Source organism: Lonchura striata, chromosome W (genome assembly GCF_050655825.1).
Source record: "Lonchura striata isolate lonStrDom1 chromosome W, ASM5065582v1, whole genome shotgun sequence".
NCBI classification, from domain to species: Eukaryota; Metazoa; Chordata; class Aves; order Passeriformes; family Estrildidae; genus Lonchura; species Lonchura striata.
Window position 1 is genome coordinate 10,728,342 of NC_140743.1, and position 69,431 is coordinate 10,797,772.

Below are 69,431 nucleotides of genomic sequence, written 5' to 3' on the forward strand. Positions count from 1 at the left end.
TACTACGCTTAGGAGCTTGGTCTCCCTGCCAATGTAAGGTCGAACGTCCTGCCGAGCCTAACACTCGAACTCCGGCCAAGTCCCTTCGCCTAACTCTCTTACTATGCTTAGGGAGCTTGGTCTCCCTGCCAGTGTAAGGTCGAACGTCCTGCCGAGCCTTACACTCGAACTCTCGCCAAGTCCCCTCGCCCTACTCTCTTACTAGGCTTAGGAATCTTGGTCTCCCTGCTGAAGTAAGGTCAAACGTCCTGCCGAGCCTTACACTCGAACTCCGGCCAAGTCCCCTCGCTTAACTCTCCTACTACACTTAGGGAGCTTGGTCTCCCTGCCAAGGTAAGTTCGAACATCCTGCCGAGCCTTACACTGGAACTCCGGCCAAGTCCCCTCGCCTAAATCTCCTACTAGGCTTAGCAAGCTTGGTCTCCCTGCCGAGGTAAGGTCGAAAGTCCTGCCAAGCCTCACACTCGATGTCCGGCCAAGTCCCCTCGCCTGACTCCTACTAAGCAAAGTAATCTTGGTCTCCCTGCCGAGGTAAGGTCAAAAGTCCTGCCGAGCCTTACACTCGAACTCCGGCCAAGTCCCCTCGCCTAACTCTCCTACTAGGTTTAGGAAGCTTGGTCTCCCTGCCAAGGTTAGGTCGAATGTCCTGCCGAGCTCTACACTCGTACTCCAGACAAGTCCCCTCGCCTAAATCTCCTACTAGGCTTAGGAAGCTTGGTCTCCTTGCCGAGGTAAGGTCGAACGTCCTGCCGAGCCTTACACTCGAACTCCTGCCAAGACCCCTCGCCTAACTCTCCTACTAGGCTTAGGAAGCTTGGTCTCCCTGCCGAGGTAAGGTCGAACGTCCTGCCGAGCCGTACACTCGAACTCCGGCCAAGTCCCTTCGCCTAACTCTCCTACTACGCTTAGGGAGCTTGGTCTCCCTTCCAATGTAAGGTCGAACATCCTGCCGAGCCTTACACTTGAACTCCGGCCAAGTCCCCTCGCCTAACTCTTTTACTAGGCTTAGGAAGCTTGGTCTCCCTGCCAAGGTTAGGTCGAATGTCCTCCCGAGCTCTACACTCGTACTCCGGACAAGTCCCCTCGCCTAAATCTCCTACTAGGCTTAGGAAGCTTGGTCTCCTTGCCGAGGTAAGGTTGAACGTCCTGCCGAGCCTTACACTCGAACTCCTGCCAAGACCCCTCGCCTAACTCTCCTACTAGGCTTAGGAAGCTTGGTCTCCCTGCCGAGGGAAGGTCGAACGTCCTGCCGAGCCGTACACTCGAACTCCGGCCAAGTCCCTTCGCCTAACTCTCCTACTACGCTTAGGGAGCTTGGTCTCCCTTCCAATGTAAGGTCGAACATCCTGCCGAGCCTTACACTAGAACTCCGGCCAAGTCCCCTCGCCTAACTCTCTTACTAGGTTTAGGAAGCTTGGTCTCCCAGCCGAGGTAAGGTCAAAAGTCCTGCTGAGCCTTACACTCGAACTCCGGCCAAGTCCCTTAGCCTGACTCCTACTAGGCCTAGGGAGCTTGGTCTCCCTGCCAAGGTAAGGTCGAACGTCCTGCCGAGCCTTACACTCGAACTCCGGTCAAGTCCCTTCGCCTAACTCTCCTTCTAGGTTTAGGGAGCTTGGTCTCCTTGCCGAGGTAAGGTCAAACGTCCTGCCGAGCCTAACACTCGAAGTCTGGCCAAGTCCCCTCCCCTGCCTTCTACTAGGCTTAGGAAGCTTGGTCTCCCTGCCAAGGTTAGGTCGAATGTCCTGCCGAGCTCTACACTCGTACTCCGGACAAGTCCCCTCGCCTAAATCTCCTACTAGGCTTAGGAAGCTTGGTCTCTTTGCCGAGGTAAGGTCGAACGTCCTGCCGAGCCTTACACTCGAACTCCTGCCAAGACCCCTCGCCTAACTCTCCTACTAGGCTTAGGAAGCTTGGTCTCCCTGCCGAGGTAAGGTCGAACATCCTGCCGAGCCGTACACTCGAACTCCGGCCAAGTCCCTTCGCCTAACTCTCCTACTACGCTTAGGGAGCTTGGTCTCCCTTCCAATGTAAGGTCGAACATCCTGCCGAGCTCTGCACTTGAACTCCGGCCAAGTCCCCTCGCCTAACTCTTTTACTAGCCTTAAAAAGCTTGGTCTCCCTGCCAAGGTTAGGTCGAATGTCCTGCCGAGCTCTACACTCGTACTCCGGACAAGTCCCCTCGCCTAAATCTCCTACTAGGCTTAGGAAGCTTGGTCTCCTTGCCGAGGTAAGGTCGAACGTCCAGCCGAGCCTTACACTCGAACTCCTGCCAAGACCCCTCGCCTAACTCTCCTACTAGGCTTAGGAAGCTTGGTCTCCCTGTCGAGGTAAGGTCGAACATCCTGCCGAGCCTTACACTTGAACTCCGGCCAAGTCCCCTCGCCTAACTCTTTTACTAGGCTAAGGAAGCTTGGTCTCCCTGCCAAGGTTAGGTCGAATGTCCTGCCGAGCTCTACACTCGTACTCCGGACAATCCCCTCGCCTAAATCTCCTACTAGGCTTAGGAAGCTTGGTCTCCTTGCCGAGGTAAGGTCGAACGTCCTGCCGAGCCTTACACTCGAACTCCTGCCAAGACCCCTCGCCTAACTCTCCTACTAGGCTTAGGAAGCTTGGTCTCCCTGCCGAGGTAAGGTCAAAAGTCCTGCTGAGCCTTACACTCAAACTCTGGCCAAGTCCCTTCGCCTGACTCTCCTACTAGGCTTAGGGAGCTTGGTCTCCCTGACGAGGTAAGGTCAAACGTCCTGCCGAGCCTTACACTCGAACTCCGGCCAAGTCCCCTCGCCTAACTCTTCCACTAGGCTTAGGAAGCTTGGTCTCCCTGCCGAGGTAAGGTCGAACGTCCTGCCAAGCCTTACACTCGATGTCCGGCCAAGTCCCCTCGCCTGACTCCTACTAGGCAAAGGAAGCTTGGTCTCCCTGCCGAGGTAAGGTCAAAAGTCCTGCCGAGCCTTACACTCGAACTCCGGCCAAGTCCCCTCGCCTAACTCTCCTACTACGCTTAGGGAGCTTGGTCTCCCTGCCAATGTAAGGTCGAACGTCCTGCCGAGCCTTACACTCGAACTCTGGCCAAGTCCCCTCGCCTAACTCTCCTACTAGTCTTAGGAAGCTTGGTCTCCCTGCCGAGGTAAGGTCGAACATCCTGCCGAGCCTTACACTCGAACTCCGGCCAAGTCCCCTCGCCTAAATCTCCTACTAGGCTTAGGAAACTTGGTCTCCCTGCCGAGGTAAGGTCGAACATCCTGCCGAGCCTTACACTCGAACTCCAGCCAAATCCCCTCGCCTAACTCTCCTACTACGCTTAGGGACCTTGGTCTCCCCGCCAATGTGAGGTCTAACGTCCTGCCGAGCCTTACACTTGAACTCTGGCCAAGTCCCCTCGCCTAACTCTCCTACTAGGCTTAGGAAGCTTGGTCTCCCTGCCGAGGTAAGGTCAAAAGTCCTGCCGAGCCTTACACTCGAACTTCGGCCAAGTCCCCTCGCCTAACTCTCCTACTAGGTTTAGGAAGCTTGGTCTCTCTGCCGAGGTAAGGTCGAACGTCCTGCCGAGCCTTACACTTGAACTCCGGCCAAGTCCCCTCTCCTAACTCTTTTACTAGGCTAAGGAAGCTTGGTCTCCCTGCCAAGGTTAGGTCGAATGTCCTGCCGAGCTCTACACTCGTACTCCGGACAATCCCCTCGCCTAAATCTCCTGCTAGGCTTAGGAAGCTTGGTCTCCTTGCCGAGGTAAGGTCGAACGTCCTGCCGAGCCTTACACTCGAACTCCTGCCAAGACCCCTCGCCTAACTCTCCTACTAGGCTTAGGAAGCTTGGTCTCCCTGCCGAGGTAAGGTCAAAAGTCCTGCTGAGCCTTACACTCAAACTCTGGCCAAGTCCCTTCGCCTGACTCTCCTACTAGGCTTAGGGAGCTTGGTCTCCCTGACGAGGTAAGGTCAAACGTCCTGCCGAGCCTTACACTCGAACTCCGGCCAAGTCCCCTCGCCTAACTCTTCCACTAGGCTTAGGAAGCTTGGTCTCCCTGCCGAGGTAAGGTCGAACGTCCTGCCAAGCCTTACACTCGATGTCCGGCCAAGTCCCCTCGCCTGACTCCTACTAGGCAAAGGAAGCTTGGTCTCCCTGCCGAGGTAAGGTCAAAAGTCCTGCCGAGCCTTACACTCGAACTCCGGCCAAGTCCCCTCGCCTAACTCTCCTACTAGGTTTAGGAAGCTTGGTCTCCCTGCCGAGGTAAGGTCGAACGTCCTGCCGAGCCTTACACTTGAACTCCGGCCAAGTCCCCTCGCCGAACTTTTCTACTAGGCTTAAGGAGCTTGGTCTCCCTGCCGAGGTAAGGTCAAACGTCCTGCCGAGCCTTACACTTTAACTCCGGCCAAGTCTCCTCTCCTAACTCTTCTAATAGGCTTAGGAAGCTTGGCCTCCCTGGCAAGGTACGGTCTAATGTCCTGCCGAGCTCTACACTCGTACTCCGGACAAGTCCCCTCGCCTGCCTCCTACTAGGCTTAGGAAGCTTGGTCTCCCTGCCGAGGTAAAGTCGAACGTCCTGCCGAGCCTTACACTCGAACTCCGGCCAAGTCCCCTCGCCTAACTCTCCTACTACGCTTAGGGAGCTTGGTCTCCCTCCAATGTAAGGTCGAACGTCCTGCCGAGCCTTACACTCGAATTCCGGCCAAGTCCCTTCGCCTAACTCTCCTACTATGCTTAGGGAGCTTGGTCTCCCTGCCAGTGTAAGGTCGAACGTCCTGCCGAGCCTTACACTCGAACTCTCGCCAAGTCCCCTCGCCTAACTCTCCTACTAGGCTTAGCAAGCTTGGTCTCCCTGCCGAGGTAAGGTCGAAAGTCCTGCCAAGCCTCACACTCGATGTCCGGCCAAGTCCCCTCGCCTGACTCCTACTAAGCAAAGGAAGCTTGGTCTCCCTGCCGAGGTAAGGTCAAAAGTCCTGCCGAGCCTTACACTCGAACTCCGGCCAAGTCCCCTCGCCTAACTCTCCTACTAGGTTTAGGAAGCTTGGTCTCCCTGCCAAGGTTAGGTCGAATGTCCTGCCGAGCTCTACACTCGTACTCCGGACAAGTCCCCTCGCCTAAATCTCCTACTAGGCCTAGGAAGCTTGGTTTCTTTGCCGAGGTAAGGTCGAACGTCCTGCCGAGCCTTACACTCGAACTCCTGCCAAGACCCCTCGCCTAACTCTCCTACTAGGCTTAGGAAGCTTGGTCTCCCTGCCGAGGTAAGGTCGAACATCCTGCCGAGCCGTACACTCGAACTCCGGCCAAGTCCCTTCGCCTAACTCTCTTACTACGCTTAGGGAGCTTGGTCTCCCTTCCAATGTAAGGTCGAACATCCTGCCGAGCCTTACACTTGAACTCCGGCCAAGTCCCCTCGCCTAACTCTTTTACTAGCCTTAAAAAGCTTGGTCTCCCTGCCAAGGTTAGGTCGAATGTCCTGCCGAGCTCTACACTCGTACTCCGGACAAGTCCCCTCGCCTAAATCTCCTACTAGGCTTAGGAAGCTTGGTCTCCCTGCCGAGGTAAGGTCGAACGTCCTGCCGAGCCTTACACTTGAACTCCGGCCAAGTCCCCTCTCCTAACTCTTTTACTAGGCTAAGGAAGCTTGGTCTCCCTGCCAAGGTTAGGTCGAATGTCCTGCCGAGCTCTACACTCGTACTCCGGACAATCCCCTCGCCTAAATCTCCTGCTAGGCTTAGGAAGCTTGGTCTCCTTGCCGAGGTAAGGTCGAACGTCCTGCCGAGCCTTACACTCGAACTCCTGCCAAGACCCCTCGCCTAACTCTCCTACTAGGCTTAGGAAGCTTGGTCTCCCTGCCGAGGTAAGGTCAAAAGTCCTGCTGAGCCTTACACTCAAACTCTGGCCAAGTCCCTTCGCCTGACTCTCCTACAAGGCTTAGGGAGCTTGGTCTCCCTGACGAGGTAAGGTCAAACGTCCTGCCGAGCCTTAGACTCGAACTCCGGCCAAGTCCCCTCGCCTAACTCTTCCACTAGGCTTAGGAAGCTTGGTCTCCCTGCCGAGGTAAGGTCGAACGTCCTGCCAAGCCTTACACTCGATGTCCGGCCAAGTCCCCTCGCCTGACTCCTACTAGGCAAAGGAAGCTTGGTCTCCCTGCCGAGGTAAGGTCGAACGTCCTGCCAAGCCTTACACTCGAACTCCGGCCAAGTCCCCTCGCCTAACTCTCCTACTAGGTTTTGGAAGCTTGGTCTCCCTGCCGAGGTAAGGTCGAACGTCCTGCCGAGCCTTACACTTGAACTCCGGCCAAGTCCCCTCGCCGAACTTTTCTACTAGGCTTAAGGAGCTTGGTCTCCCTGCCGAGGTAAGGTCAAACGTCCTGCCGAGCCTTACACTTTAACTCCGGCCAAGTCTCCTCTCCTAACTCTTCTACTAGGCTTAGTCAGCTTGGCCTCCCTGCCAAGGTACGGTCTAATGTCCTGCCGAGCTCTACACTCGTACTCCGGACAAGTCCCCTCGCCTGCCTCCTACTAGGCTTAGGAAGCTTGGTCTCCCTGCCGAGCTAAAGTCGAACGTCCTGCCGAGCCTTACACTCGAACTCCGGCCAAGTCCCCTCGCCTAACTCTCCTACTACGCTTAGGAGCTTGGTCTCCCTGCCAATGTAAGGTCGAACGTCCTGCCGAGCCTAACACTCGAACTCCGGCCAAGTCCCTTCGCCTAACTCTCTTACTATGCTTAGGGAGCTTGGTCTCCCTGCCAGTGTAAGGTCGAACGTCCTGCCGAGCCTTACACTCGAACTCTCGCCAAGTCCCCTCGCCCTACTCTCTTACTAGGCTTAGGAATCTTGGTCTCCCTGCTGAAGTAAGGTCAAACGTCCTGCCGAGCCTTACACTCGAACTCCGGCCAAGTCCCCTCGCTTAACTCTCCTACTACACTTAGGGAGCTTGGTCTCCCTGCCAAGGTAAGTTCGAACATCCTGCCGAGCCTTACACTGGAACTCCGGCCAAGTCCCCTCGCCTAAATCTCCTACTAGGCTTAGCAAGCTTGGTCTCCCTGCCGAGGTAAGGTCGAAAGTCCTGCCAAGCCTCACACTCGATGTCCGGCCAAGTCCCCTCGCCTGACTCCTACTAAGCAAAGTAATCTTGGTCTCCCTGCCGAGGTAAGGTCAAAAGTCCTGCCGAGCCTTACACTCGAACTCCGGCCAAGTCCCCTCGCCTAACTCTCCTACTAGGTTTAGGAAGCTTGGTCTCCCTGCCAAGGTTAGGTCGAATGTCCTGCCGAGCTCTACACTCGTACTCCAGACAAGTCCCCTCGCCTAAATCTCCTACTAGGCTTAGGAAGCTTGGTCTCCTTGCCGAGGTAAGGTCGAACGTCCTGCCGAGCCTTACACTCGAACTCCTGCCAAGACCCCTCGCCTAACTCTCCTTCTAGGTTTAGGGAGCTTGGTCTCCTTGCCGAGGTAAGGTCAAACGTCCTGCCGAGCCTAACACTCGAAGTCTGGCCAAGTCCCCTCCCCTGCCTTCTACTAGGCTTAGGAAGCTTGGTCTCCCTGCCTAGGTAAGATCGAACGTCCTGCCGAGCCTTACACTCGAAATCCGGCCAAGTCCCCTTGCCTAACTCTCCTACTAGGCTTAGGAAGCTTGGTCTCCCTGCCAATGTAAGGTTGAACGTCCTGCCGAGCCTTACACTCGAACTCCGCCCAAGTCCCCTTACCTAACTCTTTTACTAGGCTTATGAAGCTTGGTCTCCCTGCCGAGGTAAGGTCGAACGTCCTGTCAAGCCTTACACTCGATATCCGGCCAAGTCCCTTCGCCTGACTCCTACTAGGCCTAGGGAGCTTGGTCTCCCTGCCAAGGTAAGGTCGAACGTCCTGCCGAGCCTTACACTCGAACTCCGGCCAAGTCCCTTCGCCTAACTCTCCTACTAGGTTTAGGGAGATTGGTCTCCTTGCCGAGGTAAGGTCAAACGTCCTGCCGAGCCTAACACTCGAAGTCTGGCCAAGTCCCCTCCCCTGCCTTCTACTAGGCTTAGGAAGCTTGGTCTCCCTGCCTAGGTAAGGTCGAACGTCCTGCCGAGCCTTACACTCGAAATCCGGCCAAGTCCCCTTGCCTAACTCTCCTACTAGGCTTAGGAAGCTTGGTCTCCCTGCCAATGTAAGGTTGAACGTCCTGCCGAGCCTTACACTCGAACTCCTCCCAAGTCCCCTTACCTAACTCTTTTACTAGGCTTATGAAGCTTGGTCTCCCTGCCGAGGTAAGGTCAAACGTCCTTCCGAGCCTTACATTCGAACTCCGGCCAAGTCCCCTCGCCTAACTCTTCCACTAGGCTTAGGAAGCTTGGTCTCCCTGCCGAGGTAAGGTCGAACGTCCTGCCAAGCCTTACACTCGATGTCCGGCCAAGTCCCCTCGCCTGACTCCTACTAGGCAAAGGAAGCTTGGTCTCCCTGCCGAGGTAAGGTCAAACGTCCTGCCGAGCCTTACACTCGAACTCCGGCCAAGTCCCCTCGCCTAACTCTCCTACTAGGTTTAGGGAGCTTGGTCTCCCTGCCGAGGTAAGGTCGAACGTCCTGCCGAGCCTTACACTTGAACTCCGGCCAAGTCCCCTCGCCTAACTCTCCTGCTAGGCTTAGGAAGCTTGGTCTCCCTGCTAAGGTTAGGTCGAATGTCCTGCCGAGCTCTACACTCGTACTCCGGACAAGTCCCCTCGCCTAAATCTCCTACTAGGCTTAGGAAGCTTGGTCTCCTTGCCGAGGTAAGGTCGAACGTCCTGCCGAGCCTTACACTCGAACTCCTGCCAAGACCCCTCGCCTAACTCTCCTACTAGGCTTAGGAAGCTTGGTCTCCCTGCCGAGGTAAGGTCAAAAGTCCTGCTGAGCCTTACACTCAAACTCTGGCTAAGTCCCTTCGCCTGACTCTCCTACTAGGCTTAGGGAGCTTGGTCTCCCTGACGAGGTAAGGTCAAACGTCCTGCCGAGCCTTACACTCGAACTCCGGCCAAGTCCCCTCGCCTAACTCTTCCACTAGGCTTAGGAAGCTTGGTCTCCCTGCCGAGGTAAGGTCGAACGTCCTGCCAAGCCTTACACTCGATGTCCGGCCAAGTCCCCTCGCCTGACTCCTACTAGGCAAAGGAAGCTTGGTCTCCCTGCCAAGGTTAGGTCGAATGTCCTGACGAGCTCTACACTCGTACTCCGGACAAGTCCCCTCGCCTAAATCTCCTACTAGGCTTAGGAAGCTTGGTCTCCTTGCCGAGGTAAGGTCGAACGTCCTGCCGAGCCTTACACTCGAACTCCTGCCAAGACCCCTCGCCTAACTCTCCTACTAGGATTAGGAAGCTTGGTCTCCCTGCCGAGGTAAGGTCGAACGTCCTGCCGAGCCGTACACTCGAACTCCGGCCAAGTCCCTTCGCCTAACTCTCCTACTACGCTTAGGGAGCTTGGTCTCCCTTCCAATGTAAGGTCGAACATCCTGCCGAGCCTTACACTTGAACTCCGGCCAAGCCCCCTCGCCTAACTCTCTTACAAGGTTTAGGAAGCTTGGTCTCCCAGCCGAGGTAAGGTCAAAAGTCCTGCCGAGCCTTACACTCGAACTCCGGCCAAGTCCCTTCGCCTGACTCCTTCTAGGCCTAGGGGGCTTGGTCTCCCTGCCAAGGTAAGGTCGAAAGTCCTGCCGAGCCTTACACTCGAACTCCGGCCAAGTCCCTTCGCCTAACTCTCCTACTAGGTTTAGGGAGCTTGGTCTCCTTGCCGAGGTAAGGTCAAACGTCCTGCCGAGCCTAACACTCGAAGTCTGGCCAAGTCCCCTCCCCTGCCTTCTACTAGGCTTAGGAAGCTTGGACTCCCTGCCAATGTAAGGTTGAACGTCATGCCGAGCCTTACACTCGAACTCCGCCCAAGTCCCCTTACCTAACTCTTTTACTAGGCTTATGAAGCTTGGTCTCCCTGCCGAGGTAAGGTCAAACGTCCTGCCGAGCCTTACACTCGAACTCCGGCCAAGTCCCCTCGCCTAACTCTTCCACTAGGCTTAGGAAGCTTGGTCTCCCTGCCGAGGTAAGGTCGAACGTCCTGCCAAGCCTTACACTCGATGTCCGGCCAAGTCCCCTCGCCTGACTCCTACTAGGCAAAGGAAGCTTGGTCTCCCTGCCGAGGTAAGGTCAAAAGTCCTGCCGAGCCTTACACTCGAACTCCGGCCAAGTCCCCTCGCCTAACTCTCCTACTAGGTTTAGGAAGCTTGGTCTCCCTGCTGAGGTAAGGTCGAACGTCCTGCCGAGCCTTACACTTGAACTCCGGCCAAGTCCCCTCGCCTAACTCTTTTACTAGGCTTAGGAAGCTTGGTCTCCCTGCCAAGGTTAGGTCGAATGTCCTGCCGAGCTCTACACTCGTACTCCGGACAAGTCCCCTCGCCTAAATCTCCTACTAGGCTTAGGAAGTTTGGTCTCCTTGCCGAGGTAAGGTCGAACGTCCTGCCGAGCCTTACACTCGAACTCCTGCCAAGACCCCTCGCCTAACTCTCCTACTAGGCTTAGGAAGCTTGGTCTCCCTGCCGAGGGAAGGTCAAACGTCCTGCCGAGCCTTACACTCGAACTGTGGCCAAGTCCCCTCGCCCTACTCTCCTACTAGGCTTAGGAATCTTGGTCTCCCTGCATTAGTAAGGTCAAACATCCTGCCGAGCCTTACACTCGAACTGTGGCCAAGTCCCCTCGCCCTACTCTCCTACTAGGCTTAGGAATCTTGGTCTCCCTGCATTAATAAGGTCAAACATCCTGCCGAGCCTTACACTCGAACTCCGGCCAAGTCCCCTCGCCTAACTCTCCTACTACGCTTAGGGAGCTTGGTCTCCCTGCCAATGTGAGGTCGAACGTCCTGCCGAGCCTTACACTTGAACTCCACCCAAGTCCCCTCGCCTAACTCTCCTACTAGGCTTAGGAAGCTTGGTCTCCCTGCCGAGGTAAGGTCAAAAGTCCTGCCGAGCCTTACACTCGAACTTCGGCCAAGTCCCCTCGCCTAACTCTCCTACTAGGCTTAGGAAGCTTGGTCTCCCTGCCGAGGTAAGGTTGAACGTCCTGCCGAGCCGTACACTCGAACTCCGGCCAAGTCCCTTCGCCTAACTCTCCTATTAGGCTTAGGAAGCTTGGTCTCCCTGCCAAGTGTAGGTCGAATGTCCTGCCGAGCTCTACACTCGTACTCCGGACAAGTCCCCTCGCCTAAATCTCCTACTACGCTTAGGAAGCTTGGTCTCCTTGCCGAGGTAAGGTCGAACGTCCTGCCGAGCCGTACACTCGAACTCCGGCCAAGTCCCTTCGCCTAACTCTCCTACTACGCTTAGGGAGCTTGGTCTCCCTTCCAATGTAAGGTCGAACATCCTGCCGAGCCTTACACTCGAACTGTGGCCAAGTCCCCTCGCCCTACTCTCCTACTAGGCTTAGGAATCTTGGTCTCCCTGCATTAGTAAGGTCAAACATCCTGCCGAGCCTTACACTCGAATCCGGCCAAGTCCCCTCGCCTAACTCTCCTACTACGCTTAGGGAGCTTGGTCTCCCTGCCAATGTGAGGTCGAACGTCCTGCCGAGCCGTACACTCGAACTCCGGCCAAGTCCCTTCGCCTAACTCTCCTACTAGGCTTAGGAAGCTTGGTCTCCCTTCCAATGTAAGGTCGAAAATCCTGCCGAGCCTTACACTAGAACTCCGGCCAAGTCCCCTCGCCTAACTCTCTTACTAGGTTTAGGAAGCTTGGTCTCCCTGCCGAGGTAAGGTCAAAAGTCCTGCTGAGCCTTACACTCGAACTCCGGCCAAGTCCCTTCGCCTGACTCCTACTAGGCCTAGGGAGCTTGGTCTCCCTGCCTAGGTAAGGTCGAACGTCCTGCCGAGCCTTACACTCGAACTCCGGCCAAGTCCCCTCGCCTAACTCTCCTACTAGGCTTAGGAAGCTTGGTCTCCCTGCCAATGTAAGGTTGAACGTCCTGCCAAGCCTTACACTCGAACTCCGCCCAAGTCCCCTTACCTAACTCTTTTACTAGGCTTATGAAGCTTGGTCTCCCTGCCGAGGTAAGGTCAAACGTCCTGCCGAGCCTTACACTCGAACTCCGGCCAAGTCCCCTCGCCTAACTCTTCCACTAGGCTTAGGAAGCTTGGTCTCCCTGCCGAGGTAAGGTCGAATGTCCTGCCAAGCCTTACACTCGATGTCCGGCCAAGTCCCCTCGCCTGACGCCTACTAGGTTTAGGAAGCTTGGTCTCCCTGCCAAGGTTAGGTCGAATGTCCTGCCGAGCTCTACACTCGTACTCCGGACAAGTCCCCTCGCTTAAATCGCCTACTACGCTTAGGAAGCTTGGTCTCCTTGCCGAGGTAAGGTCGAACGTCCTGCCGAGCCTTACACTCGAACTCCTGCCAAGACCCCTCGCCTAACTCTCCTACTAGGCTTAGGAAGCTTGGTCTCCCTGCCGAGGGAAGGTCGAACGTCCTGCCGAGCCGTACACTCGAACTCCGGCCAAGTCCCTTCGCCTAACTCTCCTACTACGCTTAGGGAGCTTGGTCTCCCTTCCAATGTAAGGTCGAACACCTTGCCGAGCCTTACACTCGAACTGTGGCCAAGTCCCCTCGCCCTACTCTCCTACTAGGCTTAGGAATCTTGGTCTCCCTGCATTAGTAAGGTCAAACATCCTGCCGAGCCTTACACTAGAACTCCGGCCAAGTCCCCTCGCCTAACTCTCCTACTAGGCTTAGGAAGCTTGGTCTCCCTGCCGAGGTAAGGTCAAAAGTCCTGCCGCGCCTTACACTCGAACTTCGGCCAAGTCCCCTCGCCTAACTCTCCTACTAGGCTTAGGAAGCTTGGTCTCCCTGCCAATGTAAGGTTGAACGTCCTGCCGAGCCTTACACTCGAACTCCGCCCAAGTCCCCTTACCTAACTCTTTTACTAGGCTTAGGAAGCTTGGTCTCCCTGCCGAGGTAAGGTCAAACGTCCTGCCGAGCCTTACACTCGAACTCCGGCCAAGTCCCCTCGCGTAACTCTTCCACTAGGCTTAGGAAGCTTGGTCTCCCTGCCGAGGTAAGGTCGAATGTCCTGCCAAGCCTTACACTCGATGTCCGGCCAAGTCCCCTCGCCTGACTCCTACTAGGTTTAGGAAGCTTGGTCTCCCTGCCGAGGTAAGGTCGAACGACCTGCCGAGCCTTACACTTGAACTCCGGCCAAGTCCCCTCGCCTAACTCTTTTACTAGGCTTAGGAAGCTTGGTCTCCCTGCCAAGGTTAGGTCGAATGTCCTGCCGAGCTCTACACTCGTACTCCGGACAAGTCCCCTCGCCTAAATCTCCTACTACGCTTAGGAAGCTTGGTCTCCCTGCCGAGGTAAGGTCGAACGTCCTGCCGAGCCGTACACTCGAACTCCGGCCAAGTCCCTTCCCCTAACTCTCCTACTACGCTTAGGGAGCTTGGTCTCCCTTCCAATGTAAGGTCGAACATCCTGCCGAGCCTTACACTCGAACTGTGGCCAAGTCCCCTCGCCCTACTCTCCTACTAGGCTTAGGAATCTTGGTCTCCCTGCATTAGTAAGGTCAAACATCCTGCCGAGCCTTACACTCGAATCCGGCCAAGTCCCCTCGCCTAACTCTCCTACTACGCTTAGGGAGCTTGGTCTCCCTGCCAATGTGAGGTCGAACGTCCTGCCGAGCCGTACACTCGAACTCCGGCCAAGTCCCTTCGCTTAACTCTCCTACTAGGCTTAGGAAGCTTGGTCTCCCTTCCAATGTAAGGTCGAAAATCCTGCCGAGCTTTACACTAGAACTCCGGCCAAGTCCCCTCGCCTAACTCTCCTACTAGGCCTAGGGAGCTTGGTCTCCCTGCCTAGGTAAGGTCGAACGTCCTGCCGAGCCTTACACTCGAACTCCGGCCAAGTCCCCTCGCCTAACTCTCCTACTAGGCTTAGGAAGCTTGGTCTCCCTGCATTAGTAAGGTCAAACATCCTGCCGAGCCTTACACTCGAATCCGGCCAAGTCCCCTCGCCTAACTCTCCTACTACGCTTAGGGAGCTTGGTCTCCCTGCCAATGTGAGGTCGAACGTCCTGCCGAGCCGTACACTCGAACTCCGGCCAAGTCCCTTCGCCTAACTCTCCTACTAGGCTTAGGAAGCTTGGTCTCCCTTCTAATGTAAGGTCGAAAATCCTGCCGAGCCTTACACTAGAACTCCGGCCAAGTCCCCTCGCCTAACTCTCTTACTAGGTTTAGGAAGCTTGGTCTCCCTGCCGAGGTAAGGTCAAAAGTCCTGCTGAGCCTTACACTCGAACTCCGGCCAAGTCCCTTCGCCTGACTCCTACTAGGCCTAGGGAGCTTGGTCTCCCTGCCTAGGTAAGGTCGAACGTCCTGCCGAGCCTTACACTCGAACTCCGGCCAAGTCCCCTCGCCTAACTCTCCTACAAGGCTTAGGAAGCTTGGTCTCCCTGCCAATGTAAGGTTGAACGTCCTGCCGAGCCTTACACTCGAACTCCGCCCAAGTCCCCTTACCTAACTCTTTTACTAGGCTTATGAAGCTTGGTCTCCCTGCCGAGGTAAGGTCAAACGTCCTGCCGAGCCTTACACTCGAACTCCGGCCAAGTCCCCTCGCCTAACTCTTCCACTAGGCTTAGGAAGCTTGGTCTCCCTGCCGAGGTAAGGTCGAATGTCCTGCCAAGCCTTACACTCGATGTCCGGCCAAGTCCCCTCGCCTGACTCCTACTAGGTTTAGGAAGCTTGGTCTCCCTGCCAAGGTAAGGTCGAACGACCTGCCGAGCCTTACACTTGAACTCCGGCCAAGTCCCCTCGCCTAACTCTTTTACTAGGCTTAGGAAGCTTGGTCTCCCTGCCAAGGTTAGGTCGAATGTCCTGCCGAGTTCTACACTCGTACTCCGGACAAGTCCCCTCGCCTAAATCTCCTACAACGCTTAGGAAGCTTGGTCTCCCTGCCGAGGTAAGGTCAAAAGTCCTGCCGAGCCTTACACTCGAACTTCGGCCAAGTCCCCTCGCCTAACTCACCTACTAGGTTTAGGAAGCTTGGTCTCCCTGCCGAGGTAAGGTCGAACGTCCTGCCGAGCCTTACACTCGAACTCCTGCCAAGACCCCTCGCCTAACTCCCCTACTAGGCTTAGGAAGCTTGGTCTCCCTGCCGAGGCAAGGTCGAACGTCCTTCCGAGCCGTACACTCGAACTCCGGCCAAGTCCCTTCGCCTAACTCTCCTACTACGCTTAGGGAGCTTGGTCTCCCTTCCAATGTAAGGTCGAACATCCTGCCGAGCCTTACACTCGAACTGTGGCCAAGTCCCCTCGCCTAACTCTCCTACTAGGCTTAGGAATCTTGGTCTCCCTGCCAAAGTAAGGTCGAACATCCTGCCGAGCCTTACACTCGAACTCCAGCCAAGTCCCCTCGCCTAACTCTCCTACTAGGTTTAGGAAGCTTGGTCTCCCTGCCGAGGTAAGGTCGAACGTCCTGCCGAGCCTTACACTCGAACTCCGCCCAAGACCCCATACCTAACTCTTTTACTAGGCTTATGAAGCTTGGTCTCCCTGCCGAGGTAAGGTCGAACGACCTGCCGAGCCTTACACTTGAACTCCGGCCAAGTCCCCTCGCCTAACTCTTTTACTAGGCTTAGGAAGCTTGGTCTCGCTGCCAAGGTTAGGTCGAATGTCCTGCCGAGTTCTACACTCGTACTCCGGACAAGTCCCCTCGCCTAAATCTCCTACTAGGCTTAGGAAGCTTGGTCTCCTTGCCGAGGTAAGGTCGAACGTCCTGCCGAGCCTTACACTCGAACTCCTGCCAAGACCCCTCGCCTAACTATCCTACTAGGCTTAGGAAGCTTGGTCTCCCTGCCGAGGTAAGGTCGAACATCCTGCCGAGCCTTACACTCGAACTCCGGCCAAGTCCCCTCGCCTAACTCTCCTACTAGGCTTCGGAAACTTGGTCTCCCTGCCGAGGTAAGGTCGAACATCCTGCCGAGCCTTACACTCGAACTCCAGCCAAGTCCCCTCGCCTAACTCTCCTACTACGCTTAGGGAGCTTGGTCTCCCTGCCAATGTGAGGTCGAACGTCCTGCCGAGCCTTACACTTGAACTCCGGCCAAGTCCCCTCGCCTAATCTTCTACTAGGCTTAGGAAGCTTGGTCTCCCTGCCGAGGTAAGGTCAAAAGTCCTGCCGAGCCTTACACTCGAACTTCGGCCAAGTCCCCTCGCCTAACTCACCTACTAGGTTTAGGAAGCTTGGTCTCCCTGCCGAGGTAAGGTCGAACGTCCTGCCGAGCCTTACACTCGAACTCCTGCCAAGACCCCTCGCCTAACTCTCCTACTAGGCTTAGGAAGCTTGGTCTCCCTGCCGAGGCAAGGTCGAACGTCCTTCCGAGCCGTACACTCGAACTCCGGCCAAGTCCCTTCGCCTAACTCTCCTACTACGCTTAGGGAGCTTGGTCTCCCTTCCAATGTAAGGTCGAACATCCTGCCGAGCCTTACACTCGAACTGTGGCCAAGTCCCCTCGCCTAACTCTCCTACTAGGCTTAGGAATCTTGGTCTCCCTGCCAAAGTAAGGTCGAACATCCTGCCGAGCCTTACACTCGAACTCCAGCCAAGTCCCCTCGCCTAACTCTCCTACTAGGTTTAGGAAGCTTGGTCTCCCTGCCGAGGTAAGGTCGAACGTCCTGCCGAGCCTTACACTTGAACTCCGGCCAAGACCCCTCTCCTAACTCTTTTACTAGGCTAAGGAAGCTTGGTCTCCCTGCCAAGGTTAGGTCGAATATCCTGACGAGCTCTACACTCGTACTCCGGACAAGTCCCCTCGCCTAAATCTCCTACTAGGCTTAGGAAGCTTGGTCTCCTTGCCGAGGTAAGGTCGAACGTCCTGCCGAGCCTTAAACTCGAACTCCTGACAAGACCCCTCGCCTAACTCTCCTACTAGGTTTAGGGAGCTTGGTCTCCTTGCCGAGGTAAGGTCAAACGTCCTGCCGAGCCTAACACTCGAAGTCCGACCAAGTCCCCTCCCCTGCCTCCTACTAGGCTTAGGAAACTTGGTCTCCCTGCCTAGGTAACGCCGAACGTCCTGCCGAGCCTTACACTCGAACTCCGGCCAAGTCCCCTCGCCTAACTCTCCTACTAGTCTTAGGAAGCTTGGTCTCCCTGCCGAGGTAAGGTGGAACATCCTGCTGAGCCTTACACTCGAAGTCCAGCCAAGCCCCATCGCCTAACTCTCCTACTACGCTTAGGGAGCTTGGTCTCCCTGCCCATGTAAGGTCGAACGTCCTGCCGAGCCTTACACTTGAACTCCAGCCAAGTCCCCTCGCCTAACTCTCCTACTAGGCTTAGGGTGCTTGGCCTCCCTGCCGAGGTAAGGTCGAACGTCCTGCCGAGCCTTACACTCGAACTCCGGCCAAGTCCCCTCGCCTACCTCTCCTACTAGGTTTAGGAAGCTTGGTCTCCCTGCCGAGGTAAGGTCGAACGTCCTACCGAGCCTTACGCTCTTACTCTGGCCAAGTCCTCTTGCCTAACTCTCCTACTAGGCTTAGGGAGCTTGGTCTCCCTGCCAATGTGAGGTCGAACGTCCTGCCGAGCCTTACACTGGAACTCCGGACTAGTCCTCTTGCCTAACTCTCCTACTACGCTTAGGGAGCTTGGTCTCCCTTCCAATGTAAGGTCGAACATCCTGCCGAGCCTTACACTCGAACTGTGGACAAGCCCCCTCGCCTAACTCTCCTACTACACTTAGGGAGCTTGGTCTCCCTGCCAAGGTAAGTTTGAACGTCCTGCCGAGCCTTACACTCGAACTCCGGCCAAGTCCCTTCGCCTGACTACTACTAGGCCTAGGGAGCTTGGTCTCCATTCCAAGGTTAGGTCGAACGTCCTGCCGAGCCTTACACTCGAACTCCGGCCAAGTCCCTTCGCCTAACTCTCCTACTAGGTTTAGGGAGCTTGGTCTCCCTGCCGAGGTAAGGTCAAACGTCCTGCCGAGCCTTACACTCGATGTCCGGCCAAGTCCCCTCGCCTGACTCCTACTAGGCTAAGGAAGCTTGGTCTCCCTGCCGAGGTAAGGTCGAACGTCCTACCGATCCTTACACTCAAACTCTGGCCATGTCCCCTCGCCTAACTCTCCTACTAGGCTTAGGGAGCTTGGTCTCCCTGCCGAGCTAAGGTCGAACGTCCTGCCGAGCCTTACACTCGAACTCCGGCCCAGTCCCCTTGCCTAACTCTCCTACTAGGCTTAGGAAGCTTGGTCTCCCTGCCAATGTAAGGTTGAACGTCCTGCCGAGCTTTACACTCGAACTCCGCCCAAGTCCCCTTACCTAACTCTTTTACTAGGCTTATGAAGCTTGGTCTCCCTGCCGAGGTAAGGGCAAACGTCCTGCCGAGCCTTACACTTGAACTCCGGCCGAGTCCCCTCGCCTAACTCTCTTACTAGGTTTAGAAAGCTTGGTCTCCCTGCCGAGGTAAGGTCAAAAGTCCTGCTGAGCCTTACACTCGAACTCCGGCCAAGTCCCTTTGCCTGACTCCTACTAGGCCTAGGGAGCTTGGTCTCCCTGCCTAGGTAAGGTCGAACGTCCTGCCGAGCCTTACACTCGAACTCCGGCCCAGTCCCCTCGCCTAACTCTCCTACTAGGCTTAGGAAGCTTGGTCTCCCTGCCAATGTAAGGTTGAACGTCCTGCCGAGCCTTACACTCGAACTCCGCCCAAGTCCCCTTACCTAACTCTTTTACTAGGCTTATGAAGCTTGGTCTCCCTGCCGAGGTAAGGTCGAACGTCCTGCCGAGCCTTACACTTGAACTTCGGCCAAGTCCCCTCGCCTAACTCTTCCACTAGGCTTAGGAAGCTTGGTCTCCCTGCCGAGGTAAGGTCGAATGTCCTGCCAAGCCTTACACTCGATGTCCGGCCAAGTCCCCTCGCCTGACTCCTACTAGGTTTAGGAAGCTTGGTCTCCCTGCCGAGGTAAGGTCGAACGACCTGCCGAGCCTTACACTTGAACTCCGGCCAAGTCCCCTCGCCTAATTCTTTTACTAGGCTTAGGAAGCTTGGTCTCCCTGCCAAGGTTAGGTCGAATGTCCTGCCGAGCTCTACACTCGTACTCCGGACAAGTCCCCTCGCCTAAATCTCCTACTACGCTTAGGAAGCTTGGTCTCCTTGCCGAGGTAAGGTCGAACGTCCTGCCGAGCCTTACACACGAACTCCTGCCAAGACCCCTCGCCTAACTCTCCTGCTAGGCTTAGGAAGCTTGGTCTCCCTGCCGAGGTAAGGTCGAACGTCCTGCCGAGCCTTACACTCGAACTCCGGCCAAGTCCCTTCGCCTAACTCTCCTACTAGGTTTAGGGAGCTTGGTCTCCCTGCCGAGGTAAGGTCAAACGTCCTGCCGCGCCTTACACTCGATGTCCGGCCAAGTCCCCTCACCTGACTCCTACTAGGCTAAGGAAGCTTGGTCTCCCTGCCGAGGTAAGGTCGAACGTCCTACCGATCCTTACACTCAAACTCTGGCCATGTCCCCTCGCCTAACTCTCCTACTAGGCTTAGGGAGCTTGGTCTCCCTGCCGAGCTAAGGTCGAACGTCCTGCCGAGCCTTACACTCGAACTCCGGCCCAGTCCCCTTGCCTAACTCTCCTACTAGGCTTAGGAAGCTTGGTCTCCCTGCCAATGTAAGGTTGAACGTCCTGCCGAGCTTTACACTCGAACTCCGCCCAAGTCCCCTTACCTAACTCTTTTACTAGGCTTATGAAGCTTGGTCTCCCTGCCGAGGTAAGGGCAAACGTCCTGCCGAGCCTTACACTTGAACTCCGGCCGAGTCCCCTCGCCTAACTCTCTTACTAGGTTTAGAAAGCTTGGTCTCCCTGCCGAGGTAAGGTCAAAAGTCCTGCTGAGCCTTACACTCGAACTCCGGCCAAGTCCCTTTGCCTGACTCCTACTAGGCCTAGGGAGCTTGGTCTCCCTGCCTAGGTAAGGTCGAACGTCCTGCCGAGCCTTACACTCGAACTCCGGCCCAGTCCCCTCGCCTAACTCTCCTACTAGGCTTAGGAAGCTTGGTCTCCCTGCCAATGTAAGGTTGAACGTCCTGCCGAGCCTTACACTCGAACTCCGCCCAAGTCCCCTTACCTAACTCTTTTACTAGGCTTATGAAGCTTGGTCTCCCTGCCGAGGTAAGGTCGAACGTCCTGCCGAGCCTTACACTTGAACTCCGGCCAAGTCCCCTCGCCTAACTCTTCCACTAGGCTTAGGAAGCTTGGTCTCCCTGCCGAGGTAAGGTCGAATGTCCTGCCAAGCCTTACACTCGATGTCCGGCCAAGTCCCCTCGCCTGACTCCTACTAGGTTTAGGAAGCTTGGTCTCCCTGCCGAGGTAAGGTCGAACGACCTGCCGAGCCTTACACTTGAACTCCGGCCAAGTCCCCTCGCCTAATTCTTTTACTAGGCTTAGGAAGCTTGGTCTCCCTGCCAAGGTTAGGTCGAATGTCCTGCCGAGCTCTACACTCGTACTCCGGACAAGTCCCCTCGCCTAAATCTCCTACTACGCTTAGGAAGCTTGGTCTCCTTGCCGAGGTAAGGTCGAACGTCCTGCCGAGCCTTACACACGAACTCCTGCCAAGACCCCTCGCCTAACTCTCCTGCTAGGCTTAGGAAGCTTGGTCTCCCTGCCGAGGTAAGGTCGAACGTCCTGCCGAGCCGTACACTCGAACTCCGGCCAAGTCCCTTCGCCTAACTCTCCTACTACGCTTAGGGAGCTTGGTCTCCCTTCCAATGTAAAGTCGAACATCCTGCCGAGCCTTACACTCGAACTGTGGCCAAGTCCCCTCGCCCTACTCTCCTACTAGGCTTAGGAATCTTGTTCTCCCTGCATTAGTAAGGTCAAACATCCTGCCGAGCCTTACACTCGAATCCGGCCAAGTCCCCTCGCCTAACTCTCCTACTACGCTTAGGGAGCTTGGTCTCCCTGCCAATGTGAGGTCGAACGTCCTGCCGAGCCGTACACTCGAACTCCGGCCAAGTCCCTTCGCCTAACTCTCCTACTAGGCTTGGGAAGCTTGGTCTCCCTTCTAATGTAAGGTCGAAAATCCTGCCGAGCCTTACACTAGAACTCCGGCCAAGTCCCCTCGCCTAACTCTCTTACTAGGTTTAGGAAGCTTGGTCTCCCTGCCGAGGTAAGGTCAAAAGTCCTGCTGAGCCTTACACTCGAACTCCGGCCAAGTCCCTTCGCCTGACTCCTACTAGGCCTAGGGAGCTTGGTCTCCCTGCCTAGGTAAGGTCGAACGTCCTGCCGAGCCTTACACTCGAACTCCGGCCAAGTCCCCTCGCCTAACTCTCCTACAAGGCTTAGGAAGCTTGGTCTCCCTGCCAATGTAAGGTTGAACGTCCTGCCGAGCCTTACACTCGAACTCCGCCCAAGTCCCCTTACCTAACTCTTACTAGGCTTATGAAGCTTGGTCTCCCTGCCGAGGTAAGGTCAAACGTCCTGCCGAGCCTTACACTCGAACTCCGGCCAAGTCCCCTCGCCTAACTCTTCCACTAGGCTTAGGAAGCTTGGTCTCCCTGCCGAGGTAAGGTCGAATGTCCTGCCAAGCCTTACACTCGATGTCCGGCCAAGTCCCCTCGCCTGACTCCTACTAGGTTTAGGAAGCTTGGTCTCCCTGCCAAGGTAAGGTCGAACGACCTGCCGAGCCTTACACTTGAACTCCGGCCAAGTCCCCTCGCCTAACTCTTTTACTAGGCTTAGGAAGCTTGGTCTCCCTGCCAAGGTTAGGTCGAATGTCCTGCCGAGTTCTACACTCGTACTCCGGACAAGTCCCCTCGCCTAAATCTCCTACTACGCTTAGGAAGCTTGGTCTCCCTGCCGAGGTAAGGTCAAAAGTCCTGCCGAGCCTTACACTCGAACTTCGGCCAAGTCCCCTCGCCTAACTCACCTACTAGGTTTAGGAAGCTTGGTCTCCCTGCCGAGGTAAGGTCGAACGTCCTGCCGAGCCTTACACTCGAACTCCTGCCAAGACCCCTCGCCTAACTCCCCTACTAGGCTTAGGAAGCTTGGTCTCCCTGCCGAGGCAAGGTCGAACGTCCTTCCGAGCCGTACACTCGAACTCCGGCCAAGTCCCTTCGCCTAACTCTCCTACTACGCTTAGGGAGCTTGGTCTCCCTTCCAATGTAAGGTCGAACATCCTGCCGAGCCTTACACTCGAACTGTGGCCAAGTCCCCTCGCCTAACTCTCCTACTAGGCTTAGGAATCTTGGTCTCCCTGCCAAAGTAAGGTCGAACATCCTGCCGAGCCTTACACTCGAACTCCAGCCAAGTCCCCTCGCCTAACTCTCCTACTACGCTTAGGGAGCTTAGTCTCCCTGCCAATGTGAGGTCGAACGTCCTGCCGAGCCTTACACTTGAACGCCGGCCAAGTCCCCTCGCCTAACTCTCCTACTAGGCTTAGGAAGCTTGGACTCCCTGCCGAGGTAAGGTCGAACGTCCTGCCGAGCCTTACACTTGAACTCCGGCCAAGACCCCTCTCCTAACTCTTTTACTAGGCTAAGGAAGCTTGGTCTCCCTGCCAAGGTTAGGTCGAATGTCCTGCCGAGCTCTACACTCGTACTCCGGACAAGTCCCCTCGCCTAAATCTCCTACTAGGCTTAGGAAGCTTGGTCTCCTTGCCGAGGTAAGGTCGAACGTCCTGCCGAGCCTTACACTCGAACTCCTGACAAGACCCCTCGCCTAACTCTCCTACTAGGTTTAGGGAGCTTGGTCTCCTTGCCGAGGTAAGGTCAAACGTCCTGCCGAGCCTAACACTCGAAGTCCGGCCAAGTCCCCTCCCCTGCCTCCTACTAGGCTTAGGAAACTTGGTCTCCCTGCCTAGGTAACGCCGAACGTCCTGCCGAGCCTTACACTCGAACTCCGGGCAAGTCCCCTCGCCTAACTCTCCTACTAGGCTTAGGAAGCTTGGTCTCCCTGCCGAGGTAAGGTCGAACATCCTGCCGAGCCGTACACTCGAACTCCGGCCAAGTCCCTTCGCCTAACTCTCCTACTACGCTTAGGGAGCTTGGTCTCCCTTCCAATGTAAGGTCGAACATCCTGCCGAGCCTTACACTCGAACTGTGGCCAAGTCCCTTCGCCTAACTCTCCTACTAGGCTTAGGAATCTTGGTCTCCCTGCCAAAGTAAGGTCGAACATCCTGCCGAGCCTTACACTCGAACTCCAGCCAAGTCCCCTCGCCTAACTCTCCTACTACGCTTAGGGAGCTTGGTCTCCCTGCCAATGTGAGGTCGAACGTCCTGCCGAGCCTTACACTTGAACTCCGGCCAAGTCCCCTCGCCTAACTCTCCTACTAGGCTTAGGAAGCTTGGACTCCCTGCCGAGGTAAGGTCAAAAGTCCTGCCGAGCCTTACACTCGAACTTCGGCCAAGTCCCCTCGCCTAACTCTCCTACTAGGTTTAGGAAGCTTGGTCTCCCTGCCGAGGTAAGGTCGAACGTCCTGCCGAGCCTTACACTTGAACTCCGGCCAAGACCCCTCTCCTAACTCTTTTACTAGGCTAAGGAAGCTTGGTCTCCCTGCCAAGGTTAGGTCGAATGTCCTGACGAGCTCTACACTCGTACTCCGGACAAGTCCCCTCGCCTAAATCTCCTACTAGGCTTAGGAAGCTTGGTCTCCTTGCCGAGGTAAGGTCGAACGTCCTGCCGAGCCGTAAACTCGAACTCCTGACAAGACCCCTCGCCTAACTCTCCTACTAGGTTTAGGGAGCTTGGTCTCCTTGCCGAGGTAAGGTCAAACGTCCTGCCGAGCCTAACACTCGAAGTCCGACCAAGTCCCCTCCCCTGCCTCCTACTAGGCTTAGGAAACTTGGTCTCCCTGCCTAGGTAACGCCGAACGTCCTGCCGAGCCTTACACTCGAACTCCGGCCAAGTCCCCTCGCCTAACTCTCCTACTAGGCTTAGGAAGCTTGGTCTCCCTGCCGAGGTAAGGTGGAACATCCTGCTGAGCCTTACACTCGAAGTCCAGCCAAGCCCCATCGCCTAACTCTCCTACTACGCTTAGGGAGCTTGGTCTCCCTGCCCATGTAAGGTCGAACGTCCTGCCGAGCCTTACACTCGAACTCCGGCCAAGTCCCCTCGCCTACCTCTCCTACTAGGTTTAGGAAGCTTGGTCTCCCTGCCGAGGTAAGGTCGAACGTCCTACCGAGCCTTACGCTCTTACTCTGGCCAAGTCCTCTTGCCTAACTCTCCTACTAGGCTTAGGGAGCTTGGTCTCCCTTCCAATGTAAGGTCGAACATCCTGCCGAGCCTTACACTCGAACTGTGGACAAGCCCCCTCGCCTAACTCTCCTACTACACTTAGGGAGCTTGGTCTCCCTGCCAAGGTAAGTTTGAACGTCCTGCCGAGCCTTACACTCGAACTCCGGCCAAGTCCCTTCGCCTGACTACTACTAGGCCTAGGGAGCTTGGTCTCCATTCCAAGGTTAGGTCGAACGTCCTGCCGAGCCTTACACTCGAACTCCGGCCAAGTCCCTTCGCCTAACTCTCCTACTAGGTTTAGGGAGCTTGGTCTCCCTGCCGAGGTAAGGTCAAACGTCCTGCCGAGCCTTACACTCGATGTCCGGCCAAGTCCCCTCGCCTGACTCCTACTAGGCTAAGGAAGCTTGGTCTCCCTGCCGAGGTAAGGTCGAACGTCCTACCGATCCTTACACTCAAACTCTGGCCATGTCCCCTCGCCTAACTCTCCTACTAGGCTTAGGGAGCTTGGTCTCCCTGCCGAGCTAAGGTCGAACGTCCTGCCGAGCCTTACACTCGAACTCCGGCCCAGTCCCCTTGCCTAACTCTCCTACTAGGCTTAGGAAGCTTGGTCTCCCTGCCAATGTGAGGTTGAACGTCCTGCCGAGCTTTACACTCGAACTCCGCCCAAGTCCCCTTACCTAACTCTTTTACTAGGCTTATGAAGCTTGGTCTCCCTGCCGAGGTAAGGGCAAACGTCCTGCCGAGCCTTACACTTGAACTCCGGCCGAGTCCCCTCGCCTAACTCTCCTACTAGGCTTAGGAAGCTTGGTCTCCCTGCCGAGGTAAGGTCAAAAGTCCTGCCGAGCCTTACACTCCAACTTCGGCCAAGTCCCCTCGCTTAACTCTCCTACTAGGCTTAGGAAGCTTGGTCTCCCTGCCGAGGTAAGGTTGAACGTCCTGCCGAGCAGTACACTCGAACTCCGGCCAAGTCCCTTCGCCTAACTCTCCTACTACGCTTAGGAAGCTTGGTCTCCCTTCCAATGTAAGGTCGAAAATCCTGCCGAGCCTTACACTAGAACTCCGGCCAAGTCCCCTCGCCTAACTCTCTTACTAGGTTTAGAAAGCTTGGTCTCCCTGCCGAGGTAAGGTCAAAAGTCCTGCTGAGCCTTACACTCGAACTCCGGCCAAGTCCCTTCGCCTGACTCCTACTAGGCCTAGGGAGCTTGGTCTCCCTGCCTAGGTAAGGTCGAACGTCCTGCCGAGCCTTACACTCGAACTCCGGCCCAGTCCCCTCGCCTAACTCTCCTACTAGGCTTAGGAAGCTTGGTCTCCCTGCCAATGTAAGGTTGAACGTCCTGCCGAGCCTTACACTCGAACTCCGCCCAAGTCCCCTTACCTAACTCTTTTACTAGGCTTATGAAGCTTGGTCTCCCTGCCGAGGTAAGGTCGAACGTCCTGCCGAGCCTTACACTTGAACTCCGGCCAAGTCCCCTCGCCTAACTCTTCCACTAGGCTTAGGAAGCTTGGTCTCCCTGCCGAGGTAAGGTCGAATGTCCTGCCAAGCCTTACACTCGATGTCCGGCCAAGTCCCCTCGCCTGACTCCTACTAGGTTTAGGAAGCTTGGTCTCCCTGCCGAGGTAAGGTCGAACGACCTGCCGAGCCTTACACTTGAACTCCGGCCAAGTCCCCTCGCCTAATTCTTTTACTAGGCTTAGGAAGCTTGGTCTCCCTGCCAAGGTTAGGTCGAATGTCCTGCCGAGCTCTACACTCGTACTCCGGACAAGTCCCCTCGCCTAAATCTCCTACTACGCTTAGGAAGCTTGGTCTCCTTGCCGAGGTAAGGTCAAACGTCCTGCCGAGCCTTACACACGAACTCCTGCCAAGACCCCTCGCCTAACTCTCCTGCTAGGCTTAGGAAGCTTGGTCTCCCTGACGAGGTAAGGTCGAACGTCCTGCCGAGCCGTACACTCGAACTCCGGCCAAGTCCCTTCGCCTAACTCTCCTACTACGCTTAGGGAGCTTGGTCTCCCTTCCAATGTAAGGTCGAACATCCTGCCGAGCCTTACACTCGAACTGTGGCCAAGTCCCCTCGCCCTACTCTCCTACTAGGCTTAGGAATCTTGGTCTCCCTGCATTAGTAAGGTCAAACATCCTGCCGAGCCTTACACTCGAATCCGGCCAAGTCCCCTCGCCTAACTCTCCTACTACGCTTAGGGAGCTTGGTCTCCCTGCCAATGTGAGGTCGAACGTCCTGCCGAGCCGTACACTCGAACTCCGGCCAAGTCCCTTCGCCTAACTCTCCTACTAGGCTTAGGAAGCTTGGTCTCCCTTCTAATGTAAGGTCGAAAATCCTGCCGAGCCTTACACTAGAACTCCGGCCAAGTCCCCTCGCCTAACTCTCTTACTAGGTTTAGGAAGCTTGGTCTCCCTGCCGAGGTAAGGTCAAAAGTCCTGCTGAGCCTTACACTCGAACTCCGGCCAAGTCCCTTCGCCTGACTCCTACTAGGCCTAGGGAGCTTGGTCTCCCTGCCTAGGTAAGGTCGAACGTCCTGCCGAGCCTTACACTCGAACTCCGGCCAAGTCCCCTCGCCTAACTCTCCTACAAGGCTTAGGAAGCTTGGTCTCCCTGCCAATGTAAGGTTGAACGTCCTGCCGAGCCTTACACTCGAACTCCGCCCAAGTCCCCTTACCTAACTCTTTTACTAGGCTTATGAAGCTTGGTCTCCCTGCCGAGGTAAGGTCAAACGTCCTGCCGAGCCTTACACTCGAACTCCGGCCAAGTCCCCTCGCCTAACTCTTCCACTAGGCTTAGGAAGCTTGGTCTCCCTGCCGAGGTAAGGTCGAATGTCCTGCCAAGCCTTACACTCGATGTCCGGCCAAGTCCCCTCGCCTGACTCCTACTAGGTTTAGGAAGCTTGGTCTCCCTGCCAAGGTAAGGTCGAACGACCTGCCGAGCCTTACACTTGAACTCCGGCCAAGTCCCCTCGCCTAACTCTTTTACTAGGCTTAGGAAGCTTGGTCTCCCTGCCAAGGTTAGGTCGAATGTCCTGCCGAGTTCTACACTCGTACTCCGGACAAGTCCCCTCGCCTAAATCTCCTACTACGCTTAGGAAGCTTGGTCTCCCTGCCGAGGTAAGGTCAAAAGTCCTGCCGAGCCTTACACTCGAACTTCGGCCAAGTCCCCTCGCCTAACTCACCTACTAGGTTTAGGAAGCTTGGTCTCCCTGCCGAGGTAAGCTCGAACGTCCTGCCGAGCCTTACACTCGAACTCCTGCCAAGACCCCTCGCCTAACTCCCCTACTAGGCTTAGGAAGCTTGGTCTCCCTGCCGAGGCAAAGTCGAACGTCCTTCCGAGCCGTACACTCGAACTCCGGCCAAGTCCCTTCGCCTAACTCTCCTACTACGCTTAGGGAGCTTGGTCTCCCTTCCAATGTAAGGTCGAACATCCTGCCGAGCCTTACACTCGAACTGTGGCCAAGTCCCCTCGCCTAACTCTCCTACTAGGCTTAGGAATCTTGGTCTCCCTGCCAAAGTAAGGTCGAACATCCTGCCGAGCCTTACACTCGAACTCCAGCCAAGTCCCCTCGCCTAACTCTCCTACTACGCTTAGGGAGCTTGGTCTCCCTGCCAATGTGAGGTCGAACGTCCTGCCGAGCCTTACACTTGAACGCCGGCCAAGTCCCCTCGCCTAACTCTCCTACTAGGCTTAGGAAGCTTGGACTCCCTGCCGAGGTAAGGTCGAACGTCCTGCCGAGCCTTACACTTGAACTCCGGCCAAGACCCCTCTCCTAACTCTTTTACTAGGCTAAGGAAGCTTGGTCTCCCTGCCAAGGTTAGGTCGAATGTCCTGCCGAGCTCTACACTCGTACTCCGGACAAGTCCCCTCGCCTAAATCTCCTACTAGGCTTAGGAAGCTTGGTCTCCTTGCCGAGGTAAGGTCGAACGTCCTGCCGAGCCTTACACTCGAACTCCTGACAAGACCCCTCCCTAACTCTCCTACTAGGTTTAGGGAGCTTGGTCTCCTTGCCGAGGTAAGGTCAAACGTCCTGCCGAGCCTAACACTCGAAGTCCGGCCAAGTCCCCTCCCCTGCCTCCTACTAGGCTTAGGAAACTTGGTCTCCCTGCCTAGGTAACGCCGAACGTCCTGCCGAGCCTTACACTCGAACTCCGGGCAAGTCCCCTCGCCTAACTCTCCTACTAGGCTTAGGAAGCTTGGTCTCCCTGCCGAGGTAAGGTCGAACATCCTGCCGAGCCGTACACTCGAACTCCGGCCAAGTCCCTTCGCCTAACTCTCCTACTACGCTTAGGGAGCTTGGTCTCCCTTCCAATGTAAGGTCGAACATCCTGCCGAGCCTTACACTCGAACTGTGGCCAAGTCCCCTCGCCCTACTCTCCTACTTGGCTTAGGAATCTTGGTCTCCCTGCATTAGTAAGGTCAAACATCCTGCCGAGCCTTACACTCGAATCCGGCCAAGTCCCCTCGCCTAACTCTCCTACTACGCTTAGGGAGCTTGGTCTCCCTGCCAATGTGAGGTCGAACGTCCTGCCGAGCCGTACACTCGAACTCCGGCCAAGTCCCTTCGCCTAACTCTCCTACTAGGCTTAGGAAGCTTGGTCTCCCTTCCAATGTAAGGTCGAAAATCCTGCCGAGCCTTACACTAGAACTCCGGCCAAGTCCCCTCGCCTAACTCTCTTACTAGGTTTAGGAAGCTTGGTCTCCCTGCCGAGGTAAGGTCAAAAGTCCTGCTGAGCCTTACACTCGAACTCCGCCCAAGTCCCTTCGCCTGACTCCTACTAGGCCTAGGGAGCTTGGTCTCCCTGCCTAGGTAAGGTCGAACGTCCTGCCGAGCCTTACACTCGAACTCCACCCAAGTCCCCTTACCTAACTCTTTTACTAGGCTTATGAAGCTTGGTCTCCCTGCCGAGGTAAGGTCAAACGTCCTGCCGAGCCTTACACTCGAACTCCGGCCAAGTCCCCTCGCGTAACTCTTCCACTAGGCTTAGGAAGCTTGGTCTCCCTGCCGAGCTAAGGTCGAATGTCCTGCCAAGCCTTACACTTGAACTCCGGCCAAGTCCCCTCGCCTAACTCTTTTACTAGGCTTAGGAAGCTTGGTCTCCCTGCCAAGGTTAGGTCGAATGTCCTGCCGAGTTCTACACTCGTACTCCGGACAAGTCCCCTCGCCTAAATCTCCTACTACGCTTAGGAAGCTTGGTCTCCTTGCAGAGGTAAGGTCGAACGTCCTGCCGAGCCTTACACTCGAACTCCGGCCAAGACCCCTCGCCTAACTATCCTACTAGGCTTAGGAAGCTTGGTCTCCCTGCCGAGGTAAGGTCGAACGTCCTGCCGAGCCGTACACTCGAACTCCGGCCAAGTCCCTTCGCCTAACTCTCCTTCTACGCTTAGGGAGCTTGGTCTCCCTTTCAATGTAAGGTCGAACACCCTGCCGAGCCTTACACTCGAACTGTGGCCAAGTCCCCTCGCCCTACTCTCCTACTAGGCTTAGGAATCTTGGTCTCCCTGCATTAGTAAGGTCAAACATCCTGCCGAGCCTTACACTCGAACTCTGGCCAAGTCCCCTCGCCTAACTCTCCTACTACGCTTAGGGAGCTTGGTCTCCCTGCCAATGTGAGGTCGAACGTCCTGCCGAGCCTTACACTTGAACTCCCGCCAAGTCCCCTCGCCTAACTCTCCTACTAGGCTTAGGAAGCTTGGTCTCCCTGCCGAGGTAAGGTCGAACGTCCTGCCGAGCCGTACACTCGAACTCCGGCCAAGTCCCTTAGCCTAACTCTCCTACTACGCTTATGGAGCTTGGTCTCCCTTCCGATGTAAGGTCGAACATCCTGCCGAGACTTACACTCGAACTGTGGCCAAGTCCCCTCGCCCTACTCTCCTACTAGGCTTAGGAATCTTGGTCTCCCTGCCAAAGTAAGGTCAAACATTCTGCCGAGCCTTACACTCGAACTCCGGCCAAGTCCCCTCGCCCTAACTCTCCTACTACGCTTAGGGAGCTTGGTCTCCCTGCCAATGTAAGGTCGAACGTGCTGCCGAGCCTTACACTCGAACTCCGGCCAAGTCCCCTCGCCTAACTCTCCTACTAGGCTTAGGAAGCTTGGTCTCCCTGCCGAGGTAAGGTCGAACATCCTGCCGAGCCTTACACTCGAACTCCGGCCAAGTCCCCTCGCCTAACTCTCCTACTAGGCTTCGGAAACTTGGTCTCCCTGCCGAGGTAAGGTCGAACATCCTGCCGAGCCTTACACTCGAACTCCAGCCAAGTCCCCTCGCCTAACTCTCCTACTACGCTTAGGGAGCTTGGTCTCCCTGCCAATGTGAGGTCGAACGTCCTGCCGAGCCTTACACTTGAACTCCGGCCAAGTCCCCTCGCCTAATCTTCTACTAGGCTTAGGAAGCTTGGTCTCCCTGCCGAGGTAAGGTCAAAAGTCGTGCCGAGCCTTACACTCGAACTCCGGCCAAGTCCCCTCGCCTAACTCTCCTACTAGGCTTAGGAAGCTTGGTCTCCCTGCCGAGGTAAGGTCGAACATCCTGCCGAGCCTTACACTCGAACTCCAGCCAAGTCCCCTCGCCTAACTCTCCTACTTCGCTTAGGGAGCTTGGTCTCCCTGCCAATGTGAGGTCGAACGTCCTGCCGAGCCTTACACTTGAACTCCGGCCAAGTCCCCTCGCCTAACTCTCCTACTAGGCTTAGGAAGCTTGGTCTCCCTGCCGAGGTAAGGTCGAACATCCTGCCGAGCCTTACACTCGAAGTCCAGCCAAGTCCCCTCGCCTAACTCTCCTACTACGCTTAGGGAGCTTGGTCTCCCTGCCCATGTAAGGTCGAACGTCCTGCCGAGCCTTACACTTGAACTCCAGCCAAGTCCCCTCGCCTAACTCTCCTACTAGGCTTAGGGTGCTTGGCCTCCCTGCCGAGGTAAGGTCGAACGTCCTGCCGAGCCTTACACCCGAACTCCGGCCAAATCCCCTCACCTAACTCTCCTACTAGGCTTATGAAGCTTGGTCTCCCTGCCGAGGTAAGGTCGAACGTCCTACCAAGCCTTACGCTCTTACTCTGGCCAAGTCCTCTTGCCTAACTCTCCTACTAGGCTTAGGAAGCTTGGTCTCCCTGCCGAGGTAAGGTCGAACATCCTGCCGAGCCTTACACTCGAACTCCAGCCAAGTCCCCTCGCCTAACTCTCCTACTACGCTTAGGGAGCTTGGTCTCCCTGCCAATGTGAGGTCGAACGTCCTGCCGAGCCTTACACTTGAACTCCGGCCAAGTCCCCTCGCCTAACTCTCCAACAAGCTTAGGAAGCTTGGTCTCCCTGCCGAGGTAAGGTCGAATGTCCTGCCGAGCCTTACACTCGAACTTCAGCCAAGTACCCTCGCCTAACTCTCCTACTAGGTTTAGGAAGCTTGGTCTCCCTGCCGAGGTAAGGTCGAACGTCCTGCCGAGCCTTACACTTGAACTCCGGCCAAGACCCCTCTCCTAACTCTTTTACTAGGCTAAGGAAGCTTGGTCTCCCTGTCAAGGTTAGGTCGAACGTCCTGCCGAGCCTTACACTTGAACTCCCGCCAAGTCCCCTCGCCTAACTCTCCTACTAGGCTTAGGAAGCTTGGTCTCCCTGCCGAGGTAAGGTCGAACGTCCTGCCGAGCCTTACACTCGAAGTCCAGCCAAGCCCCATCGCCTAACTCTCCTACTACGCTTAGGGAGCTTGGCCTCCCTGCCGAGGTAAGGTCGAACGTCCTGCCGAGCCTTACACTCGAACTCCGGCCAAGTCCCCTCGCCTACCTCTCCTACTAGGTTTAGGAAGCTTGGTCTCCCTGCCGAGGTAAGGTCGAACGTCCTACCGAGCCTTACGCTCTTACTCTGGCCAAGTCCTCTTGCCTAACTCTCCTACTAGGCTTAGGGAGCTTGGTCTCCCTGCCAATGTGAGGTCGAACGTCCTGCCGAGCCTTACACTGGAACTCCGGACAAGTCCTCTTGCCTAACTCTCCTACTACACTTAGGGAGCTTGGTCTCCCTGCCAGTGTGAGGTCGAACGTCCTGCCGAGCCTTACACTTTAACTCCGGCCAAGTCCCCTCGCCTAACTCTCCTACTAGGCTTAGGAAGCTTGGTCTCCCTGTTGCGGTAAGGTCAAAAGTCCTGCCGAGCCTTACACTAGAACTCCGGCCAAGTCCCCTCGCCTAACTCTCCTACTAGGTTTAGGAAGCTTGGTCTCCCTGCCGAGGTAAGGTCGAACGTCCTGCCGAGCCTTACACTTGAACTCCGGCCAAGTCCCCTCGCCTAACTCTTTTACTAGGCTTAGGAAGCTTGGTCTCCCTGCCAAGGTTAGGTCGAATGTCCTGCCGAGCTCTACACTCGTACTCCGGACAAGTCCCCTCGCCTAAATCTCCTACTAGGCTTAGGAAGCTTGGTCTCCTTGCCGAGGTAAGCTCGAACGTCCTGCCGAGCCTTACACTCGATTTCCTGCCAAGACCCCTCGCCTAACTCTCCTACTAGGCTTAGGAAGCTTGGTCTCCCTGCCGAGGTAAGGTCGAACGTCCTGCCGAGCCGTACACTCGAAGTCCGGCCCTGTCCCTTCGCCTAACTCTCCTACTACGCTTAGGGAGCTTGGTCTCCCTTCCAATGTAAGGTCGAACATCCTGCCGAGCCTTACACTCGAACTGTGGACAAGCCCCCTCGCCTAACTCTCCTACTACACTTAGGGAGCTTGGTCTCCCTGCCAAGGTAAGTTTGAACGTCCTGCCGAGCCTTACACTCGAACTCCAGCCAAGTCCCTTCGCCTGACTACTACTAGGCCTAGGGAGCTTGGTCTCCATTCCAAGGTTAGGTCGAACGTCCTGCCGAGCCTTACACTCGAACTCCGGCCAAGTCCCTTTGCCTAACTCTCCTACTAGGCTTAGGGAGCTTGGTCTCCCTGCCGAGCTAAGGTCGAACGTCCTGCCGAGCCTTACACTTGAACTCCGGCCAAGTCCCCTTGCCTAACTCTCCTACTAGGCTTAGGAAGCTTGGTCTCCCTGCCGAGGTAAGGTCGAACGTCCTGCCGAGCCTTACACTCGAACTCCAACCAAGTCCCCTCGCCTAACTCTCCTACTACGTTTAGGGAGCTTGGTCTCCCTGCCAATGTGAGGTCGAACGTCCTGCCGAGCCTTACACTTGAACTCCGGCCAAGTCCCCTCGCCTAACTCTCCTACTAGGCTTAGGAAGCTTGGTCTCCCTGCCGAGGTAAGGTCGAACGTCCTGCCGAGCCTTACACTTGAACTCCAGCCAAGTCCCCTCACCTAACTCTCCTACTAGGCTTATGAAGCTTGGTCTCCCTGCCGAGGTAAGGTCGAACGTCCTACCAAGCCTTACGCTCTTACTCTGGCCAAGTCCTCTTGCCTAACTCTCCTACTAGGCTTAGGGAGCTTGGTCTCCCTGCCAATGTGAGGTCGAACGTCCTGCCGAGCCTTACACTGGAACTCCGGACAAGTCCTCTTGCCTAACTCTCCTACTACACTTAGGGAGCTTGGTCTCACTGACAATGTGAGGTCGAACGTCCTGCCGAGCCTTACACTCGAACTCCAACCAAGTCCCCTCGCCTAACTCTCCTACTACGCTTAGGGAGCTTGGTCTCCCTGCCAATGTGAGGTCGAACGTCCTGCCGAGCCTTACACTTGAACTCCGGCCAAGTCCCCTCGCCTAATCTTCTACTAGGCTTAGGAAGCTTGGTCTCCCTGCCGAGGTAAGGTCAAAAGTCCTGCCGAGCCTTACACTCGAACTCCGGCCAAGTCCCCTCGCCTAACTCTCCTACTAGGCTTAGGAAGCTTGGTCTCCCTGCCGAGGTAAGGTCGAACATCCTGCCGAGCCTTACACTCGAACTCCAGCCAAGTCCCCTCGCCTAACTCTCCTACTACGCTTAGGGAGCTTGGTCTCCCTGCCAATGTGAGGTCGAACGTCCTGCCGAGCCTTACACTTGAACTCCGGCCAAGTCCCCTCGCCTAACTCTCCTACTAGGCTTAGGAAGCTTGGTCTCCCTGCCGAGGTAAGGTCGAACATCCTGCCGAGCCTTACACTCGAACTCCAGCCAAGTCCCCTCGCCTAACTCTCCTACTACGCTTAGGGAGCTTGGTCTCCCTGCCAATGTGAGGTCGAACGTCCTGCCGAGCCTTACACTTGAACTCCGGCCAAGTCCCCTCGCCTAACTCTCCTACTAGGCTTAGGAAGCTTGGACACCCTGCCGAGGTAAGGTCAAAAGTCCTGCCGAGCCTTACACTCGAACTTCAGCCAAGTACCCTCGCCTAACTCTCCTACTAGGTTTAGGAAGCTTGGTCTCCCTGCCGAGGTAAGGTCGAACGTCCTGCCGAGCCTTACACTTGAACTCCGGCCAAGACCCCTCTCCTAACTCTTTTACTAGGCTAAGGAAGCTTGGTCTCCCTGCCAAGGTTAGGTCGAACGTCCTGCCGAGCCTTACACTTGAACTCCCGCCAAGTCCCCTCGCCTAACTCTCCTACTAGGCTTAGGAAGCTTGGTCTCCCTGCCGAGGTAAGGTCGAACGTCCTGCCGAGCCTTACACTCGAAGTCCAGCCAAGCCCCATCGCCTAACTCTCCTACTACGCTTAGGGAGCTTGGTCTCCCTGCCCATGTAAGGTCGAACGTCCTGCCGAGCCTTACACTTGAACTCCAGCCAAGTCCCCTCGCCTAACTCTCCTACTAGGCTTAGGGTGCCTGGCCTCCCTGCCGAGGTAAGGTCGAACGTCCTGCCGAGCCTTACACTCGAACTCCGGCCAAGTCCCCTCGCCTACCTCTCCTACTAGGTTTAGGAAGCTTGGTCTCCCTGCCGAGGTAAGGTCGAACGTCCTACCGAGCCTTACGCTCTTACTCTGGCCAAGTCCTCTTGCCTAACTCTCCTACTAGGCTTAGGGAGCTTGGTCTCCCTGCCAATGTGAGGTCGAACGTCCTGCCGAGCCTTACACTGGAACTCCGGACAAGTCCTCTTGCCTAACTCTCCTACTACACTTAGGGAGCTTGGTCTCCCTGCCAATGTGAGGTCGAACGTCCTGCCGAGCCTTACACTTTAACTCCGGCCAAGTCCCCTCGCCTAACTCTCCTACTAGGCTTAGGAAGCTTGGTCTCCCTGTTGCGGTAAGGTCAAAAGTCCTGCCGAGCCTTACACTAGAACTCCGGCCAAGTCCCCTCGCCTAACTCTCCTACTAGGTTTAGGAAGCTTGGTCTCCCTGCCGAGGTAAGGTCGAACGTCCTGCCGAGCCTCTACACTTGAACTCCGGCCAAGTCCCCTCGCCTAACTCTTTTACTAGGCTTAGGACGCTTGGTCTCCCTGCCAAGGTTAGGTCGAATGTCCTGCCGAGCTCTACACTCGTACTCCGGACAAGTCCCCTCGCCTAAATCTCCTACTAGGCTTAGGAAGCTTGGTCTCCTTGCCGAGGTAAGCTCGAACGTCCTGCCGAGCCTTACACTCGATTTCCTGCCAAGACCCCTCGCCTAACTCTCCTACTAGGCTTAGGAATCTTGGTCTCCCTGCCGAGGTAAGGTCGAACGTCCTGCCGAGCCGTACACTCGAAGTCCGGCCCTGTCCCTTCGCCTGACTACTACTAGGCCTAGGGAGCTTGGTCTCCATTCCAAGTTTCGGTCGAACGTCCTGCCGAGCCTTACACTCGAACTCCGGCCAAGTCCCTTTGCCTAACTCTCCTACTAGGCTTAGGGAGCTTGGTCTCCCTGCCGAGCTAAGGTCGAACGTCCTGCCGAGCCTTACACTCGAACTCCGGCCAAGTCCCCTTGCCTAACTCTCCTACTAGGCTTAGGAAGCTTGGTCTCCCTGCCGAGGTAAGGTCGAACGTCCTGCCGAGCCTTACACTCGAACTCCAACCAAGTCCCCTCGCCTAACTCTCCTACTACGTTTAGGGAGCTTGGTCTCCCTGCCAATGTGAGGTCGAACGTCCTGCCGAGCCTTACACTTGAACTCCGGCCAAGTCCCCTCGCCTAACTCTCCTACTAGGCTTAGGAAGCTTGGTCTCCCTGCCGAGGTAAGGTCAAAAGTCCTGCCGAGCCTTACACTCGAACTTCGGCCAAGTCCCCTCGCCTAACTCTCCTACTAGGCTTAGGAAGCTTGGTCTCCCTGCCGAGGTAAGGTTGAACGTCCTGCCGAGCCGTACACTCGAACTCCGGCCAAGTCCCTTCGCCTAACTCTCCTACTACGCTTAGGAAGCTTGGTCTCCCTTCCAATGTAAGGTCGAAAATCCTGCCGAGCCTTACACTTGAACTCCGGCCAAGTCCCCTCGCCTAACTCTCTTACTAGGTTTAGAAAGCTTGGTCTCCCTGCCGAGGTAAGGTCAAAAGTCCTGCCGAGCCTAACACTCGAAGTCCGGCCAAGTCCCCTCCCCTGCCTCCTACTAGGCTTAGGGAGCTTGGTCTCCCTGCCTAGGTAAGGTCGAACGTCCTGCCGAGCCTTACACTCGAACTCCGGCCAAGTCCCCTCGCCTAACTCTTCCACTAGGCTTAGGAAGCTTGGTCTCCCTGCCGAGGTAAGGTCGAATGTCCTGCCAAGCCTTACACTCGATGTCCGGCCAAGTCCCCTCGCCTGACTCCTACTAGGTTTAGGAAGCTTGGTCTCCCTGCCGAGGTAAGGTCGAACGACCTGCCGAGCCTTACACTTGAACTCCGGCCAAGTCCCCTTGCCTAACTCTTTTACTAGGCTTAGGAAGCTTGGTCTCCCTGCCAAGGTTAGGTCGAATGTCCTGCCGAGCTCTACACTCGTACTCCGGACAAGTCCCCTCGCCTAAATCTCCTACTACGCTTAGGAAGCTTGGTCTCCCTGCCGAGGTAAGGTCGAACGTCCTGCCGAGCCTTACACACGAACTCCTGCCAAGACCCCTCGCCTAACTCTCCTACTAGGCTTAGGAAGCTTGGTCTCCCTGCCGAGGTAAGGTCGAACATCCTGCCGAGCCGTACACTCGAACTCCGGCCAAGTCCCTTCGCCTAACTCTCCTACTACGCTTAGGGAGCTTGGTCTCCCTTCCAATGTAAGGTCGAACATCCTGCCGAGCCTTACACTCGAACTGTGGCCAAGTCCCCTCGCCCTACTCTCCTACTAGGCTTAGGAATCTTGGTCTCCCTGCATTAGTAAGGTCAAACATCCTGCCAAGCCTTACACTCGAATCCGGCCAAGTCCCCTCGCCTAACTCTCCTACTACGCTTAGGGAGCTTGGTCTCCCTGCCAATGTGAGGTCGAACGTCCTGCCGAGCCGTACACTCGAACTCCGGCCAAGTCCCTTCGCCTAACTCTCCTACTAGGCTTAGGAAGCTTGGTCTCCCTTCCAATGTAAGGTCGAAAATCCTGCCGAGCCTTACACTAGAACTCCGGCCAAGTCCCCTCGCCTAACTCTCTTACTAGGTTTAGGAAGCTTGGTCTCCCTGCCGAGGTAAGGTCAAAAGTCCTGCTGAGCCTTACACTCGAACTCCGGCCAAGTCCCTTCGCCTGACTCCTACTAGGCCTAGGGAGCTTGGTCTCCCTGCCTAGGTAAGGTCGAACGTCCTGCCGAGCCTTACACTCGAACTCCACCCAAGTCCCCTTACCTAACTCTTTTACTAGGCTTATGAAGCTTGGTCTCCCTGCCGAGGTAAGGTCAAACGTCCTGCCGAGCCTTACACTCGAACTCCGGCCAAGTCCCCTCGCCTAACTCTTCCACTAGGCTTAGGAAGCTTGGTCTCCCTGCCGAGGTAAGGCCGAATGTCCTGCCAAGCCTTACACTCGATGTCCGGCCAAGTCCCCTCGCCTGACTCCTACTAGGCTTAGGAAGCTTGGTCTCCCTGCCGAGGTAAGGTCGAACGACCTGCCGAGCCTTACACTTGAACTCCGGCCAAGTCCCCTCGCCTAACTCTTTTACTAGGCTTAGGAAGCTTGGTCTCCCTGCCAAGGTTAGGTCGAATGTCCTGCCGAGTTCTACACTCGTACTCCGGACAAGTCCCCTCGCCTAAATCTCCTACTACGCTTAGGAAGCTTGGTCTCCTTGCCGAGGTAAGGTCGAACGTCCTGCCGAGCCTTACACTCGAACTCCTGCCAAGACCCCTCGCCTAACTATCCTACTAGGCTTAGGAAGCTTAGTCTCCCTGCCGAGGTAAGGTCGAACGTCCTGCCGAGCCGTACACTCGAACTCCGGCCAAGTCCCTTCGCCTAACTCTCCTACTACGCTTAGGGAGCTTGGTCTCCCTTCCAATGTAAGGTCGAACACCCTGCCGAGCCTTACACTCGAACTGTGGCCAAGTCCCCTCGCCCTACTCTCCTACTAGGCTTAGGAATCTTGGTCTCCCTGCATTAGTAAGGTCAAACATCCTGCCGAGCCTTACACTCGAACTCCGGCCAAGTCCCCTCGCCTAACTCTCCTACTACGCTTAGGGAGCTTGGTCTCCCTGCCAATGTGAGGTCGAACGTCCTGCCGAGCCTTACACTTGAACTCCGGCCAAGTCCCCTCGCCTAACTCTCCTACTAGGCTTAGGAAGCTTGGTCTCCCTGCCGAGGTAAGGTCGAACGTCCTGCCGAGCCTTACACTCGAACTCCGGCCAAGTCCCTTAGCCTAACTCTCCTACTACGCTTAGGGAGCTTGGTCTCCCTTCCGATGTAAGGTCGAACATCCTGCCGAGACTTACACTCGAACTGTGGCCAAGTCCTCTCGCCCTACTCTCCTACTAGGCTTAGGAATCTTGGTCTCCCTGCCGAGGTAAGGTCAAACATTCTGCCGAGCCTTACACTCGAACTCCGGCCAAGTCCCCTCGCCCTAACTCTCCTACTACGCTTAGGGAGCTTGGTCTCCCTGCCAATGTAAGGTCGAACGTGCTGCCGAGCCTTACACTCGAACTCCGGCCAAGTCCCCTCGCCTAACTCTCCTACTAGGCTTAGGAAGCTTGGTCTCCCTGCCGAGGTAAGGTCGAACATCCTGTCGAGCCTTACACTCGAACTCCGGCCAAGTCCCCTCGCCTAACTCTCCTACTAGGCTTCGGAAACTTGGTCTCCCTGCCGAGGTAGGGTCGAACATCCTGCCGAGCCTTACACTCGAACTCCAGCCAAGTCCCCTCGCCTAACTCTCCTACTACGCTTAGGGAGCTTGGTCTCCCTGCCAATGTGAGGTCGAACGTCCTGCCGAGCCTTACACTTGAACTCCGGCCAAGTCCCCTCGCCTAATCTTCTACTAGGCTTAGGAAGCTTGGTCTCCCTGCCGAGGTAAGGTCAAAAGTCCTGCCGAGCCTTACACTCGAACTCCGGCCAAGTCCCCTCGCCTAACTCTCCTACTAGGTTTAGGAAGCTTGGTCTCCCTGCCGAGGTAAGGTCGAACATCCTGCCGAGCCTTACACTCGAACTCCAGCCAAGTCCCCTCGCCTAACTCTCCTACTACGCTTAGGGAGCTTGGTCTCCCTGCCAATGTGAGGTCGAACGTCCTGCCGAGCCTTACACTTGAACTCCGGCCAAGTCCCCTCGCCTAACTCTCCTACTAGGCTTAGGAAGCTTGGTCTCCCTGCTGAGGTAAGGTCGAACATCCTGCCGAGCCTTACACTCGAACTCCAGCCAAGTCTCCTCGCCTAACTCTCCTACTACGCTTAGGGAGCTTGGTCTCCCTGCCAATGTGAGGTCGAACGTCCTGCCGAGCCTTACACTTGAACTCCGGCCAAGTACCCTCGCCTAACTCTCCTACTAGGTTTAGGAAGCTTGGTCTCCCTGCCGAGGTAAGGTCGAACGTCCTGCCGAGCCTTACACTTGAACTCCGGCCAAGACCCCTCTCCTAACTCTTTTACTAGGCTAAGGAAGCTTGGTCTCCCTGCCAAGGTTAGGTCGAATGTCCTGCCGAGCTCTACACTCGTACTCCGGACAAGTCCCCTCGCCTAAATCTCCTACTAGGCTTAGGAATCTTGGTCTCCTTGCCGAGGTAAGGTCGAATGTCCTGCCGAGCCTTACACTCGAACTCCTGACAAGACCCCTCGCCTAACTCTCCTACTAGGTTTAGGGAGTTTGGTCTCCTTGCCGAGGTAAGGTCAAACGTCCTGCCGAGCCTTACACTCGAACTCCTGACAAGACCCCTCGCCTAACTCTCCTACTAGGTTTAGGGAGTTTGGTCTCCTTGCCGAGGTAAGGTCAAACGTCCTGCCGAGCCTAACACTCGAAGTCCGGCCAAGTCCCCTCCCCTGCCTCCTACTAGGCTTAGGAAACTTGGTCTCCCTGCCTAGGTAACGCCGAACGTCCTGCCGAGCCTTACACTCGAACTCCGGCCAAGTCCCCTCGCCTAACTCTCCTACTAGGCTTAGGAAGCTTTGTCTCCCTGCCGAGGTAAGGTCGAACATCCTGCCGAGCCTTACACTCGAAGTCCAGCCAAGTCCCCTCGCCTAACTCTCCTACTACGCTTAGGGAGCTTGGTCTCCCTGCCCATGTAAGGTCGAACGTCCTGCCGAGCCTTACACTTGAACTCCAGCCAAGTCCCCTCGCCTAACTCTCCTACTAGGCTTAGGGTGCTTGGCCTCCCTGCCGAGGTAAGGTCGAACGTCCTGCCGAGCCTTACACTCGAACTCCGGCCAAGTCCCTTCACCTAACTCTCCTACTAGGCTTATGAAGCTTGGTCTCCCTGCCGAGGTAAGGTCGAACGTCCTACCGAGCCTTACGCTCTTACTCTGGCCAAGTCCTCTTGCCTAACTCTCCTACTAGGCTTAGGGAGCTTGGTCTCCCTGCCAATGTGAGGTCGAACGTCCTGCCGAGCCTTACACTGGAACTCCGGCCAAGTCCTCTTGCCTAACTCTCCTACTACACTTAGGGAGCTTGGTCTCACTGCCAATGTGAGGTCGAACGTCCTGCCGAGCCTTACACTCGAACTCCAACCAAGTCCCCTCGCCTAACTCTCCTACTACGCTTAGGGAGCTTGGTCTCCCTGCCAATGTGAGGTCGAACGTCCTGCCGAGCCTTACACTTGAACTCCGGCCAAGTCCCCTCGCCTAATCTTCTACTAGGCTTAGGAAGCTTGGTCTCCCTGCCGAGGTAAGGTCAAAAGTCCTGCCGAGCCTTACACTCGAACTCCGGCCCAGTCCCCTCGCCTAACTCTCCTACTAGGCTTAGGAAGCTTGGTCTCCCTGCCGAGGTAAGGTCGAACATCCTGCCGAGCCTTACACTCGAACTCCAGCCAAGTCCCCTCGCCTAACTCTCCTACTACGCTTAGGGAGCTTGGTCTCCCTGCCAATGTGAGGTCGAACGTCCTGCCGAGCCTTACACTTGAACTCCGGCCAAGTCCCCTCGCCTAACTCTCCTACTAGGCTTAGGAAGCTTGGTCTCCCTGCCGAGGTAAGGTCGAACATCCTGCCGAGCCTTACACTCGAACTCCAGCCAAGTCCCCTCGCCTAACTCTCCTACTACGCTTAGGGAGCTTGGTCTCCCTGCCAATGTGAGGTCGAACGTCCTGCCGAGCCTTACACTTGAACTCCGGCCAAGTCCCCTCGCCTAACTCTCCTACTAGGCTTAGGAAGCTTGGACTCCCTGCCGAGGTAAGGTCAAAAGTCCTGCCGAGCCTTACACTCGAACTTCAGCCAAGTACCCTCGCCTAATCTTCTACTAGTTTTAGGAAGCTTGGTCTCCCTGCCGAGGTAAGGTCGAACGTCCTGCCGAGCCTTACACTTGAACTCCGGCCAAGACCCCTCTCCTAACTCTTTTACTAGGCTAAGGAAGCTTGGTCTCCCTGCCAAGGTTAGGTCGAATGTCCTGCCGAGCTCTACACTCGTACTCCGGACAAGTCCCCTCGCCTAAATCTTCTACTAGGCTTAGGAAGCTTGGTCTCCTTGCCGAGTTAAGGTCGAACGTCCTGCCGAGCCTTACACTCGAACTCCTGACAAGACCCCTCGCCTAACTCTCCTACTAGGTTTAGGGAGTTTGGTCTCCTTGCCGAGGTAAGGTCAAACGTCCTGCCGAGCCTTACACTCGAACTCCTGACAAGACCCCTCGCCTAACTCTCCTACTAGGTTTAGGGAGTTTGGTCTCCTTGCCGAGGTAAGGTCAAACGTCCTGCAGAGCCTAACACTCGAAGTCCGGCCAAGTCCCCTCCCCTGCCTCCTACTAGGCTTAGGAAACTGGTCTCCCTGCCTAGGTAACGCCGAACGTCCTGCCGAGCCTTACACTTGAACTCCGGCCAAGTCCCCTCGCCTAACTCTCCTACTAGGCTTAGGAAGCTTGGTCTCCCTGCCGAGGTAAGGTCGAACATCCTGCCGAGCCTTACACTCGAAGTCCAGCCAAGTCCCCTCGCCTAACTCTCCTACTACGCTTAGGGAGCTTGGTCTCCCTGCCCATGTAAGGTCGAACGTCCTGCCGAGCCTTACACTTGAACTCCAGCCTAGTCCCCTCGCCTAACTCTCCTACTAGGCTTAGGGTGCTTGGCCTCCCTGCCGAGGTAAGGTCGAACGTCCTGCCGAGCCTTACACTCGAACTCCGGCCAAGTACCCTCACCTAACTCTCCTACTAGGCTTATGAAGCTTGGTCTCCCTGCCGAGGTAAGGACGAACGTCCTACCGAGCCTTACGCTCTTACTCTGGCCAAGTCCTCTTGCCTAACTCTCCTACTAGGCTTAGGGAGCTTGGTCTCCCTGCCAATGTGAGGTCGAACGTCCTGCCGAGCCTTACACTTGAACTCCGGCCAAGTCCCCTCGCCTAACTCTCCTACTAGGCTTAGGAAGCTTGGACTCCCTGCCGAGGTAAGGTCAAAAGTCCTGCCGAGCCTTACACTCGAACTTCAGCCAAGTACCCTCGCCTAATCTCCTACTAGGTTTAGGAAGCTTGGTCTCCCTGCCGAGGTAAGGTCGAACGTCCTGCCGAGCCTTACACTTGAACTCCGGCCAAGACCCCTCTCCTAACTCTTTTACTAGGCTAAGGAAGCTTGGTCTCCCTGCCAAGGTTAGGTCGAATGTCCTGCCGAGCTCTACACTCGTACTCCGGACAAGTCCCCTCGCCTAAATCTCCTACTAGGCTTAGGAAGCTTGGTCTCCTTGCCGAGTTAAGGTCGAACGTCCTGCCGAGCCTTACACTCGAACTCCTGACAAGACCCCTCGCCTAACTCTCCTACTAGGTTTAGGGAGTTTGGTCTCCTTGCCGAGGTAAGGTCAAACGTCCTGCCGAGCCTTACACTCGAACTCCTGACAAGACCCCTCGCCTAACTCTCCTACTAGGTTTAGGGAGTTTGGTCTCCTTGCCGAGGTAAGGTCAAACGTCCTGCAGAGCCTAACACTCGAAGTCCGGCCAAGTCCCCTCCCCTGCCTCCTACTAGGCTTAGGAAACTGGTCTCCCTGCCTAGGTAACGCCGAACATCCTGCCGAGCCTTACACTTGAACTCCAGCCTAGTCCCCTCGCCTAACTCTCCTACTAGGCTTAGGGTGCTTGGCCTCCCTGCCGAGGTAAGGTCGAACGTCCTGCCGAGCCTTACACTCGAACTCCGGCCAAGTACCCTCACCTAACTCTCCTACTAGGCTTATGAAGCTTGGTCTCCCTGCCGAGGTAAGGACGAACGCCCTACCGAGCCTTACGCTCTTACTCTGGCCAAGTCCTCTTGCCTAACTCTCCTACTAGGCTTAGGGAGCTTGGTCTCCCTGCCAATGTGAGGTCGAACGTCCTGCCGAGCCTTACACTGGAACTCCGGACAAGTCCTCTTGCCTAACTCTCCTACTACACTTAGGGAGCTTGGTCTCACTGCCAATGTGAGGTCGAACGTCCTGCCGAGCCTTACACTTTCACTCCGGCCAAGTCCCCTCGCCTAACTCTCCTACTAGGCTTAGGAAGCTTGGTCTCCCTGCCGAGGTAAGGTCAAAAGTCCTGCCGAGCCTTACACTCGAACTCCGGCCAAGTCCCCTCGCCTAAATCTCCTACTAGGTTTAGGAAGCTTGGTCTCCCTGCCGAGGTAAGGTCGAACGTCCTGCCGAGCCTTACACTTGAACTCCGGCCAAGTCCCCTCGCCTAACTCTTTTACTAGGCTTAGGAAGCTTGGTCTCCCTGCCAAGGTTAGGTCGAATGTCCTGCCGAGCTCTACACTCGTACTCCGGACAAGTCCCCTCGCCTAAATCTCCTACTAGGCTTAGGAAGCTTGGTCTCCTTGCCGAGGTAAGCTCGAACGTCCTGCCGAGCCTTACACTCGAATTCCTTCCAAGACCCCTCGCCTAACTCTCCTACTAGGCTTAGGAAGCTTGGTCTCCCTGCCGAGGTAAGGTCGAACGTCCTGCCGAGCCGTACACTCGAACTCCGGCCCAGTCCCTTCGCCTAACTCTCCTACTACGCTTAGGGAGCTTGGTCTCCCTTCCAATGTAAGGTCGAACATCCTGCCGAGCCTTACACTCGAACTGTGGACAAGCCCCCTCGCCTAACTCTCCTACTACGCTTAGGGAGCTTGGTCTCCGTGCCAAGGTAAGTTCGAAAGTCCTGCCGAGCCTTACACTAGAACTCCGGCCAAGTCCCCTCGCCTAACTCTCCTACTAGGCTTAGGAAGCTTGGTCTCCCTGCCGAGGTAAGGTCGAACATCCTGCCGAGCCTTACACTCGAACTCCAGCCAAGTCCCCTCGCCTAATCTTCTACTAGGCTTAGGAAGCTTGGTCTCCCTGCCGAGGTAAGGTCAAAAGTCCTGCCGAGCCTTACACTCGAACTCCGGCCAAGTCCCCTCGCCTAACTCTCCTACTAGGCTTAGGAAGCTTGGTCTCCCTGCCTAGGTAAGGTCGAACGTCCTGCCGAGCCTTACACTCGAACTCCGGCCAAGTCCCCTCGCCTGACTACTACTAGGCCTAGGGAGCTTGGTCTCCATTCCAAGGTTAGGTCGAACGTCCTGCCGAGCCTTACACTCGAACTCCGGCCAAGTCCCTTCGCCTAACTCTCCTACTAGGTTTAGGGAGCTTGGTCTCCCTGCCGAGGTAAGGTCAAACGTCCTGCCGAGCCTTACACTCGATGTCCGGCCAAGTCCCCTCGCCTGACTCCTACTAGGCTAAGGAAGCTTGGTCTCCCTGCCGAGGTAAGGTCGAACGTCCTACCAATCCTTACACTCAAACTCTGGCCATGTCCCCTCGCCTAACTCTCCTACTAGGCTTAGGGAGCTTGGACTCCCTCCGAGGTAAGCTCGAACGTCCTGCCGAGCCTTACACTCGAACTCCGGCCAAGTCCCCTTGCCTAACTCTCCTACTAGGCTTAGGAAGCTTGGTCTCCCTGCCGAGGTAAGGTCGAACGTCCTGCCGAGCCTTACACTCGAACTCCAACCAAGTCCCCTCGCCTAACTCTCCTACTACGTTTAGGGAGCTTGGTCTCCCTGCCAATGTGAGGTCGAACGGCCTGCCGAGCCTTACACTTGAACTCCGGCCAAGTCCCCTCGCCTAACTCTCCTACTAGGCTTAGGAAGCTTGGTCTCCCTGCCGAGGTAAGGTCGAAAGTCCTGCCGAGCCTTACACTCGAACTTCGGCCATGTCCCCTCGCTTAACTCTCCTACTAGGCTTAGGAAGCTTGGTCTCCCTGCCGAGGTAAGGTTGAACGTCCTGCCGAGCCGTACACTCGAACTCCGGCCAAGTCCCTTCGCCTAACTCTCCTACTACGCTTAGGAAGCTTGGTCTCCCTTCCAATGTAAGGTCGAAAATCCTGCCGAGCCTTACACTAGAACTCCGGCCAAGTCCCCTCGCCTAACTCTCTTACTAGGTTTAGAAAGCTTGGTCTCCCTGCCGAGGTAAGGTCAAAAGTCCTGCTGAGCCTTACACTCGAACTCCGGCCAAGTCCCTTCGCCTGACTCCTACTAGGCCTAGGGAGCTTGGTCTCCCTGCCTAGGTAAGGTCGAACGTCCTGCCGAGCCTTACACTCGAACTCCGGCCAAGTCCCCTCGCCTAACTCTCCTACTAGGCTTAGGAAGCTTGGACACCCTGCCGAGGTAAGGTCAAAAGTCCTGCCGAGCCTTACACTCGAACTTCAGCCAAGTACCCTCGCCTAACTCTCCTACTAGGTTTAGGAAGCTTGGTCTCCCTGCCGAGGTAAGGTCGAACGTCCTGCCGAGCCTTACACTTGAACTCCGGCCAAGACCCCTCTCCTAACTCTTTTACTAGGCTAAGGAAGCTTGGTCTCCCTGCCAAGGTTAGGTCGAACGTCCTGCCGAGCCTTACACTTGAACTCCCGCCAAGTCCCCTCGCCTAACTCTCCTACTAGGCTTAGGAAGCTTGGTCTCCCTGCCGAGGTAAGGTCGAACGTCCTGCCGAGCCTTACACTCGAAGTCCAGCCAAGCCCCATCGCCTAACTCTCCTACTACGCTTAGGGAGCTTGGTCTCCCTGCCCATGTAAGGTCGAACGTCCTGCCGAGCCTTACACTTGAACTCCAGCCAAGTCCCCTCGCCTAACTCTCCTACTAGGCTTAGGGTGCCTGGCCTCCCTGCCGAGGTAAGGTCGAACGTCCTGCCGAGCCTTACACTCGAACTCCGGCCAAGTCCCCTCGCCTACCTCTCCTACTAGGTTTAGGAAGCTTGGTCTCCCTGCCGAGGTAAGGTCGAACGTCCTACCGAGCCTTACGCTCTTACTCTGGCCAAGTCCTCTTGCCTAACTCTCCTACTAGGCTTAGGGAGCTTGGTCTCCCTGCCAATGTGAGGTCGAACGTCCTGCCGAGCCTTACACTGGAACTCCGGACAAGTCCTCTTGCCTAACTCTCCTACTACACTTAGGGAGCTTGGTCTCCCTGCCAATGTGAGGTCGAACGTCCTGCCGAGCCTTACACTTTAACTCCGGCCAAGTCCCCTCGCCTAACTCTCCTACTAGGCTTAGGAAGCTTGGTCTCCCTGTTGCGGTAAGGTCAAAAGTCCTGCCGAGCCTTACACTAAAACTCCGGCCAAGTCCCCTCGCCTAACTCTCCTACTAGGTTTAGGAAGCTTGGTCTCCCTGCCGAGGTAAGGTCGAACGTCCTGCCGAGCCTCTACACTTGAACTCCGGCCAAGTCCCCTCGCCTAACTCTTTTACTAGGCTTAGGACGCTTGGTCTCCCTGCCAAAATTAGGTCGAATGTCCTGCCGAGCTCTACACTCGTACTCCGGACAAGTCCCCTCGCCTAAATCTCCTACTAGGCTTAGGAAGCTTGGTCTCCTTGCCGAGGTAAGCTCGAACGTCCTGCCGAGCCTTACACTCGATTTCCTGCCAAGACCCCTCGCCTAACTCTCCTACTAGGCTTAGGAAGCTTGGTCTCCCTGCCGAGGTAAGGTCGAACGTCCTGCCGAGCCGTACACTCGAAGTCCGGCCCTGTCCCTTCGCCTGACTACTACTAGGCCTAGGGAGCTTGGTCTCCATTCCAAGTTTCGGTCGAACGTCCTGCCGAGCCTTACACTCGAACTCCGGCCAAGTCCCTTTGCCTAACTCTCCTACTAGGCTTAGGGAGCTTGGTCTCCCTGCCGAGCTAAGGTCGAACGTCCTGCCGAGCCTTACACTCGAACTCCGGCCAAGTCCCCTTGCCTAACTCTCCTACTAGGCTTAGGAAGCTTGGTCTCCCTGCCGAGGTAAGGTCGAACGTCCTGCCGAGCCTTACACTCGAACTCCAACCAAGTCCCCTCGCCTAACTCTCCTACTACGTTTAGGGAGCTTGGTCTCCCTGCCAATGTGAGGTCGAACGTCCTGCCGAGCCTTACACTTGAACTCCGGCCAAGTCCCCTCGCCTAACTCTCCTACTAGGCTTAGGAAGCTTGGTCTCCCTGCCGAGGTAAGGTCAAAAGTCCTGCCGAGCCTTACACTCGAACTTCGGCCAAGTCCCCTCGCCTAACTCTCCTACTAGGCTTAGGAAGCTTGGTCTCCCTGCCGAGGTAAGGTTGAACGTCCTGCCGAGCCGTACACTCGAACTCCGGCCAAGTCCCTTCGCCTAACTCTCCTACTACGCTTAGGAAGCTTGGTCTCCCTTCCAATGTAAGGTCGAAAATCCTGCCGAGCCTTACACTTGAACTCCGGCCAAGTCCCCTCGCCTAACTCTCTTACTAGGTTTAGAAAGCTTGGTCTCCCTGCCGAGGTAAGGTCAAAAGTCCTGCCGAGCCTAACACTCGAAGTCCGGCCAAGTCCCCTCGCCTGACTCCTACTAGGTTTAGGAAGCTTGGTCTCCCTGCCGAGGTAAGGTCGAACGACCTGCCGAGCCTTACACTTGAACTCCGGCCAAGTCCCCTCGCCTAACTCTTTTACTAGGCTTAGGAAGCTTGGTCTCCCTGCCAAGGTTAGGTCGAATGTCCTGCCGAGCTCTACACTCGTACTCCGGACAAGTCCCCTCGCCTAAATCTCCTACTACGCTTAGGAAGCTTGGTCTCCTTGCCGAGGTAAGGTCGAACGTCCTGCCGAGCCTTACACACGAACTCCTGCCAAGACCCCTCGCCTAACTCTCCTACTAGGCTTAGGAAGCTTGGTCTCCCTGCCGAGGTAAGGTCGAACATCCTGCCGAGCCGTACACTCGAACTCCGGCCAAGTCCCTTCGCCTAACTCTCCTACTACGCTTAGGGAGCTTGGTCTCCCTTCCAATGTAAGGTCGAACATCCTGCCGAGCCTTACACTCGAACTGTGGCCAAGTCCCCTCGCCCTACTCTCCTACTAGGCTTAGGAATCTTGGTCTCCCTGCATTAGTAAGGTCAAACATCCTGCCAAGCCTTACACTCGAATCCGGCCAAGTCCCCTCGCCTAACTCTCCTACTACGCTTAGGGAGCTTGGTCTCCCTGCCAATGTGAGGTCGAACGTCCTGCCGAGCCGTACACTCGAACTCCGGCCAAGTCCCTTCGCCTAACTCTCCTACTAGGCTTAGGAAGCTTGGTCTCCCTTCCAATGTAAGGTCGAAAATCCTGCCGAGCCTTACACTAGAACTCCGGCCAAGTCCCCTCGCCTAACTCTCTTACTAGGTTTAGGAAGCTTGGTCTCCCTGCCGAGGTAAGGTCAAAAGTCCTGCTGAGCCTTACACTCGAACTCCGGCCAAGTCCCTTCGCCTGACTCCTACTAGGCCTAGGGAGCTTGGTCTCCCTGCCTAGGTAAGGTCGAACGTCCTGCCGAGCCTTACACTTGAACTCCGGCCAAGACCCCTCTCCTAACTCTTTTACTAGGCTAAGGAAGCTTGGTCTCCCTGCCAAGGTTAGGTCGAATGTCCTGCCGAGCTCTACACTCGTACTCCGGACAAGTCCCCTCGCCTAAATCTCCTACTAGGCTTAGGAAGCTTGGTCTCCTTGCCGAGTTAAGGTCGAACGTCCTGCCGAGCCTTACACTCGAACTCCTGACAAGACCCCTCGCCTAACTCTCCTACTAGGTTTAGGGAGTTTGGTCTCCTTGCCGAGGTAAGGTCAAACGTCCTGCCGAGCCTTACACTCGAACTCCTGACAAGACCCCTCGCCTAACTCTCCTACTAGGTTTAGGGAGTTTGGTCTCCTTGCCGAGGTAAGGTCAAACGTCCTGCAGAGCCTAACACTCGAAGTCCGGCCAAGTCCCCTCCCCTGCCTCCTACTAGGCTTAGGAAACTGGTCTCCCTGCCTAGGTAACGCCGAACGTCCTGCCGAGCCTTACACTTGAACTCCGGCCAAGTCCCCTCGCCTAACTCTCCTACTAGGCTTAGGAAGCTTGGTCTCCCTGCCGAGGTAAGGTCGAACATCCTGCCGAGCCTTACACTCGAAGTCCAGCCAAGTCCCCTCGCCTAACTCTCCTACTACGCTTAGGGAGCTTGGTCTCCCTGCCCATGTAAGGTCGAACGTCCTGCCGAGCCTTACACTTGAACTCCAGCCTAGTCCCCTCGCCTAACTCTCCTACTAGGCTTATGAAGCTTGGTCTCCCTGCCGAGGTAAGGACGAACGCCCTACCGAGCCTTACGCTCTTACTCTGGCCAAGTCCTCTTGCCTAACTCTCCTACTAGGCTTAGGGAGCTTGGTCTCCCTGCCAATGTGAGGTCGAACGTCCTGCCGAGCCTTACACTGGAACTCCGGACAAGTCCTCTTGCCTAACTCTCCTACTACACTTAGGGAGCTTGGTCTCACTGCCAATGTGAGGTCGAACGTCCTGCCGAGCCTTACACTTTCACTCCGGCCAAGTCCCCTCGCCTAACTCTCCTACTAGGCTTAGGAAGCTTGGTCTCCCTGCCGAGGTAAGGTCAAAAGTCCTGCCGAGCCTTACACTCGAACTCCGGCCAAGTCCCCTCGCCTAAATCTCCTACTAGGTTTAGGAAGCTTGGTCTCCCTGCCGAGGTAAGGTCGAACGTCCTGCCGAGCCTTACACTTGAACTCCGGCCAAGTCCCCTCGCCTAACTCTTTTACTAGGGTTAGGAAGCTTGGTCTCCCTGCCAAGGTTAGGTCGAATGTCCTGCCGAGCTCTACACTCGTACTCCGGACAAGTCCCCTCGCCTAAATCTCCTACTAGGCTTAGGAAGCTTGGTCTCCTTGCCGAGGTAAGCTCGAACGTCCTGCCGAGCCTTACACTCGAATTCCTTCCAAGACCCCTCGCCTAACTCTCCTACTAGGCTTAGGAAGCTTGGTCTCCCTGCCGAGGTAAGGTCGAACGTCCTGCCGAGCCGTACACTCGAACTCCGGCCCAGTCCCTTCGCCTAACTCTCCTACTACGCTTAGGGAGCTTGGTCTCCCTTCCAATGTAAGGTCGAACATCCTGCCGAGCCTTACACTCGAACTGTGGACAAGCCCCCTCGCCTAACTCTCCTACTACGCTTAGGGAGCTTGGTCTCCGTGCCAAGGTAAGTTCGAAAGTCCTGCCGAGCCTTACACTAGAACTCCGGCCAAGTCCCCTCGCCTAACTCTCCTACTAGGCTTAGGAAGCTTGGTCTCCCTGCCGAGGTAAGGTCGAACATCCTGCCGAGCCTTACACTCGAACTCCAGCCAAGTCCCCTCGCCTAATCTTCTACTAGGCTTAGGAAGCTTGGTCTCCCTGCCGAGGTAAGGTCAAAAGTCCTGCCGAGCCTTACACTCGAACTCCGGCCAAGTCCCCTCGCCTAACTCTCCTACTAGGCTTAGGAAGCTTGGTCTCCCTGCCTAGGTAAGGTCGAACGTCCTGCCGAGCCTTACACTCGAACTCCGGCCAAGTCCCCTCGCCTGACTACTACTAGGCCTAGGGAGCTTGGTCTCCATTCCAAGGTTAGGTCGAACGTCCTGCCGAGCCTTACACTCGAACTCCGGCCAAGTCCCTTCGCCTAACTCTCCTACTAGGTTTAGGGAGCTTGGTCTCCCTGCCGAGGTAAGGTCAAACGTCCTGCCGAGCCTTACACTCGATGTCCGGCCAAGTCCCCTCGCCTGACTCCTACTAGGCTAAGGAAGCTTGGTCTCCCTGCCGAGGTAAGGTCGAACGTCCTACCAATCCTTACACTCAAACTCTGGCCATGTCCCCTCGCCTAACTCTCCTACTAGGCTTAGGGAGCTTGGACTCCCTCCGAGGTAAGCTCGAACGTCCTGCCGAGCCTTACACTCGAACTCCGGCCAAGTCCCCTTGCCTAACTCTCCTACTAGGCTTAGGAAGCTTGGTCTCCCTGCCAATGTAAGGTCGAACGTCCTGCCGAGCCTTACACTCGAACTCCAACCAAGTCCCCTCGCCTAACTCTCCTACTACGTTTAGGGAGCTTGGTCTCCCTGCCAATGTGAGGTCGAACGGCCTGCCGAGCCTTACACTTGAACTCCGGCCAAGTCCCCTCGCCTAACTCTCCTACTAGGCTTAGGAAGCTTGGTCTCCCTGCCGAGGTAAGGTCGAAAGTCCTGCCGAGCCTTACACTCGAACTTCGGCCATGTCCCCTCGCTTAACTCTCCTACTAGGCTTAGGAAGCTTGGTCTCCCTGCCGAGGTAAGGTTGAACGTCCTGCCGAGCCGTACACTCGAACTCCGGCCAAGTCCCTTCGCCTAACTCTCCTACTACGCTTAGGAAGCTTGGTCTCCCTTCCAATGTAAGGTCGAAAATCCTGCCGAGCCTTACACTAGAACTCCGGCCAAGTCCCCTCGCCTAACTCTCTTAGTAGGTTTAGAAAGCTTGGTCTCCCTGCCGAGGTAAGGTCAAAAGTCCTGCTGAGCCTTACACTCGAACTCCGGCCAAGTCCCTTCGCCTGACTCCTACTAGGCCTAGGGAGCTTGGTCTCCCTGCCTAGGTAAGGTCGAACGTCCTGCCGAGCCTTACACTCGAACTCCGGCCAAGTCCCCTCGCCTAACTCTCCTACTAGGCTTAGGAAGCTTGGTCTCCCTGCCAATGTAAGGTTGAACGTCCTGCCGAGCCTTAGACTCGAACTCCGCCCAAGTCCCCTTACCTAACTCTTTTACTAGGCTTATGAAGCTTGGTCTCCCTGCCGAGGTAAGGTCAAACGTCCTGCCGAGCCTTACACTCGAACTCCGGCCAAGTCCCCTCGCCTAACTCTTCCACTAGGCTTAGGAAGCTTGGTCTCCCTGCCGAGGTAAGGTCGAATGTCCTGCTAAGCCTTACACTCGATGTCCGGCCAAGTCCCCTCGCCTGACTCCTACTAGGTTTAGGAAGCTTGGTCTCCCTGCCGAGGTAAGGTCGAACGACCTGCCGAGCCTTACACTTGAACTCCGGCCAAGTCCCCTCGCCTAACTCTTTTACTAGGCTTAGGAAGCTTGGTCTCCCGGCCAAGGTTAGGTCGAATGTCCTGCTGAGCTCTACACTCGTACTCCGGACAAGTCCCCTCGCCTAAATCTCCTACTACGCTTAGGAAGCTTGGTCTCCTTGCCGAGGTAAGGTCGAACGTCCTGCCGAGCCTTACACTCGAACTCCGGCCAAGTCCCCTTGCCTAACTCTCCTACTAGGCTTAGGAAGCTTGGTCTCCCTGCCGAGGTAAGGTCGAACGTCCTGCCGAGCCTTACACTCGAACTCCAACCAAGTCCCCTCGCCTAACTCTCCTACTACGTTTAGGGAGCTTGGTCTCCCTGCCAATGTGAGGTCGAACGTCCTGCCGAGCCTTACACTTGAACTCCGGCCAAGTCCCCTCGCCTAACTCTCCTACTAGGCTTAGGAAGCTTGGTCTCCCTGCCGAGGTAAGGTCAAAAGTCCTGCCGAGCCTTACACTCGAACTTCGGCCATGTCCCCTCGCTTAACTCTCCTACTAGGCTTAGGAAGCTTGGTCTCCCTGCCGAGGTAAGGTTGAACGTCCTGCCGAGCCGTACACTCGAACTCCAGCCAAGTCCCCTCGCCTAACTCTCCTACTACGCTTAGGAAGCTTGGTCTCCCTTCCAATGTAAGGTCGAAAATCCTGCCGAGCCTTACACTAGAACTCCGGCCAAGTCCCCTCGCCTAACTCTCTTACTAGGTTTAGAAAGCTTGGTCTCCCTGCCGAGGTAAGGTCAAAAGTCCTGCTGAGCCTTACACTCGAACTGTGGCCAAGTCCCCTCGCCCTACTCTCCTACTAGGCTTAGGAATCTTGGTCTCCCTGCATTAGTAAGGTCAAACATCCTGCCGAGCCTTACACTCGAATCCGGCCAAGTCCCTTCGCCTGACTCCTACTAGGCCTAGGGAGCTTGGTCTCCCTGCCTAGGTAAGGTCGAACGTCCTGCCGAGCCTTACACTCGAACTGTGGCCAAGTCCCCTCGCCCTACTCTCCTACTAGGCTTAGGAATCTTGGTCTCCCTGCATTAGTAAGGTCAAACATCCTGCCGAGCCTTACACTCGAATCCGGCCAAGTCCCCTCGCCTAACTCTCCTACTACGCTTAGGGAGCTTGGTCTCCCTGCCAATGTGAGGTCGAACGTCCTGCCGAGCCGTACACTCGAACTCCGGCCAAGTCCCTTCGCCTAACTCTCCTACTAGGCTTAGGAAGCTTGGTCTCCCTTCCAATGTAAGGTCGAAAATCCTGCCGAGCCTTACACTAGAACTCCGGCCAAGTCCCCTCGCCTAACTCTCTTACTAGGTTTAGGAAGCTTGGTCTCCCTGCCGAGGTAAGGTCAAAAGTCCTGCTGAGCCTTACACTCGAACTCCGGCCAAGTCCCTTCGCCTGACTCCGACTAGGCCTAGGGAGCTTGGTCTCCCTGCCTAGGTAAGGTCGTACGTCCTGCCGAGCCTTACACTCGAACTCCGGCCAAGTCCCCTCGCCTAACTCTCCTACTAGGCTTAGGAAGCTTGGTCTCCCTGCCAATGTAAGGTTGAACGTCCTGCCGAGCCTTACACTCGAACTCTGACCAAGTCCCCTTACCTAACTCTTTTACTAGGCTTATGAAGCTTGGTCTCCCTGCCGAGGAAAGGTCAAACGTCCTGCCGAGCCTTACACACGAACTCCTGCCAAGACCCCTCGCCTAACTCTCCTACTAGGCTTAGGAAGCTTGGTCTCCCTGCCGAGGTAAGGTCGAACGTCCTGCCGAGCCGTACACTCGAACTCCGGCCAAGTCCCCTCGCCTAACTCTTCCACTAGGCTTAGGAAGCTTGGTCTCCCTGCCGAGGTAAGGTCGAATGTCCTGCCAAGCCTTACACTCGATGTCCGGCCAAGTCCCCTCGCCTGACTCCTACTAGGTTTAGGAAGCTTGGTCTCCCTGCCGAGGTAAGGTCGAACGACCTGCCGAGCCTTACACTTGAACTCCGGCCAAGTCCCCTCGCCTAACTCTTTTAGTAGGCTTAGGAAGCTTGGTCTCCCTGCCAAGGTTAGGTCGAATGTCCTGCCGAGTTCTACACTCGTACTCCGGACAAGTCCCCTCGCCTAAATCTCCTACTACGCTTAGGAAGCTTGGTCTCCTTGCCGAGGTAAGGTCGAACGTCCTGCCGAGCCTTACACTCGAACTCCTGCCAAGACCCCTCGCCTAACTCTCCTACTAGGCTTAGGAAGCTTGGTCTCCCTGCCGAGGTAAGGTCGAACGTCCTGCCGAGACGTACACTCGAACTCCGGCCAAGTCCCTTCGCCTAACTCTTCCACTAGGCTTAGGAAGCTTGGTCTCCCTGCCGAGGTAAGGTCGAATGTCCTGCCAAGCCTTACACTCGATGTCCGGCCAAGTCCCCTCGCCTGACTCCTACTAGGTTTAGGAAGCTTGGTCTCCCTGCCGAGGTAAGGTCGAACGTCCTGCCGAGCCTTACACTAGAACTCCGGCCAAGTCCCCTCGCCTAACTCTCCTTCTAGGCTTAGGAAGCTTGGTCTCCCTGCCGAGGTAAGGTCAAAAGTCCTGCCGAGCCTTACACTCGAACTCCGGCCAAGTCCCCTCGCCTAACTCTCCTACTAGGTTTAGGAAGCTTGGTCTCCCTGCCGAGGTAAGGTCGAACGTCCTGCCGAGCCGTACACTCGAACTCCGGCCAAGTCCCTTAGCCTAACTCTCCTACTACGCTTAGGGAGCTTGGTCTCCCTTCCGATGTAAGGTCGAACATCCTGCCGAGCCTTACACTCGAACTGTGGCCAAGTCCCCTCGCCCTACTCTCCTACTAGGCTTAGGAATCTTGGTCTCCCTGCCAAAGTAAGGTCAAACATTCTGCCGAGCCTTACACTCGAACTCCGGCCAAGTCCCCTCGCCCTAACTCTCCTACTACGCTTAGGGAGCTTGGTCTCCCTGCCAATGTAAGGTCGAACGTGCTGCCGAGCCTTACACTCGAACTCCGGCCAAGTCCCCTCGCCTAACTCTCCTACTAGGCTTAGGAAGCTTGGTCTCCCTGCCGAGGTAAGGTCGAACATCCTGCCGAGCCTTACACTCCAACTCCGGCCAAGTCCCCTCGCCTAACTCTCCTACTAGGCTTCGGAAATTTTGTCTCCCTGCCGAGGTAAATTCCAACATCCTGCCGAGCCTTACACTCGAACTCCAGCCAAGTCCCCTCGCCTAACTCTCCTACTACGCTTAGGGAGCTTGGTCTCCCTGCCAATGTGAGGTCGAACGTCCTGCCGAGCCTTACACTTGAACTCCGGCCAAGTCCCCTCGCCTGACTCTCCTACTAGGCTTAGGAAGCTTGGTCTCCCTGCCGAGGTAAGGTCGAACATCCTGCCGAGCCTTACACTCGAACTCCAGCCAAGTCCCCTCGCCTAATCTTCTACTAGGCTTAGGAAGCTTGGTCTCCCTGCCGAGGTAAGGTCAAAAGTCCTGCCGAGCCTTACACTCGAACTCCGGCCAAGTCCCCTCGCCTAACTCTCCTACTAGGCTTAGGAAGCTTGGTCTCCCTGCCGAGGTAAGGTCGAACATCCTGCCGAGCCTTGCACTCGAACTCCAGCCAAGTCCCCTCGCCTAACTCTCCTACTACGCTTAGGGAGCTTGGTCTCCCTGCCACTGTGAGGTCGAACGTCCTGCCGAGCCTTACACTTGAACTCCGGCCAAGTCCCCTCGCCTAACTCTCCTACTAGGCTTAGGAAGCTTGGTCTCCCTGCCGAGGTAAGGTCAAAAGTCCTGCCGAGCCTTACACTCGAACTTCAGCCAAGTACCCTCGCCTAACTCTCCTACTAGGTTTAGGAAGCTTGGTCTCCCTGCCGAGGTAAGGTCGAACGTCCTGCCGAGCCTTACACTTGAACTCCGGCCAAGACCCCTCTCCTAACTCTTTTACTAGGCTAAGGAAGCTTGGTCTCCCTGCCAAGGTTAGGTCGAATGTCCTGCCGAGCTCTACACTCGTACTCCGGACAAGTCCCCTCGCCTAAATCTCCTACTAGGCTTAGGAAACTTGGTCTCCCTGCCGAGGTAAGGTCGAACATCCTGCCGAGCATTACACTCGAACTCCAGCCAAGTCCCCTCGCCTAACTCTCCTACTACGCTTAGGGTGCTTGGTCTCCCTGCCAATGTGAGGTCGAACGTCCTGCCGAGCCTTACACTTGAACTCCGGCCAAATCCCCTCGCCTAACTCTCCTACTAGGCTTAGGAAGCTTGGTCTCCCTGCCGAGGTAAGGTCGAACATCCTGCCGAGCCTTACACTCGAAGTCCAGCCAAGTCCCCTCGCCTAACTCTCCTACTACGCTTAGGGAGCTTGGTCTCCCTGGCCATGTAAGGTCGAACGTCCTGCCGAGCCTTACACTTGAACTCCAGCCAAGTCCCCTCGCCTAACTCTCCTACTAGGCTTAGGGTGCTTGGCCTCCCTGCCGAGGTAAGGTCGAACGTCCTGCCGAGCCTTACACTCGAACTCCGGCCAAGTCCCCTCGCCTAACTCTCCTACTAGGTTTAGGAAGCTTGGTCTCCCTGCCGAGGTAAGGTCGAACGTCCTGCCGAGTTCTACACTCGTACTCCGGACAAGTCCCCTCGCCTAAATCTCCTACTACGCTTAGGAAGCTTGGACTCCCTGCCGAGGTAAGGTCAAAAGTCCTGCCGAGCCTTACACTCGAACTTCAGCCAAGTACCCTCGCCTAACTCTCCTACTAGGTTTAGGAAGCTTGGTCTCCCTGCCGAGGTAAGGTCGAACGTCCTGCCGAGCCTTACACTTGAACTCCGGCCAAGACCCCTCTCCTAACTCTTTTACTAGGCTAAGGAAGCTTGGTCTCCCTGCCAAGGTTAGGTCGAATGTCCTGCCGAGCTCTACACTCGTACTCCGGACAAGTCCCCTCGCCTAAATTTCTTACTAGGCTTAGGAAGCTTGGTCTCCTTGCCGAGGTAAGGTCGAACGTCCTGCCGAGCCTTACACTCGAACTCCTGACTAGACCCCTCGCCTAACTCTCCTACTAGGTTTAGGGAGTTTGGTCTCCCTGCCGAGGTAAGGTCAAACGTCCTGCCGAGCCTTACACTCGAACTCCTGACAAGACCCCTCGCCTAACTCTCCTACTAGGTTTAGGGAGTTTGGTCTCCTTGCCGAGGTAAGGTCAAACGTCCTGCCGAGCCTAACACTCGAAGTCCGGCCAAGTCCCCTCCCCTGCCTCCTACTAGGCTTAGGAAACTTGGTCTCCCTGCCTAGGTAACGCCGAACGTCCTGCCGAGCCTTACACTCGAACTCCGGCCAAGTCCCCTCGCCTAACTCTCCTACTAGGCTTAGGAAGCTTGGTCTCCCTGCCGAGGTAAGGTCGAACATCCTGCCGAGCCTTACACTCGAAGTCCAGCCAAGTCCCCTCGCCTAACTCTCCTACTACGCTTAGGGAGCTTGGTCTCCCTGGCCATGTAAGGTCGAACGTCCTGCCGAGCCTTACACTTGAACTCCGGACAAGTCCCCTCGCCTAACTCTTCCACTAGGCTTAGGGTGCTTGGCCTCCCTGCCGAGGTAAGGTCGAACGTCCTGCCGAGCCTTACACTCGAACTCCGGCCAAGTCCCCTCACCTAACTCTTTTACTAGGCTTATGAAGCTTGGTCTCCCTGCCGAGGTAAGGTCGAACGTCCTACCGAGCCTTACGCTCTTACTCTGGCCAAGTCCTCTTGCCTAACTCTCCTACTAGGCTTAGGGAGCTTGGTCTCCCTGCCAATGTGAGGTCGAACGTCCTGCCGAGCCTTACACTGGAACTCCGGACAAGTCCTCTTGCCTAACTCTCCTACTACACTTAGGGAGCTTGGTCTCCCTGCCAATGTGAGGTCGAACGTCCTGCCGAGCCTTACACTTTCACTCTGGCCAAGTCCCCTCGCCTAACTCTCGTACTAGGCTTAGGAAGCTTGGTCTCCCTGCCGAGGTAAGGTCAAAAGTCCTGCCGAGCCTTACACTCGAACTCCGGCCAAGTTCCCTCGCCTAACTCTCCTACTAGGTTTAGGAAGCTTGGTCTCCCTGCCGAGGTAAGGTCGAACGTCCTGCCGAGCCGTACACTTGAACTCCGGCCAAGTCCCCTCGCCTAACTCTTTTACTAGGCTTAGGAAGCTTGGTCTCCCTGCCAAGGTTAGGTCGAATGTCCTGCCGAGCTCTACACTCGTACTCCGGACAAGTCCCCTCGCCTAAATCTCCTACTAGGCTTAGGAAGCTTGGTCTCCTTGCCGAGGTAAGCTCGAACGTCCTGCCGAGCCTTACACTCGAATTCCTGACAAGACCCCTCGCCTAACTCTCCTACTAGGCTTAGGAAGCTTGGTCTCCCTGCCGAGGTAAGGTCGAACGTCCTGCCGAGCCATACACTCGAACTCCGGCCCAGTCCCTTCGCCTAACTCTCCTACTACGCTTAGGGAGCTTGGTCTCCCTTCCAATGTAAGGTCTAACATCCTGCCGTGCCTTACACTCGAACTGTGGACAAGCCCCCTCGCCTAACTCTCCTACTACGCTTAGGGAGCTTGGTCTCCCTGCCAAGGTAAGTTCGAACGTCCTGCCGAGCCTTACACTAGAACTCCGGCCAAGTCCCCTCGCCTAACTCTCTTACTAGGCTTAGGAAGCTTGGTCTCCCTGCCGAGGTAAGGTCAAAAGTCCTGCTGAGCCTTACACTCAAACTCTGGCCAAGTCCCTTCGCCTGATTCCTACTAGGCTTAGGGAGCTTGGTCTCCCTGCCTAGGTAAGGTCGAACGTCCTGCCGAGCCTTACACTCGAACTCCGGCCAAGTCCCTTCGCCTGACTCCTACTAGGCTTAGGAAGCTTGGTCTCCCTGCCTAGGTAAGGTCGAACGTCCTGCCGAGCCTTACACTCGAACTCCGGCCAAGTCCCCTTGCCTAACTCTCCTACTAGGCTTAGGAAGTTTGGTCTCCCTGCCAATGTAAGGTCGAACGTCCTGCCGAGCCTTACACTCGAACTCCGGCCAAATCCCCTCGCCTAACTCTCCTACTAGGCTTAGGAAGCTTGGTCTCCCTGCCCAGGTAAAGTCTAACGTCCTGCTGAGCCTTACACTCGAACTCCGGCCCAAGTCCCCTTACCTAACTCTTTTACTAGGCTTAGGAAGCTTGGTCTCCCTGCCGAGGTAAGGTCAAACGTCCTGCCGTGCCTTACACTCGAACTCCGGCCAAGTCCCTTAGCCTAACTCTTCCACTAGGCTTAGGAAGCTTGGTCTCCCTGCCGAGGTAAGGTCGAACGTCCTGCCGAGTCTTACACTCGATGTCCGGCCAAGTCCCCTCGCCTGACTCCTACTAGGCTAAGGAAGCTTGGTCTCCCTGCCGAGGTAAGGTCGAACGTTTTACCGATCCTTACACTCAAACTCCGGCCAAGTCTCCTCGCCTAACTCTTCTACTAGGCTTAGGAAGCTTGGCCTTCCCTGCGAAGGTACGGTATAATGTCCTGCCGAGCTCTACACTCGTACTCCGGACAAGTCCCCTTGCCTGCCTCCTACTAGGCTTAGGAAGCTTGGTCTCCCTGCCGAGGTAAGGTCGAACGTCCTGCCGAGCCTTACACTCGAACTCCGGCCAAGTCCCCTCGCCTAACTCTCCTACTACGCATAGGGAGCTTGGTCTCCCTGCCAATGTAAGGTCGAACGTCCTGCCGAGCCTTACACTCTAACTCCTGACAATACCCCTCGCCTAACTCTCCTACTAGGTTTAGGGAGCTTGGTCTCCTTGCCGAGGTAAGGTCAAACGTCCTGCCGAGCCTAACACTCGAAGTCCGGCCAAGTCCCCTCCCCTGCCTCCTACTAGGCTTAGGAAGCTTGGTCTCCCTGCCTAGGTAACGCCGAACGTCCTGCCGAGCCTTACACTCGAACTGCGGCCAAGTCCCCTCGCCTAACTCTCCTACTAGGCTTAGGAAGCTTGGTCTCCCTGCCGAGGTAAGGTCGAGCATCCTGCCAAGCCTTACACTCGAACTACAGCCAAGTCCCCTCGCCTAACTCTCCTACTACGCTTAGGGAGCTTGGTTTCCCTGCCCATGTAAGGTCGAACGTCCTGCCGAGCCTTACACTTGAACTCCAGCCAAGTCCCCTCGCTTAACTCTCCTACTAGGCTTAGGGTGCTTGGCCTCCCTGCCGAGGTAAGGTCGAACGTCCTGCCGAGCCTTACACACGAACTACGGCCAAGTCCTCTTGCCTAACTCTCCTACTAGGCTTAGGGAGCTTGGTCTCCCTGCCAATGTGAGGTCGAACATCCTGCCGACCCTTACACTGGAACTCCGGACAAGTCCTCTTGCCTAACTCTCCTACTACGCTTAGGGAGCTTGGTCTCCCTGCCAATGTGAGGTCGAACGTCCTGCCGAGCCTTACACTTTCACTCCGGGCAAGTCCCCTCGCCTAACTCTCCTACTAGGCTTAGGAAGCCTGGTCTCCCTGCCGAGGTAAGGTCAAAAGTCCTGCCGAGCCTTACACTCGAACTCCGGCCAAGTCCCTTCGCCTAACTCTCCTACTAGGTTTAGGAAGCTTGGTCTCCCTGCCGAGGTAAGGTTGAACGTCCTGACGAGCCTTACACTTGAACTCCGGCCAAGCCCCTCTCGCCTAACTCTTTTACTAGGCTTAGGAAGCTTGGTCTCCCTGCCACGGTTAGGTCGAATGTCCTGCTGAGCTCTACACTCGTACTCGGGACAAGTCCCCTTGCCTAAATCTCCCACTAGGCTTAGGAAGCTTGGTCTCCTTGCCGAGGTAAGCTCGAACGTCCTGCCAAGCCTTACACTCGAACTCCTGCCAAGACTCCTCGCCTAACTCTCCTACTAGGCTTAGGAAGGTTGGTCTCCCTGCCGAGGTAAGGTCGAACGTCCTGCCGAGCCGTACACTCGAACTCCGGCCAAGTCCCTTCGCCTAACTCTCCTACTACGCTTAGGGAGCTTGGTCTCCCTTCCAATGTAAGGTCGAACATCCTGCCGAGCCTTACACTCGAACTGTGGACAAGTCCCCTCGCCTAACTCTCCTACTACGCTTAGGGAGCTTGGTCTCCCTGCCAAGGTAAGGTTGAACGTCCTGCCGAGCCTTACACTCGAAGTCCGGGCAAGTCCCCTCGCCTAACTCTCCTACTAGGCTTAGGGAGCTTGGTCTCCCTGCCGAGGTAAGGTCAAAAGTCCTGCTGAGCCTTACACTCGAACTCCGGCCAAGTCCCTTCGCCTGACTACTACTAGGCCTAGGGAGCTTGGTCTCCCTTCCAAGGTTAGGTCGAACGTCCTGCCGAGCCTTACACTCGAACTGTGGCCATGTCCCTTCGCCTAACTCTCCTACTAGGTTTAGGGAGCTTGGTCTCCCTGCCGAGGTAAGGTCGAACGTCCTGCCGAGCCTTACACTCGAACTCCGGCCAAGTCCCCTTGCCTAACTCTCCTACTAGGCTTAGGGAGCTTGGTCTCCCTGCCAATGTGAGGTCGAACGTCCTGCCGAGCCTTACACTTGAACTCCGGCCAAGTCCCCTTGCCTAATCTTCTACTAGGCTTAGGAAGCTTGGTCTCCCTGCCGAGGTAAGGTCAAAAGTCCTGCCGAGCCTTACACTCGAACTCCGGCCAAGTCCCCTCGCCTAACTCTCCTACTAGGCTTAGGAAGCTTGGTCTCCCTGCCGAGGTAAGGTCGAACATCCTGCCGAGCCTTACACTCGAACTCCAGCCAAGTCCCCTCGCCTAACTCTCCTACTACGCTTAGGGAGCTTGGTCTCCCTGCCAATGTGAGGTCGAACGTCCTGCCGAGCCTTACACTTGAACTCCGGCCAAGTCCCCTCGCCTAACTCTCCTACTAGGCTTAGGAAGCTTGGTCTCCCTGCCGAGGTAAGGTCGAACATCCTGCCGAGCCTTACACTCGAACTCCAGCCAAGTCCCCTCGCCTAACTCTCCTACTACGCTTAGGGAGCTTGGTCTCCCTGCCAATGTGAGGTCGAACGTCCTGCCGAGCCTTACACTTGAACTCCGGCCAAGTACCCTCGCCTAACTCTCCTACTAGGTTTAGGAAGCTTGGTCTCCCTGCCGAGGTAAGGTCGAACGTCCTGCCGAGCCTTACACTTGAACTCCGGCCAAGACCCCTCTCCTAACTCTTTTACTAGGCTAAGGAAGCTTGGTCTCCCTGCCAAGGTTAGGTCGAATGTCCTGCCGAGCTCTACACTCGTACTCCGGACAAGTCCCCTCGCCTAAATCTCCTACTAGGCTTAGGAAGCTTGGTCTCCTTGCCGAGGTAAGGTCGAATGTCCTGCCGAGCCTTACACTCGAACTCCTGACAAGACCCCTCGCCTAACTCTCCTACTAGGTTTAGGGAGTTTGGTCTCCTTGCCGAGGTAAGGTCAAACGTCCTGCCGAGCCTTACACTCGAACTCCTGACAAGACCCCTCGCCTAACTCTCCTTCTAGGTTTAGGGAGTTTGGTCTCCTTGCCGAGGTAAGGTCAAACGTCCTGCCGAGCCTAACACTCGAAGTCCGGCCAAGTCCCCTCCCCTGCCTCCTACTAGGCTTAGGAAACTTGGTCTCCCTGCCTAGGTAACGCCGAACGTCCTGCCGAGCCTTACACTCGAACTCCGGCCAAGTCCCCTCGCCTAACTCTCCTACTAGGCTTAGGAAGCTTGGTCTCCCTGCCGAGGTAAGGTCGAACATCCTGCCGAGCCTTACACTCGAAGTCCAGCCAAGTCCCCTCGCCTAACTCTCCTACTACGCTTAGGGAGCTTGGTCTCCCTGCCCATGTAAGGTCGAACGTCCTGCCGAGCCTTACACTTGAACTCCAGCCAAGTCCCCTCGCCTAACTCTCCTACTAGGCTTAGGGTGCTTGGCCTCCCTGCCGAGGTAAGGTCGAACGTCCTGCCGAGCCTTACACTCGAACTCCGGCCAAGTCCCCTCACCTAACTCTCCTACTAGGCTTATGAAGCTTGGTCTCCCTGCCGAGGTAAGGTCGAACGTCCTACCGAGCCTTACGCTCTTACTCTGGCCAAGTCCTCTTGCCTAACTCTCCTACTACACTTAGGGAGCTTGGTCTCCCTGCCAATGTGAGGTCGAACGTCCTGACGAGCCTTACACTGGAACTCCGGACAAGTCCTCTTGCCTAACTCTCCTACTACACTTAGGGAGCTTGGTGTCACTGCCAATGTGAGGTCGAACGTCCTGCCGAGCCTTACACTCGAACTCCAACCAAGTCCCCTCGCCTAACTCTCCTACTAGGCTTAGGAAGCTTGGTCTCCCTGCCGAGGTAAGGTCGAACATCCTGCCGAGCCTTACACTCGAACTCCAGCCAAGTCCCCTCGCCTAACTCTCCTACTACGCTTAGGGAGCTTGGTCTCCCTGCCAATGTGAGGTCGAACGTCCTGCCGAGCCTTACACTTGAACTCCGGCCAAGTCCCCTCGCCTAACTCTCCTACTAGGCTTAGGAAGCTTGGACTCCCTGCCGAGGTAAGGTCAAAAGTCCTGCCGAGCCTTACACTCGAACTTCAGCCAAGTACCCTCGCCTAAATCTCCTACTAGGTTTAGGAAGCTTGGTCTCCCTGCCGAGGTAAGGTCGAACGTCCTGCCGAGCCTTACACTTGAACTCCGGCCAAGACCCCTCTCCTAACTCTTTTACTAGGCTTAGGAATCTTGGTCTCCCTGCCAAGGTTAGGTCGAATGTCCTGCCGAGCTCTACACTCGTACTCCGGACTAGTCCCCTCGCCTAAATCTCCTACTAGGCTTAGGAAGCTTGGTCTCCTTGCCGAGGTAAGGTCGAACGTCCTGCCGAGCCTTACACTCGAACTCCTGACAAGACCCCTCGCCTAACTCTCCTACTAGGTTTAGGGAGTTTGGTCTCCTTGCCGAGGTAAGGTCAAACGTCCTGCCGAGCCTTACACTCGAACTCCTGACAAGACCCCTCGCCTAACTCTCCTACTAGGTTTAGGTAGTTTGGTCTCCTTGCCGAGGTAAGGTCAAACGTCCTGCCGAGCCTAACACTCGAAGTCCGGCCAAGTCCCCTCCCCTGCCTCCTGCTACGCTTAGGAAACTTGGTCTCCCTGCCTAGGTAACGCCGAACGTCCTGCCGAGCCTTACACTTGAACTCCGGCCAAGTCCCCTCGCCTAACTCTCCTACTAGGCTTAGGAAGCTTCGTCTCCCTGCCGAGGTAAGGTCGAACATCCTGCCGAGCCTTACACTCGAAGTCCAGCCAAGTCCGCTCGCCTAACTCTCCTACTACGCTTAGGGAGCTTGGTCTCCCTGCCCATGTAAGGTCGAACGTCCTGCCGAGCCTTACACTTGAACTCCAGCCTAGTCCCCTCGCCTAACTCTCCTACTAGGCTTAGGGTGCTTGGCCTCCCTGCCGAGGTAAGGTCGAACGTCCTGCCGAGCCTTACACTCGAAGTCCAGCCAAGTCCGCTCGCCTAACTCTCCTACTACGCTTAGGGAGCTTGGTCTCCCTGCCCATGTAAGGTCGAACGTCCTGTCGAGCCTTACACTCGAACTCCGGCCAAGTACCCTCACCTAACTCTCCTACTAGGCTTATGAAGCTTGGTCTCCCTGCCGAGGTAAGGACGAACGTCCTACCGAGCCTTACGCTCTTACTCTGGCCAAGTCCTCTTGCCTAACTCTCCTACTAGGCTTAGGGAGCTTGGTCTCCCTGCCAATGTGAGGTCGAACGTCCTGCCGAGCCTTACACTGGAACTCCGGACAAGTCCTCTTGCCTAACTCTCCTACTACACTTAGGGAGCTTGGTCTCACTGCCAATGTGAGGTCGAACGTCCTGCCGAGCCTTACACTTTCACTCCGGCCAAGTCCCCTCGCCTAACTCTCCTACTAGGCTTAGGAAGCTTGGTCTCCCTGCCGAGGTAAGGTCAAAAGTCCTGCCGAGCCTTACACTCGAACTCCGGCCAAGTCCCCTCGCCTAACTCTCCTACTAGGTTTAGGAAGCTTGGTCTCCCTGCCGAGGTAAGGTCGAACGTCCTGCCGAGCCTTACACTTGAACTCCGGCCAAGTCCCCTCGCCTAACTCTTTTACTAGGCTTAGGAAGCTTGGTCTCCCTGCCAAGGTTAGGTCGAATGTCCTGCCGAGCTCTACACTCGTACTCCGGACAAGTCCCCTCGCCTAAATCTCCTACTAGGCTTAGGAAGCTTGGTCTCCTTGCCGAGGTAATCTCGAACGTCCTGCCGAGCCTTACACTCGAATTCCTTCCAAGACCCCTCGCCTAACTCTCCTACTAGGCTTAGGAAGCTTGGTCTCCCTGCCGAGGTAAGGTCGAACGTCCTGCCGAGCCGTACACTCGAACTCCGGCCCAGTCCCTTCGCCTAACTCTCCTACTACGCTTAGGGAGCTTGGTCTCCCTTCCAATGTAAGGTCGAACATCCTGCCGAGCCTTACACTCGAACTGTGGACAAGCTCCCTCGCCTAACTCTCCTACTACGCTTAGGGAGCTTGGTCTCCCTGCCAAGGTAAGTTCGAAAGTCCTGCCGAGCCTTACACTAGAACTCCGGCCAAGTCCCCTCGCCTAACTCTCCTACTAGGCTTAGGAAGCTTGGTCTCCCTGCCGAGGTAAGGTCGAACATCCTGCCGAGCCTTACACTCGAACTCCAGCCAAGTCCCCTCGCCTAATCTTCTACTAGGCTTAGGAAGCTTGGTCTCCCTGCCGAGGTAAGGTCAAAAGTCCTGCCGAGCCTTACACTCGAACTCCGGCCAAGTCCCCTCGCCTAACTCTCCTACTAGGCTTAGGAAGCTTGGTCTCCCTGCCTAGGTAAGGTCGAACGTCCTGCCGAGCCTTACACTCGAACTCCGGCCAAGTCCCCTCGCCTGACTACTACTAGGCCTAGGGAGCTTGGTCTCCATTCCAAGGTTAGGTCGAACGTCCTGCCGAGCCTTACACTCGAACTCCGGCCAAGTCCCTTCGCCTAACTCTCCTACTAGGTTTAGGGAGCTTGGTCTCCCTGCCGAGGTAAGGTCAAACGTCCTGCCGAGCCTTACACTCGATGTCCGGCCAAGTCCCGCTCGCCTGACTCCTACTAGGCTAAGGAAGCTTGGTCTCCCTGCCGAGGTAAGGTCGAACGTCCTACCGATCCTTACACTCAAACTCTGGCCATGTCCCCTCGCCTAACTCTCCTACTAGGCTTAGGGAGCTTGGTCTCCCTCCGAGGTAAGCTCGAACGTCCTGCCGAGCCTTACACTCGAACTCCGGCCAAGTCCCCTTGCCTAACTCTCCTACTAGGCTTAGGAAGCTTGGTCTCCCTGCCGAGGTAAGGTCGAACATCCTGCCGAGCCTTAAACTCGAACTCCAACCAAGTCCCCTCGCCTAACTCTCCTAGTACGTTTAGGGAGCTTGGTCTCCCTGCCAATGTGAGGTCGAACGTCCTGCCGAGCCTTACACTTGAACTCCGGCCAAGTCCCCTCGCCTAACTCTCCTACTAGGCTTAGGAAGCTCGGTCTCCCTGCCGAGGTAAGGTCAAAAGTCCTGCCGAGCCTTACACTCGAACTTCGGCCATGTCCCCTCGCTTAACTCTCCTACTAGGCTTAGGAAGCTTGGTCTCCCTGCCGAGGTAAGGTTGAACGTCCTGCCGAGCCGTACACTCGAACTCCGGCCAAGTCCCTTCGCCTAACTCTCCTACTACGCTTAGGAAGCTTGGTCTCCCTTCCAATGTAAGGTCGAAAATCCTGCCGAGCCTTACACTAGAACTCCGGCCAAGTCCCCTCGCCTAACTCTCTTACTAGGTTTAGAAAGCTTGGTCTCCCTGCTGAGGTAAGGTCAAAAGTCCTGCTGAGCCTTACACTCGAACTCCGGCCAAGTCCCTTCGCCTGACTCCTACTAGGCCTAGGGAGCTTGGTCTCCCTGCCTAGGTAAGGTCGAACGTCCTGCCGAGCCTTACACTCGAACTCCGGCCAAGTCCCCTCGCCTAACTCTCCTACTAGGCTTAGGAAGCTTGGTCTCCCTGCCAATGTAAGGTTGAAAGTCCTGCCGAGCCTTACACTCGATGTCCGGCCAAGTCCCCTCGCCTGACTCCTACTAGGTTTAGGAAGCTTGGTCTCCCTGCCGAGGTAAGGTCGAACGACCTGCCGAGCCTTACACTTGAACTCCGGTCAAGTCCCCTCGCCTAACTCTTTTACTAGGCTTAGGAAGCTTGGTCTCCCTGCCAAGGTTAGGTCGAATGTCCTGCTGAGCTCTACACTCGTACTCCGGACAAGTCCCCTCGCCTAAATCTCCTACTACGCTTAGGAAGCTTGGTCTCCTTGCCGAGGTAAGGTCGAACGTCCTGCCGAGCCTTACACACGAACTCCTGCCAAGACCCCTCGCCTAACTCTCCTACTAGGCTTAGGAAGCTTGGTCTCCCTGCCGAGGTAAGGTCGAACGTCCTGCCGAGCCGTACACTCGAACTCCGGCCAAGTCCCTTCGCCTAACTCTCCTACTACGCTTAGGGAGCTTGGTCTCCCTTCCAATGTAAGGTCGAACATCCTGCCGAGCCTTACACTCGAACTGTGGCCAAGTCCCCTCGCCCTACTCTCCTACTAGGCTTAGGAATCTTGGTCTCCCTGCATTAGTAAGGTCAAACATCCTGCCGAGCCTTACACTCGAATCCGGCCAAGTCCCCTCGCCTAACTCTCCTACTACGCTTAGGGAGCTTGGTCTCCCTGCCAATGTGAGGTCGAACGTCCTGCCGAGCCGTACACTCGAACTCCGGCCAAGTCCCTTCGCCTAACTCTCCTACTAGGCTTAGGAAGCTTGGTCTCCCTTCCAATGTAAGGTCGAAAATCCTGCCGAGCCTTACACTAGAGCTCCGGCCAAGTCCCCTCGCCTAACTCTCTTACTAGGTTTAGGAAGCTTGGTCTCCCTGCCGAGGTAAGGTCAAAAGTCCTGCTGAGCCTTACACTCGAACTCCGGCCAAGTCCCTTCGCCTTACTCCGACTAGGCCTAGGGAGCTTGGTCTCCCTGCCTAGGTAAGGTCGTACGTCCTGCCGAGCCTTACACTCGAACTCCGGCCAAGTCCCCTCGCCTAACTCTCCTACTAGGCTTAGGAAGCTTGGTCTCCCTGCCAATGTAAGGTTGAACGTCCTGCCGAGCCTTACACTCGAACTCTGACCAAGTCCCCTTACCTAACTCTTTTACTAGGCTTAGGAAGCTTGGTCTCCCTGCCAAGGTTAGGTCGAATGTCCTGCCGAGTTCTACACTCGTACTCCGGACAAGTCCCCTCGCCTAAATCTCCTACTACGCTTAGGAAGCTTGGTCTCCTTGCCGAGGTAAGGTCGAACGTCCTGCCGAGCCTTACACTCGAACTCCTGCCAAGACCCCTCGCCTAACTCTCCTACTAGGCTTAGGAAGCTTGGTCTCCCTGCCGAGGTAAGGTCGAACGTCCTGCCGAGACGTACACTCGAACTCCGGCCAAGTCCCTTCGCCTAACTCTTCCACTAGGCTTAGGAAGCTTGTTCTCCCTGCCGAGGTAAGGTCGAATGTCCTGCCAAGCCTTACACTCGATGTCCGGCCAAGTCCCCTCGCCTGACTCCTACTAGGTTTAGGAAGCTTGGTCTCCCTGCCGAGGTAAGGTCGAACGTCCTGCCGAGCCTTACACTAGAACTCCGGCCAAGTCTCCTCGCCTAACTCTCCTACTAGGCTTAGGAAGCTTGGTCTCCCTGCCGAGGTAAGGTCAAAAGTCCTGCCGAGCCTTACACTCGAACTCCGTCCGAGTCCCCTCGCCTAACTCTCCTACTAGGTTTAGGAAGCTTGGTCTCCCTGCCGAGGTAAGGTCGAACGTCCTGCCGAGCCGTACACTCGAACTCCGGCCAAGTCCCTTAGCCTAACTCTCCTACTACGCTTAGGGAGCTTGGTCTC